Genomic DNA, 72089 nt, shown 5'->3' with positions numbered 1-72089 from the left:
TCATGCAAATCACCTTCACGTAGAAGCAGACAGAGTCAGCTGTAGGGGGATGCCAGCACCAGCAATGGCGCTCGTGCTATGCTGGGCCCGACATCCACCCTGCTTTCTTCCCCAGTTCTCACTGGATAAGCTGCTCCTTGCCTGCACCTGGGATAAGAGATGGCAAAAAGAGGAAGCTCCCCTCGGCCATATCCCAGGTTTTCAGGTGAGAGGAAGGATGCACGGTGTGTCTGGATAAGAAAAACGTGACACTCGCTGGCCTGCGGCTACGGCAGAGCATCCTGCACGTCTGTCCCTCCCATGGCCGTTAGCACAACGTGGACATATTCCCGAGGAACCCAATCAGCAGCTCTGCGGGAAGTAGCTGGGAACCCTCATAAGGAACCGTCCCACCTACGGCCCTTTCTCACAAGGCACCTGTGTCTCATGGACTCCACTTTCACTGTGAGGGCATATGTTTCTTCAATGAAGAACAAGATTTTTATTTTCAGGGATTGCCGGGTTGTGTCTTGTCTGCTTACCCTCATAAGCCAATTTAGAGCAAAGCCTTTACATCTGTCGTGTCCTGCACCCAATAGGAACTTAGCCTCTGCTGAATGGTCTCATCTATTAAATCATTCTCTGAATAATATTCATTAGGGAGAGGAATAGAGAGCTCAGTTTGTACAGTGCTAGGCTGGCAAATAAGGGGTTAGATTACAAGTTAGATTCCCCAGAACCATGTGAGTCTGGCTTGGTGCTACAAGGAACATAAAAGCTAGTGAGTTCAAGTCCAGCCTGGCACACCTATCTCAGAATAGGAAAAAAGGAAGGGAGGGAGGGAGAGAGGGAAAGAATGAGGGAAGGAGAGAGGGAAGAAGGGAGAGAAGAAATTAACTACCATGCCCCTGAGTGCATTTTTTCTATGAAGATTAGTTTCTCATCTCAAAATGGGATCCTGGAATGTATCTCAAGGGTGTTGGTCATTAACTTCTGGGCAGTTTCTTGTCTCCCTCTCCCATTTGCCTGGCGGGTTGCTGGGACTGCAGACACACACACTACCACTTCTGGGCTGATGTAGGTTCTGGAGATTCAATCCCTGATCCTCACACTTCTATGGCCAACACTTTTTCTCCAGAGCCACTCACTGCCCCAGTTTAAGATTCGAATTCTTAATGGAAAGTGAATTTTATAACTGGCTGTACTAGATTCCAATTGGTTTTCTGGAAGAGCCAGGCAGATGGTGTTCCTGGATAGGGATCGGTTGTCACTCACGCCTGATGACAAAACACACTGTCAAAGCTCTTCTGAGGAAAGGCGGATCTGTGGAAGAAATCACTCAGCTAGAGGTTGGAGTCCTGGAGTGGGTTTCCTGAGGAAGCTCATGTCTCAGTGTGTAGCCAGCGTGCTTCAAAAGCCTTTCTATTTCCTCCTGAAGAATCATAAACCGGAGAATCAAGGCTGGAGTCTAATAGAACTGGTGGTTTTTATGGATTCATCGAGTATATTCTTACACGAATGTGGCTTTTTCTTCATGCTGTTATTTCTCAATGGCAAATATAGCTGGCAGAGAATGCTCTGGCATGTGCCTAAGTGCCCTGAGCTGTGGCCTTGGCTTTGAAACAATGTGCCAATATTATGGAAAATGTTAAAGATACATGAATGGGCTCTGCAGTAGAGTTTGCATGCCAGGGTCCCCACATAGGTCTCAGGAGTTGGGGGAAGCCTGCAGATCTCCCCTTGAGAATCTCCAAACTCCAGAAAAAGTCCCGTGGTCAGCCTGATGTGTCTTTTTCTCCTAGACCTGCCATGACATCCCAATAATCCAAGGGGCTTGCTGTCATCTCTTCTTGGCTTTTGGGAACCCTTTCTTAAACAATGTGGAAGGTGAAAACTGACACATAAAGCTATCCTGTGACCTACACACGCGCGTGCGTACATGCGCGCGCGTGCGCGCGCGCACACACACACACACACACACTGAAAAAGAAATCTCCTCAAACTCAGGTCTACCACTCTGTCCCAGGCATACTTCCAGGGAGTAAAGACTCCCCCAGTTAATTGGTGGTGCTATCAGCAAATGCATGTTTTACAATGTACGATAAAAATGGGTCAATATTTGTGAGACCTCGTGACACAAAGTAGTAGCTGAGAGTTTTCCATAGCAGTGGTGAGTGAATGGCGTCTGGACACCTGCAAAGAGGAGGCACTTTCAAAGCGCAAGATCAGTGAGTCTTTATTTTTAACAGTCCAAAGAAGCGCACAGAATGAGCTGTGCACAGTCACCTGGGAAGTTTGCTGAAAGATTCCTACCTTTGCCAGCTACCTAGCTCACAAGGGAACGATTTCTTTGCATGTGACTCACTGTAGCAGATTCACCACGAAAGGAACAAGGAAGCTGGGACTGGCTTGTGCCTGAAGACCCAGCACTGACCAGCCTGAGGCAGGAGAACTGCCAAGAGCTCAAGTCTAACCTTGGCGACCCGGCAGCACCAGGCCACCTTGAGCTACAGAGTGAGGCCCTGTTTCAACAAAAAACAAAGACAAAAAAAAAATGAAATTTATCCTGTGAATAAAACTTTTAAATAACAAAATCTGTAATGTGCAAAACATTCCCCCTTATGATTCTATTTGTCTATGGGAACACTTTTCAAAATAAAATGTCAACTATAACTATGCAACAAATGCTTCAATTAGTTTAAAAAAATTAATACATTTAAGAATTCTCTATTACTATTGTTATAAATAGGGAGAGAGAGCCCACATATATAAAATATGAAGGATTTAGAGAGAAATTTATCTGAGCGCTACAAAGACAGAGTGGGGGATGGGAGCTGTAAACGTGTGTGTGGGGCTGAAAGTTTGAGAGTCCTGGGTGATTCTGATGATGAATGTCACTTCCAGGGGTATTAATATAGGTTTTAAAATAACATTTTTATGAAGATAATAAAAGTTCTCATGAATTATCGCTAATGTAGAAAGCATTTTCCCAGCGTCTACATCGCTCAGTATTTAACTAGAACACATATCTGATGCTGGTGGAGATGGCTTGCTAAATGCAAGCCCCTGTCCCAAGTGATTCATCTGTGGCAATTTACACAGAATTCTCAAGTCAAACCCGTGAGGCGCATGCTAGTATCCCCATTTTTATTTTTTGACGAAAAAGTAAAGCAAAAAGGCTTTAGATATATTGATAGGTAAAATTGTAGCTGCTCATAAAAGGTAAACTGAGGCAAAAGAGTGCACAACCTGAACCTTACCACAGAGCCAGCAGCCTGCAGAAGACAGTAACACAGGTCGGTATGTTGTTTGGTCTGTTTGTGCGCTCTCTCTCTCTCTCTCTCTCTCTCTCTCTCTCTCTCTCTCTCTCTCTCTCTCTCTCTGTGTGTGTGTGTGTGTGTGTGTGTGTGTGTGCGCGCGCGTGTTCCTGCTTGTACATATGTGCTCATTCATGCACATGTGTGAGTGTATGTTAAGATCTAAGGCTCACACTGTGTGTCTTCCACCACTGTGCCCCAACTCACCTTTTGAGACAGGGACTCTCACTTCCTTTACCTACACAGTGCTGAGATTGCAGACTGGCACCCCCACATCTGATCTTTGTGTGGAGGTTGGGGTCCAAACTCAGACCCTCTTGCTTGCACAAGTGAGCCCTTTACTGACTAGTCTCTCTTCAACCCCTTTAATTCCATTTCTAACGTGGCGTGTTTTGCAAGCAGGTTGGAATTTGGAGTTACAGGCAAAGTCACCATCATCTGATGCTATAGGCTAGCGTCTGTTCATGTTGACCATGAATTCTCTACTGCGCACGAAGCTATTGCTGACCGCATCCACTCCACAGCTAACACACACACACACACACACACACACACACAAGTGCGCACATACACTCATATGCACACACATATCCTGGGAGGAAGAGGGCTCTTCCTTTTTCCCATTAAACCATTAAGTGCACATATTTGCTGCCTATGGACCATTAGATATTTCACATAAAGCAGCAAAATTCTCTTTCTAGGAAATACCAGCGTCCCCCTTTCAGTCTCATTATGTTCCCTCTGACTAATGAGAATTTAACAGCACAGCCTCGTGGCGCCTAGAGAAGGCCTGTGATGAGCCAGGGACCTCCTTCAGCTCTGGCTTCTACCTCTTAGACTTACTTTCCTGTTTGAACTGTGGGCAATTATCCATGGTCTGTCTGCCCTTTGGTCCAGGCACCTCCCATCTGGCTTTGATTTGGAAGCACTCAATTTATCAAAATAGTTTGTTATGTTAAAAAACTATTTGATGTCAAAAAGCCATATGTCCCTTTTTATGTGTGTGCTGTTTCTGGGCTAGGAAATCAATTTGCCCATTTTAAACAAGACCGAGGCCCACAGAGACTTGAGTCAGCACTACATTAACCAACAAGAAAACTTCATTGGAAATGCATACACTCTGCTCGGTGGCCTCAGGGGTACTGGGAACAGAGGGACCCATATAAGTGGGGCTCTCCTTCACCATAGGCCTCAGACTCTTTGAGATCTTGGTGTAAAGGCCAGTGAGCAGGCAGAGTTTTACTTTCCTGCTTGACTCATCAGGGATCTGAATTTGTGTAAGTACTAATATCAATTATTGGAGTCTAGACCATGCCGTGAGAACCTACTTTCTCTAAGTATACCGTTCCCCTAAGGTCTTAACCTTTCTGCTCTTCAACTTCCTCTGCTGAATGTCCACTTTGTTCTGTCTTCTGTTTCCCAAGTCTTTTTCTTTTGCATTTTATGCCTAATGCTTTCCCAGTTTAGAGGTCCAATTGAGTGGAGTCCTTTCTAAACATCAGTGAGGAAATCCTCCACTCCTGCTGGCGGGCGCTGCCATTGCCCTGTACTGAAACAACCAGAACATTGATGACAGAAGGTGTTCGCTGTCCCCTTTGCTAGAAAGTGATTACAGGGAAGAACCTTTCTGCACACTGGTGTCTTCGGACCATCAGTGTGGACTCTGATTCGCTGTAGCAGGTCCAACGTGTCAGAATATGCCAAAAGTCATGCTCCCAAATGGGTGTTCTGTGGGCAGCTTGAAGCCCAAAACTGTTGCTAACATCCAGCAAGAAATGAACCTGCACCTCTTGAATGCAGAACAAGAGGATGAATGGGCAGAATATACCAGAGTCCCTAGACTAAGCCATGCCCCACTTCAGCTTCCAGAAGGAAGCTGCTTGTCCGTTCCTGGCTACTCAAACTCAAAATAACCACACAGAAACTATATTACTTACAATACTGTTTGGCCAATAGCTTAAGTGTATTTCTAGCTAGCTCTCATATCCTAAACTAGCCCATCTCCATTAATCTGTGCATCACCATGAAGTCATGGCCTACTAGTAAAGTTTCACCAGGCTCCAGTGGAGGTGTCTGTCCCTGTGGCAGCTACATGGCTTCTCGTTGACTCCACCTATTCTCTATATATATCTTTTCTAGCCTGGCTATGTTCTGCTAAACCACTGGCCGAAAGCAGCTTTTTTTATTAATCAATAAAAGCAACATATATACAGAAGGACTAGAATGTTGAGCACCGAAGACACTCCACTTGGAGCTTATTTTCTTCGTGGAAAAACTGGCTTTTGGAAAAGGAACTGCCCATGCCTTGACCACTGACAAAATGCATGGTGTCCGGACTGGACAAACAGGATACAAGAAAAAAGACTGCCAAACCTTGCCAAGACAGGGTAACACGGTTTTGAAATTTTTCCTGCTTCTGAAAATTGTCTGTCAGTTACTCTAGGCCTCAGCCAAAGTCGGTTGCTCCAACGTTACAAATGAGACTTTGGGTGATTGCCCAGGTAGCCAGTTGTCCCTGTCACTACTGCACATTTTGGAAGCTGCTTGATTGCACTTCCTGCCTACTCAAGTAATATTTCCCTTCTCAGAACTTCAATGGGGCTGAAGATTAGATAGTCATAGTTACTTTCCTCTTTTGATTTAGCCAAGCCATTTCTAATACAAGATTTAGACTCCTTAAGATAGAATGATTATTGGAACATTTTTAGCATATGTTCCTTGCTTAGTATGGTTTATGCTGGTTGTAATTCTAATTTTTATACTTCATATATGTTCTTATTGAATATAGTTTTGTATTAGGTTTGGAACCTAGTTAGACAAAAGGAAGAGATGATGGGGAATATCCTTCAGCCAATGGTCTTTGAGAGGCTGGACAAGGTTAAGGCATGGCTTTGGGGTACCAAAAAGCCACAATCCCACCCACTCACCTCTCTCTTCTGTGCTCCACACCTGGATGCTGGACCCCCATTCCTGTTCCCTGAGTTTTCCCTTTTTATAAAGAAAAGTCTTAATATACCCTATTCAAAGCTAGTTTGGAGCCGGGCGGTGGTGGCGCACGCCTTTAATCCCAGCACTCGGGAGGCAGAGGCAGGCGGATCTCTGTGAGTTCGAGGCCAGCCTGGTCTACAAGAGCTAGTTCCAGGACAGGCTCTAAAAAAGCTGCAGAGAAACCTTGTCTCGAAAAACAAAACAAAACAAAACAAAAAGCTAGTTTGGGATTATTTGATTCGTGATCCCCCCATCTGAGGCGTTCTGCTTCACAGTTCTGTCAGAAACCAAGGATGCTCACTGATGCAACTTTGCATCTGGATTTTCCTATAGATGAAGCTTCTGCCAGTGTGGAGTGGGGCTTGAGTTGAAAACACAATAGATCCTCTAACAGAACCTAATCCTGCTGCTTCCTAAGGAACTTTGTTTGCCTTTGTAGACCAGTCTACAATCACAAACAATTAGAAGCCCCTACTGTGTGCTGCTGGGCTTTATAGTTAGTATACCATCTACATTACAAAGTAATCGTAATCCTTTCAAAGTATGCTTTTGATTGCTCCTTTTAAAGTCTCTGCACCTGATATGCACATCATGTGTGTGTGTCTCCATCAAATTCATATTAATACATCAAGGCCCCTAAGGCCCACCAGGTGTGTTCAACCTGTAAATTGTGGGCCACACACACAGCGTCATGAAACTAAGGCATTAGAAATCAATCTCACCTCAAAAATCACAAATTAAAACATCATGAGGTATTAGTGTGTGTGTGTGTGTGTGTGTGCGAGAGAGAGAGAGAGAGAGAGAGAGAGAGAGGGGAGGGAGGGAAAACACACATGTAAGGTTGTGTGTTTAGCTCACTTGTATGGTTCTCAAACATGAAGTTCAGTAGATGGCAACATCATGTTGCAGTGTCAAAATGTTGACCCAAAACCCTAGATTAGACAAGAAGAGACCCATAAAGTCCCACCACTAGCTAAGAAGTTATGGACTATTGATGGCTGTTAAAAGAAGTAGAGTCAGTTTTCTTTAGCGATTTGGCCCCTAAAGGTTACCCATGCTCTCGTAGATGCACATACAGGAAGCAGAAAGTGGACTCAGTAGGGAGGGGAATGCAAAGAGAGAGAGAAAACAAAAGAGAAAGAGAGAGACCACATGAAGTAGGGAGGGGAATGTGAGGAGAGAGAGAAAGAGAGACCACATGAAGTAAAGAGGGGGAAATGGATAAATGAGAAAGAGGGAACAGGGTTTGGATTTGATGAAAACACATATGCATGTATGAAATTTTTAAGTAAGCAAAGATTAGCCACACCTAAACCCTAATGCTATAGTATAAACCGGTAAGGTGTTTCCAGGGATGATTGGATCACAAAGGTGGAGTCCCAGGATGCGGTGAGTGGCTTCATGAAAGACCAGAGTTGACTGCATTTTCTTTGTCCAGACAAGGACACAAGACGACTGAAGCCATTGACATGAACCTGGCAGCCATCCTCCATCCTTGCTCTGGACTTCAGCCTGCAGACCATGGGACCTACATATTGGAGGTTAAGCCACATGGTTTACAGGATTTTTTGGTATCAAGATGAATGGTCCAAGCTGGCCCCTTTACGACTGGAAACATACATTCGAACTATTGTTAACCTCGGTGATCACAGAAAAGTAGGAATATTTTCTTCCCCTCTTTTACTATGATTGTAACTTTTCCCTCCCACTCCACTCAGAGTTAAAATAAGCTCTCTGTTTTGAGTCCTGCATGCCGACAATCTCCATTGTCACTGTTCCCCATATCCACTGGCAGGAGGCCAGCTGGCTTTGCCAACATACCAGGGCTGAAAATGTCACTCTCATGTGTGACTGTGTGATCGCTGTGGCCTTCGGTGCATAGTGACAAACTTCAGGTCTCTTCTCTTTCTCTGTGCAGTTGGTGTGTATAGGGGACTGTGTGCTTGTGTGTGTGTGTGCACGTGTATGTGCATGCGTGTGTGTGCATATATATGTACAATCCTGTGTACTTGTGGAGGTGTAGAAGACAAAACCAGTGTGGATATCTCTTCTCAATTTCTCCCCTCATTTATTTGATTGATTTATTGATCCATTCATTTGGCTAGACTGACTAGACAATGAGCTTCAGGGAGAAGCCTTTCTCCACTACCCCCAACTCTATGTAGGTTTGGGGGGCCCAACCTTAGGTCCCTCTTGCTTGTACAGCAGGACTTTACTGACCAAGTCATTTCCCCAACCCTCTGTGTATTTTTATTCTCCAGTGCATATTCCCATGGGTGAGTTTGAAGAAATCCCTTCTCAATTCTGCTCTTTTGCTGACTTCCAGCCCTAAGAAGTGTAACTACTTTCTAACTCAATGATTTGCATTTATCTTGGCTTTTATTGAAAAAAAAAACACATTGCTTTTAACATGTGGTGCTAGTCACAAATTCTCCTCAAGTGTTATATTCAGAATCCAGTTTAAGAAACTTATTTCAACTCTAAAATAATGAAAATAATTTTACGCTATAAGCTTTTATTTATCATGTGACTTTTGTACCTCAGTCAAGGCATTAATCTATTTGGTGTTCATTTTAATAAAAAAGTAAAGATGGGATTCAAGTTCTTTTCCCAAGTGGTATGCCAATTTCCTTAATATCAATTTACAGATTGATAATGGATTGTTTCCCTGGCAACATGTGCATGTCACTCAGTGGTGGTTTCAAAGAAAATGGCCCTCCAAAGGGAGTGGCACTCTTAAAATGGGTGCCCTTTTTGGAGGAGGAAATTGTATCACCGTGGGAGAAGGCTCTGAGGTCTCTTTTGCTCAAGCTTCTCTCAGTGTGATAGTCAGCCAACTTCCTGCTGCCTGAAAGATGTAGGACTCTCAACTATTTCTCCAGCACCATGTCTGCCTGCTCACCACCATGCTCCCCTTCATGGTCCTAATGGACTGGACCTCTGAACTGTAAGTGAAGCCGCTCCATTTAATGTTTTCTTTATAAGAGTTGCATGGTCATAGTGTCACTCCACAGCCATGTAAATCCTACCCAAGACACACTCATAGAAGCTTCTGGTTGAGGAGTGAGTGTATCCTATTGGTCTCTTCTTGGATGGTAATGTGATGCAATTCTGTAAGACTTATTTTTAATTATGAGTGTATGTTTTTGTGCGTCAGCATAGGTACCCCATGTGCAGGTGCCCATGATGACCACAAGATGGCAATGTGTCCCCCAGAACTGGAATTACAGATGGTTCTGTTCCCACACCAGATACTGGGAATGGAATCCAGGTCCTCTGAAAGAGTAATGAGTGCTCTTAACCAAGAGAAACATCTCTCAAATCCCACGGTATTTTTTAATCCGCATGGCGATTTCTCTAGCTTCATTTTCAAACTACTTGTTCTTTCTTTTATATCTAGACTCCATTTGGTAATTCTTTTATATACTGTTGTGATTTTGAAAATAACTGCATTGAGTTTAGACATTCATTTGGGAATGACTTTTGTACACCATATTGGAAAAGTAGATTCTCTATGACCCTTTTTATCTTTTGATGTATTTTTTTTCTGCAGAGTTTTTGATTTGTCAATCCTTTAATATTTTAGGCATTATTTTTCTGTGATTACATATAGGTTGTTTGATATTATTTGTCAATTCTCATGTATTTGGGGAATTTTATTATTACCCTTACTTAGACTGCTTAACGTTGTATTTTCTGGTCAATTATTAGCAGCAGTGGAGGTAAACTTTTGCATTTTGCATGATGATCATGTATCAGCAAAACTACTCAATGCACTGTACGTTTCTCAAAAGATCACTGTTGTCACACATGTTTGTAAATATTTGCATCATGCACAAGCGTATTTTTCCTCTCCTGTTATATGTTACTTTTCCATTGCTGTGATAGAACATGGTGATGAAGGCAGCTTATAAAAGGAATAAGTTACTTTGACCTGTGGTCCCAGAAGGTTAGAGCCCATCATTGATGAGCAAGCTTAACAGCAAGCAGCAGGCCTGGCATCAGGAGCTGGGAGCTGAGAGTTCACATTTTTAAGAGGCAGAGAAAGGAGAGAACTAGAAGCTTTGTGAGAAAGGTAGTGTCAAAGACAACGCCCAGTAATATACTTTCTTTGTCACGGCTGTGCCACCTCAAAACCTCCCTGAACAATGCCACCAACCAAGAACGAATCATTCAGATACCAAAGACGACAGGGGACATTTCTCATCCAAACCACCACACCTGCTGAATCATTCTCTTGTTATTTTTGCTTGTCTGATTATCTGACTAGACTGTCTGACACACGATCAGATAACAGCACCGATTTGTTCTCTTTGAAACAGGAAATTCTGTCCTTGTTGAACACACGTCAGTTGGAATTTGAGGGGAGAAGTCCTTCACGGATGCTGCAGGTGAAGTTCCAGCGGAAGTATGCGGGAGAGAGTTCGTGGTCAGTCAGAGATACTGCTCAACTCCCTAGACGAGACATGCAGCCCGGGTGTAAAGAGAGCAGCGATACAGGGAATGAGTACTGAGCCTAAGTCCTAAACAGACCCCACAGAGTTTCCACTCTCCTTTCGCGCCTCCACAGGGATTTTGGTTGCAGAGGTGGAGAGATGGGCTTCTATGGTAATGTGGAGCAGGCCGTTGTTGAAGATGCTGGTAAAGCTGGAGTTAAGCCACATGCAGCTTAGGCTCCTTGTCTCGACAGTAGAAAATACAAAGTGGTTTCTTTATGTCAGGCAGATGATTCCCAGACCAGCCAGAACCGTAATTTAAGCCCAATGTTGAACTGTAATTGCATGAATGATGATATTTCCTCATAACCTGTAGAGATGCAGGAAGTAAAAAAGGTTGGGAACAGGGGTGTGGGTAGAACATTGATGAGTTTAAGAGGACCCGTGTATGAAATGGGAGAGAAATAGGCAAATTCCAGTGGCCTACATACAACTGGGTCAGGGTGACTACAAACCAGGTCTCATATCCCTGTCTCATGACATTTCCCAAAATACTTAGAAATTAGAGGATACCTTAAAAAGATTAATTTTTCACTATTTCACTGAATATAAACACATAAACAAAACAACGCTATAGAAAGATAACCATAAATGCAGCTAAAATTAAAACAATTGATTAGAAAATAAATCTGTACCTATTTTAATACTCAAATCAGACATCTATGGATTCAGGGACCACTGTCACCATCTGGCATTGATAATGCCAAGTCTAAGGACTACCAAGTCATGAGAAGTAGAGCCAGGAAGTGAACTCAGGAGGATTCAAGAGTTGGCTTCATTTTAGCCAGAATCCCCAGCCTATCTACTCAGCCAGGTAGTAAGGCCAACTCAGCCCTATTGGTTTACCAATGAGTGTTCTCCGACCTTCCTTTCTCCTCTTTCCCGTGGTCATGCTTGTTCACGGGCACTCAGTCTCTTTAAGGACCATTGTAACAACTGAACACTTGCTTTTTCTCAGTTATTTGCTCAGATTCTCTCCTCCGACCTGGTTTCGTCTTATAAAAAGAGACACCAGAGTAATAGTAATAATAATGATGACTTCAACTAACCATTAACTATGGTGATTAAATTTTGGATTGTTTAATTACCTTAGTCTCAGGCTACTCTTTTGAAAATACTTGCGTTTGTCCTTTGAAACTTTCATATCCATATGCAATGTATTTTAGTCGTATTATTCCACCGCTACCTCATTCCTCCAAATTCCTGTAGTAATCCCCACCTCGTGTCTCACCCAACTTCATGTCTGCCTTTATTTGTTGTTACTGGTAACCTTCTGAGTCCAGTTAGTGATTTCCATATGTGCCCGAGTGTGGCACTATCCAGTAGTGTGTGGGCAACTTCAGCTTTCAGGAACCAGGTCCTCAGAGGAAAAGGGCTCTTCTTCCATTGATAGCCATCAGCTGCCAATACCTCCTCCACAAGGGGTGAGGCCCCGTAGCCTCCTCACCCACGTTGGAATTATATTGACAGGGTTGTAGAATAACCCTTCTGTATGCTGTGAATAGGTTTCACTCTCATCGGTTAATGAAGAAGCTGATTGGCCTATAGCAAGGCAGGATAAATCCAGGCAGGACCATCAAACTGAGGATACTGGGATGAAGAAGGGCAGAGTCAGAGAGTTGTCAGCAGATGCAAAGAAAGCAAGATGGACATGCTGTACTGAGAAAGGGACCAAGCCACTTGGCAAACATAGATAAGAAATATGGGTTAATTTAAGTGTAAGGGTTAGCTAGTAACAAGCCGGAGCTAGCAACCGCGTATCTGTTATTAATAGGGAGTCTCCATGACGGTTATTTGGGAAGTGGCTGTAGCACAGGGAAACCTGCGTACAGACAGGCACTCACAGTTATGGGTTGATGTGTACATCGGCCCTGTCACATCTGGAAGCTGGCATTTGATGGGCGTTTTTCCTACTACTAACACGCTCCAATTTCCAACAGATGTAGAAAGCAAGTCACTTACAGGATGAGTCAGAATGTCATTTTTATCTCACTGGTTAGACTCACTACCAGACTTTTTTACCTTCATGAGAAAATCTCTAACTGCATCTACAGATCTCTGACTGTATTTATTTCAATGACCTCTTCAAATAAAAAACATCCCCTAAAAGCCCCAGAGATTTGTATCAACAAAACAGAAGTACAAGGAAAGAATCCATTGGGAAGTTGGTAGCATTCTACACTAAGACACTGAGCCCTGTTAACTGGCTTAAACTGAGTATAGGGAACACTGTACAGACAGTTTCCATTGTCTAGGGGTATACCAGATGCACCTGGGGTTTGGGTCAAGTTCACATTGCAAAGCCTGAGCCTCAGAACTCTGACTCCATGGTTTGGGATATGGTAAATTACAAGTGTTAGAAGTTCTACGGTTGAGGCCACCATGCTCCTTGGTCCAGAAAGCTCTGTCCCCAACAGATTGTATTCTTCAGAAGACAAGACTGACCTGTATTTCAGAGACTAAGGAGACATGAAAAGATATAATTCTATATCCATAACCCCAACATTCTAAAAAGCCCTGAAACCTTGAAGGACTTGGTATTTGACAGAAAATGGCCTCAGCTGTCCCTGGGTTTCAGAGCATACTCAGAGTTTCTTCTTTTCAACAGTGTTATATTAGACGTGGGAGTTAGTGGTTAAAATGTTTAAGTCAAAAAAATATTGACTGCCTAGTGCTACACCAGAAACTCAAGGCAAAGGACATCTGTGATATGAGGTAAAATATCTACTACCAAGATTACAAGCCAGAGGGGATAGACTGACATCTGGGGATACTCAGCTCTCTAAAGATGAGTGGTTCATTGTGTGTGTAAAAACCCTGGGGTGGGCTTTCAAAAACAAGTTCAAGAAGACAAGAGAGACCTGTGTCTCTGTGAGAAAAAACTCAACTTTAAATAAATGGAGGCATTAGCTAGGTGAGGTCGGTGCTAATGCTCATTGAAATGTTATTTTCCAGAGCAGAGGAAGAAGGGACAGTCCTTCCAAACCAATGCTCTAGCATGGTGGAAGAGAGGGATAGCAAGAGGATTTAGCTCACTTCAATGCCCTTCACAGTTCTGAGGACTTGCTTTCCTCAGGGGTCACCTATATGGCACGTATATGTTTATTATTGGAAAGCTAATCAAACAAAGCAGATTGGCATGGGCCTACAATGGTCACCTGTAAAATGTGCTGACGGCTTCCAAGGCAGCTCCATTTTTGAAAGAGGCTCTTGTAATTCAGATGGGAATTCATGGTGTATAAGCCCTTAATGCTGTCTTTTCTTCCATGAAGGAAAGGAATTCTAAGGATGACATTGGAAAAGATACTGATATCAATTTTATGATTTGAAATCCTAAGTGTAAAAGCAATGTGTTAACACTGCCTGGTGGTGCTGTTTTACACACCCACACATGGTCATATATTTATACATGTAACAGATATAGGCAGCACATATATATTTATCTGTCCTGGTGAGATTTATTGTCAAGTATATTATATGTTATATTGACACAATATAACTCCTGTTGGGAAAAGAAAAGTTCAATAGAGAAATTGCCTCTATCAGATTGGCCTGTGGCTGTGTGAGGGACTGTCTTTATTGATGATGTGGGAGGGTCCAGCTCACTGTGGGCAGCACCATTCCTAGAAAGGAGGGCTTGGGCTGTATAAGAAAACTAGTTAAGAGTGAGCCAGCACACGAGCCAGCAACAGCATTCCTCCATGGTTTCAGTGCAAGCTCCTGCCCTGGCACCCCTCAATAATAGACTGTAGCCAGGAAAATGAAATAAACCCTTTCTCCTTCCCCTAATTGATTTTTGTCATGTTGTTTATCACAGAAACAGAAGCAAAATGGGGCACTCTCTGTTCAGTTGGATATTCCATTGAACTATAATTCAAACTTGGGAAATTGATCAATAGAGAGTGGGGTAGTCTTTAAATCCATCTTTGTGTGTACTAAATCACTAAGTAACAAGACTCAATTTTAAAACTTTTTCAAGAATTGACCAAGAACACAGATCCATTTAAGAAGTTCACGTCTCATATGCATAAATAAGTAAATCTTAAAAGAGTTTACACCTGAGAGCCAGATAGTCAGGAGGAAGGAGGAAGACCAGTGAAGTCTTCCGGTTGTCTATTCTGGGGCTATCTGGTGGACAGATGAATGACAGCTGCACCTGGTCTCTCTCCTTCCCTGTTGTGTGAGCACCCTTGGGGGCTCAGCAAACATACAAAGCATTATGAAGTCACCCACTCCAACCCCCAGAACATCCCAAGGCAACCACACACTGCTCTGGGAAGTATAGATAGTGAAGTAGAGTTTTTTAATTTTTTAATTTTTTTATTGATTTTTATTGAGCTCTACATTTTTCTCTGCTCCCTTCCTTGCCTCTCCCCTCTCCTTGGACTCCCCCCCAAGGTCCCCATGTTTCCAATTTACTCAGGAGATCTTGTCTTTTTCTACTTCCCATGTTGATTAGATCTATGTAAGTCTCTCTTAGGGTTCTCATTGTTGTCTAAGTTCTCTGGGATTGTGACTTGTGGGCTGGCTTTCTTTGCTTTATGTTTAAAAACCACTTATGAGTGAGTACATGTGATAATTGTCTTTCTGGGTCTGGGTTATGTCACTCACAATGATGTTTTCTAGCTCCACCTATTTGCCTGCAAAATTCAAGATGTCATTATTAGCATAGCTGCAGACTCAAAGCAGAAAGCTGACCAAACACTGACCAACCAGGGCTCACTACAGAGCAAGAACGATGTACACTGTCCTCCCTGGCTGGGAGCTGGTCCGGTGACCCCAGGGTACAGTCTAGGAGAAGGCAGCTTGGCTCCCATGACTTGCCAACATCTTCAGATTGACGTTGGTGATGCAGAAGCCCCTGCTTCATAACGATCACATGCTGGGATAGAGAGGTAGCCATCATGTGAGATTCTCCACTGGTTTCCCTTTACCTGCTGATGTTTCAACCACTAAGGAAAGGGGAAATAACAGAGTTTACAGAGGCCGGACTATGCATATGCATGCAACAGGGATTTTCTTATGCTTTTCTTTGCCTGCGATCCTTCCAATTATTTTTTTTTTATAAAAAATGAGATTAAGGAACCCAGGACTTTCAGCATAACTGACAGCTCTGATTTTAAAAAGGAATGACAATTTTTTTTCTAAAATTAAAAAAAAAGAAATTTGTGGTACCAAAACTGTAACACCTTTGTTCTAGCATCATATAAGCCGAGGAGGTCTGAGGCTTTTATTTATTTATTCATTTTGAGGGAAAAATACATTACAAGATAAGAATTTTCAATGCTGAGTTTATTGACAGGTAAGAAATGATGAGCCAGTTCATTCCATGAATGGTGACAAGGCCAGATGGGGAAACACATTCAAACATATTATATCCCACTCAGATCTGGGATAGATTTGTTCTGTCTGATCCCAGAAGGAACACTAGGGAAGTGAAGTCATCCAGCATTTACATAATAGTTGAATGTGCTAGACATGTCCCCAAAATCTCACTTACTGTTCACCATAATCCTATAATGTGTTGTCATCTCCAGTCCCTGGAGCAGATGTAGTCTCAGGAAAAAGGAGGTATCTATTCAAAGGTGCATCTCTAGTGCATTCTACAGACAAGACCAGGAGTGGGACAAGGCTTGGTGACATCCCACGAAGGCTCTTGTTGTTTGTGCGGTACACCTCTAGGGTGATATACTGTGGGCTTGTCATATGTGAGGCACTACAGCTGGGCAATGATTCCCTTTGTGTTCCTTGAAGGATGGTTTCCTCTCATCCTGGAGGCTGCAGCTCAGTCTCCTCCTCCTCCTCAGATCCCTTTGTTTTCTATCAAGCAATGTTTGGCCTTCACCTTCCTTATCCCTCTCACGTTATACTGTGTGGAGACTCCCGTAAGACCATGGACTTTGTCTCTGTTGCCATTGTAGCTTATCATGTAGTGTTTTGCCCATGGATGAATCTATATTAGAGTTTCCACAGAAACAGAACCAGTAGGAGATAAACATAAATCAATTTCTCTTAAGCTTTGCCAACTGTCGTTAATGGAGGTTGTGAAACTTTTGTCCCTAGGGTGAGGTGGTAAGTGGGAGGGCCTGGAATGCCCTCCAAGGGTGAAGGCCAACGATTTCACATTGAATGTATTAGTTATTCCTGATTCTGTAGTAAAACGTCCTGATGAAAGCTACTCAAGGGAGAAATGTTCACTTTGGCTCGTGGTTTGAGGGTATAGGAAGTTACTGCAGCAGGAGCTGGAAGCAGTGGGGCCCTTCACACACACAGGCAGGAGACAGTAAGGCACTTCACACCCATGGGCAGGAAGCAGTAGGGCACTTCACACCCACAAGCAGGAGACAGTAAGGCATTCACACCCACAGGCAGGAGACAGTAAGGCACTTGACACCCACAGGCAGGAGACAGTAGAGCACTTCACACCCATGGACAGGAGACAGTAAGGCACTTCACACCTACAGGCAAAAGACAGTAAGGTGTTCACACCCACAGGCAGGAGACAGTAAGGCACTTCACACCCACAGGCAGGAAACAGTAAGGCACTTCACACCCACAGGCAGGAGACAGTAAGGCATTTCACACCCACAGGCAGGAGACAGTAAGGCACTTCACACCCACAGGCAGTAGACAAGCACTTCACACCCACAGACAGGAAGCATGTTTGTGTCCAACCAGTTCCCTTCTTATACAGCATTGGACCCAAGCCCCAGGAGTAACCATGACCATATACTGAGGGTATATGCAGTCTAATAACAGAAAAATGCTAACATCCCACTTGAAGGCAGCCACACAGAGAGACTTCATTCCCTTTACAGAGGTTAGCATCTTTGTTTTCCTTAGACTCTCAACTGATTGGATAAGACCCATCCATCTTAGAGAGGGTATCTACTTTGCTCAGCTACTAATGTAAATTATACGCATACCTGAACAACAATTTCTCAGAAGTAGATTGGACAGACCACATTACTCACACAGCACTGTGTAGGAAGAAGAAAGTTTATAAGGAAGTCCCGACAAAATTGGTAAAGCCCTCCCTCAAGGTCAGATGGTCAGATAAGTGGTAAACAGCTACTGCAAAGAGGGGACTCTTCAGCAGACCTGACTGCATTTGGACAGGGACCTCCAGCCAGGCCCGCAGCTTTCAGTAGTCCCATTGATTCCTAGGCTAGACTAACAAGGGAAATAAAAAACTGTGTGTGTGTGTGTGTGTGTGAGAGAGAGAGAGAGAGAGAGAGAGAGAGAGAGAGAGAGAGAGAGAGAGAGAGAGAGGGAGAGAGAGAGAGAGAGAGAGAGAGAGAGAGAGAGAGAGAGAGAGAGAGAGAGAGAGAGAATGTAAAGGGAGGGAGAGAGGGCCAGAAAGAGAGAGAGGAGAGTTTGCAAACCTGAAATATAATGGACAGACAATTGCATTGAAAGCCCCTGCCAGATTTGATGCTACTTCTTGAATCCTAGGGCTGTTTGAATTCCAAGGATTTCAAGCCAGCTATGAATCCAAGAGCTTCCTCTTTCTTCTCAGAGGCACTACTGGTCTTTTCTCTTAAGACCTTCAACTGATTGGATGAAGCACACCTACACCCTGGAGATTAACTTGATTTACTCATAGGCCACTAATTTAAATCTTAGTTGTGTTTGAAGATATCTTCACTGATATCTGATCAAATGATTTTGACTATATTCCAACCAAACCCACACTATTGATTTTCAGTTCAAAATACTGACCTCACTAAAGAAGCACCAAGAGCCAAGGATCACACAAAATAACAAAAGGACAAATAGAAAACCCAAAGCTAACTGATAAAACCTCAAAGTTATTTATGTTGCCAAATTAAGATAACATTAAAATGTATACACTTCTTTCAAATAAGATAACTTTGATCTCTAAAAGTGATAGGGTATTGTTATGGTAAAAAAAAAAATTAAATGCTGAAGTTCCCCAAGTGGCAGCGGTAGGCAATGAGCCACAAAGGCAGTCAGTCCCAGGCAGCGAGCCATGCAGTGGATTAGAGACAGGGATGAATAGGCATGCCATGCAAAATGAGGTTGGATATTTATTTAGTGGGTTATAGAAGGGAAGGGGAAAGTGGAGAGGGAGGGAGAAGGGGGATGAGGAGAGAGAGATAGAGAGAGAAAAATAGAAACAGAAGGGGAGAGGAGAGGAGCCATGACAGCAGCTACCTCTTTGGGAAAGATAAGGAAAGGAAGGATTCAAGCTCAAAGAAGGAAGATGGCTTGCCTCTGCATACAGGAGGGGAGTGGGCAGAGCTTGTCTCTTAAAGGAACAGGACAGACCATTACATTCCCTTCTCTTTTTGATAATAAAAAGGAGGGAGGTTAGGCACAACAGGTTAAAAGAATTGGAATGGTGGTTTCTCAAAACTGCTTCCTGCTTATTTGTGGGTATCGTCAGGGGCGGGCAGACCTGAGAAAGCTGGGTGCTGGTCACATCCTGGGCTGCTCTCTTGCTCCTGTCTGGTGTTTGTGGTATGGAAATGTCATGTGTCTCTTACACCTTTTTAAGGTATTGGCAGAACAGAGGACAAACTTAAGCTTAGGAAAAAATTAGGACCAGAGGATTGAGAGGGGTGTATCTGACCTGTTTAAAGTGGATCCTTCAATTTGGCTCCCTGAAACTCACAAGAATTTTTTGGGTTTGTGAAAACATAAGTTTTAGACATATACATTGTATAAACATAGCATATTTATATCAGAATGACTGTGACAGATGTTTTTGCATAATGAAAAGTATCGTTAAGACTATGAAAGGCAGTGTGAGAGAGAATAACTATTGAAATTTGTTTAGTGGGGCTGTCCTTTTAAACAACAAAACTTATCAGCTGTCAAACTGCATCAGAGATCTTTGAGAAAGGTAAAATTTTACTTGAGTTACTGATTAAAAAACGACAGAGAACTTATTTTGTTGGCACCTAGAGCTACTCCTCATGGTCCCCCATGGTTGCTGAGGGTCATATTTGCCTTTTCCTGTTTAGCACAGGGCCTGCCAGGCTCCAGAAGATTTTGTGGGCCAAAGAAATTTGTAGAAAGACAAGTCTACCTTGACCTAAGCAGCTAGGCTGTCGATTCTAGAGATTCTGTCCATGTCTGGAGATCTTCAGTTTAGATGAAAGGCAGTTTTTCCCAGTGGTCAGTGCTTGGCAGTTGAAACAAATTGTGGATGGACATCGTTTTGTGCCCATCTGTCTTCTGTCTTCTTGGGAAGAAACAGAGTGCTGCTGCTAGGAGCCAACCTGTCTCTCTTTGTTATGAAAAGTTTTTTTTAATAATTAAGCATTTAAATGCCATATTCCCCAGATCTCTGAGCAGTTGAGGCCTGTTTATTGGGTAGAGATGAGTTATAACTACAGTATAGACTCTGCCTGGAGAGCTGGGTCCGAGCTTGACTGTACTGGCTCTCAACTTAACAGGTAAAACAGGGCTGTATTAAATATATAGTATTTTTGTAAGAGACTTAAAAGAACATACCAATTTAAAACACGAGAATTATTACTTTTTTAGTCTGGAATGAGATATAATAGACATATGTATGCACACACAAACACACACACAGTGAACAGGAATTTGGAGAAGTGGATGCTTTTGGTGGGCCCTACCAAAAGCATGCCACCACACAAAACATACATGTAACAGAGTCAGCCCCAGGGACCAGGCAGGGAATACCTCAGTAAAGATGGCAGGACTTGGTCACCTGACCTGGCCATCAGTTAAGGTGGTGGTGAGGTCACTTGACCTCAGTTAAGATGGTAGTAAGGTCACCTGACCTAAGTCAAAATGGTGGCAGTCACATGTTGTATGGAAAACCATTTTTTTTTTTTTTTTTTTTTTTTTTAGCCAGGGAATTTTAAACATAATAACAACAGAGACCTAAAGGTGGAATTCGCTCTGTTGCCAAGCTTCCACACCATAAGCTATGGTGGAGAACAAAGGCTGGTTTGAAAACAGTTGCCTTGCAGATCTGATGAATCTTGTTGGTTTCTGCAGGACCAGTGGTAGCAGTGGCAGGGATAGTTTGAAGAAAAGCAGAGCTGGCGGGATACCAGCAGAGCATTCACAGGCAGGTGGCTGATAGTTTGAGGGTTATACCATAGCTGAAAATGTGAAAACACCACAGGACGTCTTCTCTCTACAGGCAGGGTGTGGATGAAGCCTGACTGGCTCCTGGTCCAGGCGACTTGGAAGCCAGAGGCTAGAGACCTCTCTGAGCTGTCTCTCATAGTGGGACCACTTATGAGTAGCCCAAAAGAAAAGAAAAAGAAAGGAGAAAAGGCAATCCAAGGGACCCTGGGCCCCAAATTAAATGCACTGCACAGCATGTGCAGGGCTAGCATGGGAGGACCAACCCAGTTAGTCCAGTGACGTTTGTAGCTATGGAAAGCAACCAGAGAAGAATGTGAGCAAAGGGTTCTACTGTAGCCATGAAGGCTGTGGTTGGGGGGCTGTAAGGAGAAAACTCAACACCAAAGCTGCTGGTGTGTGTAGAGGTCGGCGTTCAGGCAGATAGAATGCGGAGCTGTTGTAAAGAAACCTGGTTGCCGAGCCCAGGGCTGTCCTCAGCTGTCCTCAGCCAGCAAGGCAGAGGAACATGGAGAGAGCCTGGCCTAGTCACAAGCAACAAATGCTATGGTGAAAATAAAATGCTGCTTGCAGTACAGCAGTAAGATCATGACCAAGACATGCTCAGTCCTCCAACTGCCGAGTATCCTGCCAACTTACTTCTGGAATTTGGAAGGTTAACTTCCAGTCCTTTTGGGACCATGGACCTTGAGAAAATAATAAGGGGATGCTAAAAGCAACACAAGGTTCTCTTTGGAAGGGGGAAGGAAGAATCTGAGATTCCAGGAGCCAACAGTGGGCAGGACCAACAAAGCTTTTACCAGTATTCACTCCAAGGCTGCTTTGAAAAACTGCTTTTCCAACATGTTCAAGCCTCCACAACACACACTAGAGAGGAAGACAGGCTTGACTCTCTCTTAGCTTCTACAGCCAGTTCTAAGAACAGGAACTTTGCAGTTGGGGGCTTTCTTCTTTCGCCTCTGCAGAATCCTGGGAACTCTAGCTAGAGACAAGGTGTATCTCACCAACATGCTCCAGGTGTATACGGGTGAGAGAACAATCTGACGATACAACAAAACACAGCCTCTGATCTCCAAAATGTACAAAGAACTCAAAAAAATCAGTCACCCAAAGAACATATAATCCAATAAAATTATGGGGTACAGACCCAAACAGAGAACTCTCAACAGAGAAATCTAAAACGGCTGAAAGACACTTAAGGAAATACTCACCATCCTTAGTCATCAGAGAAATGCAAATCAAAACAACGCTGGGATTCCATTTTACACCTGTAAGAATGGCCAAGATCAAAAATACTGATGACAACTTATGCTTAAGAGGATGTGGGGTAAAGGGAACATCCCTCCATTTCTGGTGGGAGTCCAAGCTGGTACAGCTGCTTTGGATATCAGAACGGTGGTTTCTCAGAAAATTAGGAAGCCACCTACCTCAAGACCCAACAATACCACTTTAGGGCATATTTCCACAGGATGCTCAATCATACCTCAAGGACATGTGCTCAACCATGTTCATAGCAGCATTATTTGTCATAACCAGAACCTGGAAACAACCTAAAACCCATCAACTGAAGAATGGATAAGGAAAATGTGGTACATTTACACAATGGAATACTTCACAGAGGAAAAAATAATGACATCTTGAAATTTGCAGGCAAATAGTTGGATCTAGAAAATATCATATTGAGTGAGGTAACACAACCCCGAAAGGCAAATATAATACATACTCACTCATGAGTGGCTTTTAGACATAAAGCAAAGAAAAAACAGCCTACAATCCCAGAGAACCTATACGATAAAGAGGACCCTAAAAGAGATAAATGGATCTAATCTACATGGGAAATAGAAGAAGACAAGATCTCCTGAGTAAATTGAGAGCATGGGGATCATGGGCAAGAGTAGAAGGGGAGGGGAAAGGAAGGAGGGGAGTGGAGAAAATATATAGCTCAATAAAAACAATTTAAAAAAACCATAGCTGCTCATTTGGCCAAATGAAACTGATGGGCTCAGGGTGGGCAATATCTATGGGTGGCCTGAGCATCTCATCAGCATCCCAGTGTATCTCACCTCTCCATCGCTGCTGTGGTAGCAATGGCAAGGACTCCTTAGAAAAATTTCCTACTCACCATGGGAGTTGAGAGATGTAAAAGCTGTGTTAGACTTGAACAATGCTAGGCCCTTCCTAACAGGCAATTGGTCAAAACAGCTGTCTTAGGGTTTCTATTGCTGTAAGGAAACACTGTGATCTACAGGAGCTCAGGGAGGAAAGGGTTTATTTGGCTTATTCCTACATATTTTCAGTCCATCACTGAAGGAAGTCAGGATAGAAACTCAAACAGGACAGGATCCCAGAGGCAGGAGCTGATGCAGAGGCCATGGAGGGGTGCTACTTACAGGCTTGCTTCCCATGGCTTGCTCAGCCAGCTTTCTTATAGAACCCAGGACCAGCAGCCCAGGGATGACACCACCAACCACGGGCTAGGCCCTCCCCCATTGATCACTAATTGAGAAAATGCCTTACAGCTCGACCCCATGGAGGCATTTCCTCAGCTGAGGCTCCTTCCTCTCTAATGACTCTAGCTTGTGTCAAGTTGACACAAAACCAGACAGTACAGTAGCAGAAGCCCCATGAGGACTCGGTGGTCTGTATGCCCATCATGTTTTCTGACAGTTCATGGCCCAGTAAATGGCATGTGACCAAGACTTTGTCCATGGGCTATAGTGGAGTACTTGGCCATCTTATCTGGGCTTTTGCTTTGAGCTGATTTGAAAATTCATCTCAAAGAGAAGCACGAGGCTGGCTCCCAGACTGGGATCTCAGTGCAACTTGACAAGGGCTTTGAGTTTCACACGTTGCTTTGAATAGTGAGCACTGTGATTGGGGATGGAGGACTCTGGTAGAAGTTAGAGGTGACATAAACGCTTCTGTTTACATTGACTTCTTTTAACCTTTATGTGGGATGTCCCTCTGTATGCTTTGAATATGTTTTATAACTATTGGTTAGTAAAGAAGCTCCTTGGGCCTATGGCAGGGCAGAACATAGCTAGGTGGGAAATCTGAACAGAGATACAGGGAGAAAGAAGGTGGAGCAAGGGAGACGGCAGCAGCTGCCAGAGGAATAAGATACCAGAGCCTTACAGGTAAGCCACGGGGTACATGGCGATACACAGCTTACTAGAAATGGGCTAAGTTATAAGTCTGAACCATTGGCCAAACAATTAAAATTAATTTTAAGCCTCTGAATAATTATTTCCTAAGTTGCTGCAGGGACTGGAAGGTGGGAGAGGGACTAGATGGGACAGAGAAAAGACTTCCAGCGACATAAGCTCACAGCGACTGTTACTTTAAAATATTCTTTGATGCTCCTAAGAGTGACATTTAAATCTTTGAATGGTCAAAGATGACTCTTGGGAAATTTTGTTTTGTGGTTTTTATCCTGACCAAAGTGATTAATGGGTTCCCACTGATGCCTCTCAGGAGGAAACAAACATGGTTTGATATCTCAGTTTCCCATCTGTATCCCACAATACTCAAGTTTATTGCTTTGGTGTAAGACAGACTGACATCCAACCCAGGCCAGCAGAGTCCTTACGTGCTCTGTCTCCTCCTCTAAGACTCTGCCTCCAACATCACATCTTCTAGGAGTTAAAAGCTATTCCCTGCAAGCAGAAGAAAAGAAAGAAGAAGGGAGGGAGGGAAGGAGGAAAGAGAGAGAAAAATACAAAATATAACATCAGATGCAGGTCATTCGTCAGATGCCTGATGAACATAATCTTCCAGGGAGTATCTTTCGGGATCAGCAAATGTAAAGGATTTTGTTATCTAGAATCTTCTTTAGAAGCAGCATGACATCACAGCTCAGAGCTATAGTCCATGATTAAATCATGGTGCTTTTCATTAACGAAAAAGTTTGCCCTTGCAGAGGGGAGAGAGAGAGAGAGAGAGAGAGAGAGAGAGAGAGAGAGAGAGAGAGAGAGAGAGAGAGAGAGAGAGAGAGAGAGAGACTATATGCCAAACTGGAAAAAAAAAGGCTAATTTTTTTTAGCACAAGTATTTGTCCTTAGCAATCAGAGAGATTAGAAACTAAGAGGGAATAAACATAGGAGAGAGGGAGAGAGGTGAGTTAATAATTACTGCAAGGTTTGAATTCTCATTCCCAAAACAAAACTCTTTTGGTATTGATAGAAGACAGGATTTCAATATACCAGCTTCTTCTGAAACTGACCTTGTGACATTTTTAATTTAGCCATGATGGGGTGATATGACAGGGCCAAATTAAGGATTTCACTACTTAACAGCCCTATCTGTGATGCTTGCTATGTGAACATGCTAACCTTGGTCCTCAGAATCTGATGGGCTTCTCTTGAAATAACTTCCCCTCATCATCTTCCCACAGCATAGATATGGTAGCCTAGGTCACTGAGAGTGTAAAATTCCCCAAGCGTACAAACACGAGACATCTATGGATTTCCTTCAGGAATGGGTCTTTAGGACTCAGACTTGAGAGAACTTTTACTCCCTTGGTTTGATTTTTTTTTCTTCCTTGTGCCCCACCTCAGCCCTGAGCAAATGTGTTCATCTTTGTTTTGTCTGGAAAGGCATCTGGGACCAGCAGTTTGGACCTGATGACAGATTGATAATTGAAACAAGCTTTTAAAAGTGACATTTGGGTTAAAAGTAACTTCAACAAAGGGGTAAAAAGCTTTTAGATAGTGTATATTCTTCAAACTCCCAGAAGTGACTTTCCTCAGCTAGAGGCCAGGCCTGCCACTCCCTCAGCCAGCTTGAACTTCTCCAGCATGGGTGGAGAGTGTCTTCCTGGGGTCAGAGAGGACTTGGTGAAGAGTAAGTCATATGACCAAACGCAGGATTCCAATTTGAGGTATAACCAATCCTTGGCAAAATGGTCCCTGTGTGTGTCTTTCTGTACGAGGTGTAGAAACTGCCCTACACAATGTTATAAGGGTGAGCACATCAAGGGCAGGGCTCCAGTGGTGACTCCCCACAAGATTAAGTCTCCAAAGAGGTCTCATCTCATATGAAAGACAGTTGATAGAGCAAACAGTCTTCAGTTCTAGGGGGCTGAAATAGTCTCAAAAACCACACACACATACACACACACACACACACACACACATAAACACAAACATATAATCTTTATTCTCAGTCACTCTAAGAATCACATCAAATGTACAGGAGGTATTTCCTGAATTAAAATGAGTAGGGCATTTTTCTGAAGCACTTTTCTTCTAGTCTCCTAGAGACACAAGAGAAACCATGTCTCCACATTCAGTGTGACCAGAGGACACACCAGAACTAACCAGGCAGCTCCAAAGAGACCCAAACTTGGGAAGATAAGATGAAACGCAAAAGGAAAAGAATGTATTGAGGGAATTCTCATGAGGCTATGAAGCAGGGAAAAGAGACAAAAGCAGCAGCGAAAGCCAGGACGACGCGAAGTCCACTTTCAATTGGGCTGTGAGGTTCCCAACAGCACCAAGAAGCTCCCTGTGCTCTGAGAAGTTAATTATCCGACCAAGCCTTGTTCCCAACCGCTTTCCTTTCCTCTAACCTTTGGGGACTTTATGGCTCCAAGAACCACAGCAGCCACAGGGAGAAAATTGTTTTCTGTGCTGTAACATCAGTGGACAGAAATATGAGTGCTTGGAGACTAAATCAAGGCTTACACCAGGCTCACAGGTCGTAAGTTCAACCCCTCTGTCCCTGCTCTGCCTTAGGATGGGTTTTTCGCGGCCCATGGGAGGGCAGTACACAGCACCCCTTCGCCCCAAGACCACCAGGGGAATGTGCCCCCCAGAGATGCCTTACCTGAAAGGGCCAAGGCTGTTCTCTAGTGCATTTGTTTTTAGCGTTTATCAAGTTGACAGGAGCGATTAGTCAAAGACCAGCAGCCAGCTCCCCGGTCATCCAACACAAACAAAGCATCCGCACACTGTCAGGGCCTCCACAGTGTCTGCCCCACTTAAACCCTCCCTTCCATCTCTAGGAACCCGGGCAATGTGAGGCCCTCTAACCCCTCACTTACTCCAAATTGTTACCTGATGGGTTTGTTGTTGTTGTTGTTTGTTTTTTGGGTTTTTTTTGTTTTTTTGTTTTGTTTTTTATCTTAAAGGGTAGCATGAAGGAAGGCTTTGCCTCAAAGGTGGGGTATCATGCATATCAGGGCGAGCATAGGGTGCCAAAAGGCTTATGTCCTGGTCTCTATCTGCTTCCTGCCTTGATCAGATAATTGATCTTTCCCAAACTACAGAGGCTCTCAGGGAAACTATCTCTGTGATGATGCCCAAGCCCCCAAAGCATAAGACAGCTAGGAAAAGGAAGTCATACTGCAGCCTGAGCCAGGAAACATTCTGAAACAGATCATTGCCCTAAGCCACGGCCCCTCCCCCCAAGAGGATATTGGCTGAAATGCAAGGCCAGTTTAACTTTTAATTATTTATTGTAGGCCTTCCTTCAAAACCTGGCATGGGGCTCTTAACAGTATGTGACATGGGACAAAAAAGAACACAGGACTTCTGTGGCTGCTCTATTCAGGAAAATCTCTGTGGGGACATGTGTACCTCGTTATTTGTGACCAGAATGTGAGAGCCTGCCTTGTTCAGCTCTCTCAGGCTCCTGCCCTCTGCTCCAATGAAACTCCAGCCCGAGTCCCCAGCCCCTGTCTGTGGGACACAGCATTCTGTCTCCTCAGCTGTCACCATATGCTCAGGTTGTCACACAGTTTACAGATTAGGGAGTCACTCTTGACTAGCATATGACGAGAGGCAGTTGTCATTAGCATACCAAACTCGGTGGACCCAAACCCTCTCTGTACCCAGGGAGCGAGTAGCCAGGCCTGATCCCCTCTTCTGATTAATGGGATTCTCAATTAAGGGAGCAGCGGAAGACGGAGCAACTGGCCTCACCCTTCAAAGCAATTTTGCCTTGGCTCTGAGGTAATGAAGAATAAACAGAAGGCTGTGATAAACTCAACCAGACAAGAGTCACATGCCCTCCCCAGCGCCACCATTCTTCATGGCTGCCGTTCTGAGACCTCAACCGCCAGAGAAGCCTAACAGCATGCCAGGGAGCAAGCGCTGATTAATAATTCTGCAATTTAGACTCTGCAAGACGTGCTCTTTGCATTTTTCCAGGTGTCTGCAGAAGAATGAGACAAGAGTTTCAAAGGCATTAAGTGGATATTTCCACCAGCAGCTCCGTCCGGTCCACCTTGGGTGTCCTTTGGATTGGCAGGTGTCAAGATGAAGGCAGCAGAAGACACGGTTTACATTTCAAAACCTGTCCTTCAATCATCTTGGTGTGTTAAATTATTTCATTGAGTTAGTGCCTCAGACTCTAGTGGAGGAGAGAGAAAAAAAAATTAAAATGCTCGCCAGGGCAGGCAGCCAGGTGGGTGTGCTGTGCCTTTAATTTCTCATTCAAGCAGGGGTCAGCAGGGTAATTTTCATCCCTCTCAGTTGAAGTCAGACACCTCCCCCTTGTGGTTCAGTGCAACCAGTTCAAGCCTCTTAAAACCTTTGTTCAGGTAAATGGCTGCTATGGGCAGGAAGCTTACCATAGAGTTCAATGATCCCAGTGTGAGTGTCTAAATAGTGACCTTGTCCTTCGCAAGCAGTCGGCCTTGAACCTGGTAAAAGAATAAAGAGAGAACTATACTTTAGGCACATAGCTAATTTCTCCCAGAAAGGTTAGTTTCATGAATGAAGCATTTCGCATACTTAGCTGCATGTGGTGAGTTGTATTGTCTACAACATGTTATTTGAAAGGTTGAAAACTATGCTTGGCCTGCACACTTAAAAAAGTATTTGTATCAAGAATATATAAAGAGTTTCTGAAAATCAATGAAAATAGTTTACAACTTCATAGGACATTGAACAGAGCCAACGACCAGGGATTACACAGAGGAGGAACTTCGTGACCAATCAGCACATTTTAAGGTTTACACTAAGGCCAGAGGTGGCTCAAGGGTTAAGAAAACTAATTCTTTTCAAGAGGATCCAAGTTTCTTAGCACCTACTTGGGGGCTCACAACAATCTGCAACTCCAGATCGGAGGAATCTGACGCCCTGGTTTGGCCTCCACAGACATTTCTCACGTGTGGTTAAACAAGCATGAGACCGAAACAGCTCTGAAAATAAAATTCTTTCCTTTTTAAAAAATAACTTCTATTAAAAAGTTAACACTATTAGGCAGCAGAGGTGACCATGTGGATTGGGAGCACTTGCTGCTCTTCCAAAGGATCCAGCTTCAGTTCCCAGCACCAGCATGGCAGCTCACAAGCCTCTTCAACTCAAGTTCCAGGGCTTCTGATGCCTCTTCTGACCTCTGCAGGCACTGGATGCAAATGGTCCCCAGACATACATACAGGCAAAATATACTCAAACACATAAATAAAAGTAATTTTTGAAAGCCAGGTGCCGTGGCACTGTGCCTGTCATCCCAGAGCTGGAGAGCCTGATATCAAAAGACATCTGGAGCCCACTGGCCATGCTAGCCAATCAGTAAGTTCCAGGTTCAATGAACAACCCTATCTCAAAATGTAGGGTGGAGCATAGTAAACACCCAACATGGATCTCTGCCCTCCACACACAAGCACACAAACCTGCACGCACAGGTGTACACACAGAAAAAGAAAGGATAATGAAACACAGTGCATTCTCCCATGGGATTTATACAATATACAATATACTGAGAAAGAAAACCTTTCAAACTTAGCATGAGAAAGCATCTAAAGAAATTTTATAAAGAACCTGTTAAGATGAGCTGACTGATGAGTGCATCCTACAATAGGGATGCCAGTCTCTTGGGGCTATCTGGGGATGAGATGAGCAAGTGAGCAAGCAGCTTGTAGCTTCAACGGGATGCGCGGGGGCTGGGGAGGTTAGTATGCTACGGTTCTAGAAACCAGACATCTAAAATTGCCTGGTGTGGGCAGAGCAGAGCATCCTCTGATGGTGCTCAAGGACAAGCAGTAAACTCTTCCAGCAGCTGGACTGGTGGCATCCTTGAGCTGCACGTCTTTCCCCTCCGTGGTGGTATAAATGATGATGGACCTCATTGGCTCATATGTTTGACTATCTTAGTCCCAGATGACAGAACTGATTGAGAGAGAAAGATTGGGAGGAGGAGATGTGTCGTTTGGGATGAGCTTTGACAAATCAAAGCCTCTTGCCGTTCCATTCTCTTCATTTTCCGTCTCCTGCTTGTGGTTTGAGATGTGAGTTCTCAGCTGTTCTTGTTGTCATGCCTTTGTTCTGCCAACGTGGAGTCCAACTCTCTGAAGCAGTAAAGCTGATTTTACATTTTCTTTTATAAGTTTTCTTTGCCATTGTGTTTTGTGACTAAGACACCTGACAAGCCTTTACCTCTCCTCTTTGGGGCTTCTCTTCTGTCACTCACAAGGAGACTTGTTTAGAACCAGATAGATACTACGATCTCATCTCATTATCTTTAGCTCATCTATTCCTGTGTCTACAAAGACCACTTTTCCAAATAACCTTCCCCATATAGTAAGGATGGGGGCATGGGTGTATCTTCTGGGCTGTATTACAGATTGACTGAGAAATGTCTCCCATAGGCTCCTGCATTTGAACTCAGTCCTTAGGTGCTGATGGCTTTAGGAGATTGTTGAATATCTGAGAGGTGACTCTGTCTGTTTTCACTTCATTTTATGTCTTATTGTGACTGGCTACAAGCTCCCACCACCAGTGCTGGTGCCCCAGCTGCCATGTTTTTGTTTTTTTGTTTGTTTGTTTGTTTTGTTTTTTATCGTGAACCTAAATGAATCCTAAGGTTGCTTCAATGAGTTATCTTGCCCCAGTGAGAAGAAAAATAAATAAGAGTGTCTTTCCACACAATGCTGGGGATGAGATGTCAATGTTGAACAGCATAACTATAGAGAACACCTTGGCAAAGGGCTTATGTGTGTGGTGGGATGTGGAGAGAGCACAGCAGGCACAGGTAAAGATGCTGAGGAGATGAGAGGAAATGAGAGACCCGGCAGGAAGCTGTCACGTTGAAAGGGAAGAGGGTGAGTGTGTCCAGGGAATGCAGTGATATGCTGCTATGTCAAAAGACTTGAGATGTCGTTTGTGCAGTCTGTCTTCCTGATGCTGAAAAATACAGCGAGAGAAGGAAGACGAAACTGTAATTGCCCCCTGGTCACTGGTCTGAGCTGACAGCCTACAGGATACAGGAAAGCAAAGCCTTGGAGGGAGGCCAAGTGGGAGGAGTCCAAAGCTCAAGTTGAACATAAGAATATGAAGATTAGCCGTAGCAAACTGGTAACATAAGAGAATCAGTGAGAATGAAGACAGTCCAAACACTTTGATGAGTTCTTAGATCTTCAAGTTGTTATTGAGGCTTGTTAAGAGATACTCAAACACCTGCAGTAAAAGAGAAGGCAGATTGGTCAAACTTCTCATTGTTGTGACAAACACCTGCAGGGACAATTTAAAAGCAGGAAAGGCTGGAGTCACAGTTTCAATGTTTCTAAGCCTGTGGTAAGACAGAACATAAGGACCCAGAAGGCTTGGGGAAACAGAGAGCAAAGACCAGGAACGGTACCTGGGCAGTGTGTGTTCCTATCAACTAAGTTCCTCTAATCATAACACACCGCCTAGTCTTCCAACCCTCCCAACAATGCCACCTTCCTATAAACCCATCAACGGCTTAAGCAATTAATAACACCAAGGGCTTCAGAATCTCTCTACTTTCCAATAGCCCATCAGCTGTCAGCTGGGCTTGACTGTCAACTTGGTGGGTCTTAGGATTTCCATGGAAACAAACCTTTGGGAATGTCTGTGAGTGAGTTTCTAGATTATTTTATTGGCATGGGAAGAACCACCTTAAATGCATGTGTCACAGCTCCGTGGTCTGCAGTCCTGGGCTGAAGAGTTCATTAAGGTGAGCACCAAAATTCATCTCTCCTTACTTCCTGATTGTGGATGTGATGTGAACTACTGTGTCTCGTGCTTGCTGACAGTTCTTCTCTGTCCTAATAGACTGTGCCCTCCAACTGGTAGACAATAAACCCTTCCTTCACTGGCCTCCTTTTGTAAATAAGCCAGCAAATAGCACAACTAGAACAGTAGATGCAACATAGCTTGTAAAAGGTGTGATGTGGTACAGGTTTTGAAAAAAAATTAAGCTTTACATGCAAAAGATTATCCACATTGCAGGTACTTCCAAAGGTGATGGGAAACACACTCTGTTATGTTAATACCACCCTAGTCATCTTTTAAAATGCTTTCATAGTCTTCCACAACGATAAGTAAGAGAAACAGAGGAGGAGATGTATCTACCCCTGTAGATAGCCTAGGGGTGAACTCTCACCCACATGATGCCTTCCTTTGTTTTTTCTCAGACTCATTTATCTCTAGAGTACTCTGCAGTGCCAGCCTTCTTTCTTCCTCCTCCCTCAGGCTTCCGGACACATCCCATCCTCCTCAAAGTGAAAGAGAAACACCCTCCACCCCAGGTATTGCCTGGGGAATCCTTTCACTTTTGTTCTGGAGACTGCGCTTAACCATTTGGGTCCTAATAGTCTAGGAACTAGAATCGCCCTGTTTCTCTACCCGCAGGCTTCTGTTTTGGAGTTTATGCCACTGTGTAAATCCTTACCATCCCGCAAGCCTGGAGATGGCTTTATGCTGCCCACCTACCTGACAGATGTTCTTGCTGGATGTCGAACATAAATCTAGCGCAATCGTTTTTCTTTATTTGTTATTGCTGGTATAAATTCTAATGGCGTTCTGAATCCAGGGCTGCTTAAGCGGCCTTTTCCTCTTCTTAGGGATTGTTTAGAATTGTTGTGTCAGTGTTAGACACACTCTGATAGCCTGATACAGCCTGGTGCTCTCTTGATTTTCAGAGTGCTGGCTTGTGCCTCTGAGAACTGCTGGTGAGCGATTTCGCAGACCTTCCCTCCTCTCTGTGCAGAAGGACTTATTCCTGTCAATCACTCCAACAGTGTCTCCTTAGGGATGACCTCTAATTTTATAAGGTATCCCATCACTGACCTCTTTATGGTTTTCCACAGTTTTCTGGCAGTTTTCCCTTTTTTTTCCTTCCATCCCATCTAGTAAATTTCTTCCTTCCTTCCAAATCCTTGCAGCTACTTCTTCACATATTGGCTCTGGCTTGTGAGAGCAAGAACTCACTACTTACCTTGGGAGAGCTGTCACCACTCCTTACCAAAAGTTCCTTCATGTTTGACCCAGAACACCATGAGGTGCGATGTGGTAGACACCATCAGCTACCAATTCTGTGTCAAACAAGTCGTTTCCAGATCGGTGCTGTACGGGTTATTTTTTCTGTGGCTGGGATGAAATCTTGACAAATGTTTTATAAGAAAGGAAGCATTTGTTTTTGGCTCACAGTTTGAGGGTATAGTCCATCATGGCAGGAAAGGTATGGCGTCAGGAGCACAGGGCAACTGGCCATGTTATATCTGTGGTCAGGAATGGGGCGAGGGAGGGAGGGAGGGAGAGAGGAAGGGAGGGAAGGAGAGAGGGAGAGAGAGAGAGAGAGAGAGAGAGAGAGAGAGAGAGAGGTGGAGCCTCTTCTTAACCACTTTCTTTTCTTTTTACACTGTACAGGACTCCAGCCTAGGGAATGGTGCTACCCACCTTTACAGTATGTCTTCCTCAGTTAACTTAATCAAGAGAATTGTGATATGCACTGGCCTAAGCACTTCATGGGTATTAATGGCAAATATCTTGGTTAGTTATAACTTACTCAAACCCGGGAGCAAAAGAAAAGAGCACCCATGCAGAGTATTTGGAATGTATAATGCCTTCTATGGCCACGAAACCTGGCTGACTACTGCTGACTATATGAGCAGACGTTGGGCTGAAAAGACTTAACGCTGTGTAAAGGAAACCCAGAGGCTGGGAAGATGGCTCTGCCTATAATGTGCTTGCTGCGCAAGACGTAGAGCCTGAGTTTGATCCCAGGCACCCAGGCAAAAGGCCTGGCAGACATTTGTAATCTTAGTCCTATAGAAGCAGGGAATTTCAGAGGCTGGTCATGAATCATGTATTGATTTATATGTTTGCATACAGTTGTGTGCACACAGGTGCACACACCAGTCAGTCTTGTCTGATGGATGAGATGCAGGCCCCCAAAACAAGATGGCAACAATTAAAGAATGACACCCAAGCTTGACTCCAACTGCCATGTGCACCTACGTGCACACCAATACATAACTAACATGACTCATGATAACCCTCCACATTTTTATGGACCCAGGCAGGAGAGAGTAGCCAGAAGGTCTGTGATTATATCGGGAATGGGACGTGGAACTGTTTCTATTCTCTGAACTTCAAATCTCTTCTTGGACTTCAAAAATGAACAGACAAGTCCGCTTGACTGGCCACAGGGAGTAAATTTATCCTGCCTCCTTAAGCCGTTTCACCGACTCTCCGGATGGTATCAGGGGTCTTCACGGTGTATACAACAGGGTTGCTAAGGGAAGATGGCCATCCAGGCACCTCACATGCACCCAGTTTCCTCACCACAATGTCAGAGGTGTGTCTGTGCCTTGTGCCAGTGTCAGAGATCATTGTGGGATAAGAAAAAAACCCAAGTTATATTCGTTTTTTGGCTGTAGTTACAGAACTTCTTCCGGCTTCACCCCCTGGTGTGAGCTCTCACAACCACAGCGTCTTTGATTCCACTCTTTCCTGATGCCATTTCTTGGTCATTCTCACACAAGGATCTGTTGTTTACAGAGTGGCTAAAAAGGACTAGAAGGGTCTTTAAAAACTGAGGGCAGACCCGACACCGGAAGAGGCCCTGCAGGTGTATAGACAAGATAGCAACAGCCTCCTCACAAAGATATCAAGACATACTCAATGCTGGGTCAAGGCAGAGATGGCTCAAGCCTAAATCAAGGCCCAAGATCCCTGGATCTGATGACTGGCGATAAGCACAATCCTAATTAATCTCCTAAAGCAACAGAGGCGCTGCTGAGCCAGAGTCCTGGGGATAGCCGGTTGTCACCTACGGCTGCTGAGGTGTGTGCGCCAGAAGGCCCGATGCTAGGTGGTGAGAGTTAATGAGCCTTAACCTTAAGATGTGCTTGGTTTTATGTGGTGTGGGTGAGGGGAATCTGGACCGTTTGATGACTCAAGTACCTGTTCTGCAAGTCCGTGCGTTGCTGATTTATTGTTACTAAGTTACTCGCTGGTACTATCTACCTATCAGTCTCTGCATCACGGTCCATGCTGGGCAGCTGCTGGCTGCTCTCTGGCACAAACAGGTTGTGGCATAAGTGCAGCCTGCATTCTGCCTTATGGAGCCACCCGGTATCTTGGAAGTGTGTTTTACATGTTGTGCAGTAACTTGGCGTGGCTTGATTCTACGAGGCACAACAGGATAGCTAAAACAACTTAGCATGGTCATGTTCTCCCTGGGTTTTCTACGTGGTCAGAACACTTTCTTTTCTGTTTTCAGATCTTCACCTCTGTACATAATTGACAGATGATGAGACAGATTAATGGCAAATAATGCACTCAATACAGAGAAAATTCGGAAAAGACAAGAAGCAGAATCTTTCAAAGCTCAGAACATGCCTCCCTCCATTGTGGAGATGCTATCTCTCTCAGTTGGGCCCTCATTTTTAAGGCTTATTGGAGTAAAAAGCCCAGAACTGCCCTTGCGGATTAGTCGAAGCAATAGTTCCCTATAGACTTAAAAGCCTCCTTTATTGGAAGAAATAAAAGGAAAATGACCCAAAATCACAATCCTAGAATTATCACTCTATTCAAAAGCCATAAAGCATAGCCAGTTATCTGTAAAATTCATGCATACTTCAATAATGATCGTGTCACGAATACTAACTTTGAAAAATGAACAGACTTATGCATAATGAATTTTTTTTCTTATAAAAGGAAAAAATAAGCACCTTGTGTGGTAGAGTGGGAGGTGTTTCCTTTCTCCAAGGTACTTGTGATTTCAAACACTTCCTCCTGTCAAGGTATATCCCAGGTCTTAGATGAAAACAGCCAAAGCCTATGCACATAGAAGCCACAGACTCTCCAGAGAAACCTGATGATGTTTAGCCCAATGGGCGTGCAGCTAAATTGCCTTCTAAATAGGTTTCCCTGTTGTCGCAGAATGACTCTGCTTGCAGCCTTTGTCCAAGAAGTCTTCTCAACAGTGGACCATAGTAAAACAGGGGCTGCTGCCTACATTTATGGGCGTCTAGTTTTAACTCCCAGAATCCACATAAAACTGCCAAGTATAGCGGCAAATGGTTGTAATGCCAATGCTAGGAAGGGAGAATCAAAAGGATCCTTGGAATTCCCTAACCTGGCAATCTAGCCTACTTGTTAGTGCTAGGCCTGCAAGAAATCCCATATCAAATAAGGAAAAAGTGGACACCTCCTAAGGAATTGTAGGAAGTTAAAGCCTACCAGGCCAAAGGGACCAAATCTGGAATCTGCCCAGCGCTGTTGGAGATCCTGATAGTGCCTAGCCAATGAGGGACGACCACGCTATGTTATCTGTCAATGGATCAAAACACATAGACACTGGTGCTGGGAGGGTTTGCAAGTTTGCCCCCCATCCCGTTGTTAACTAAACAAGTCTGCTGTACACCTTCTACCTGACTCCAAGTGTCCGAGACATTGACACTGCGCCTTCTCACTCCCTCTCCCAAGGAAGATATTAGGGCCCAGCAACATCTGGTACTTGGAACAGGGACTTCTAACACAGGTTTTGAGCTCATCTGGTCAGAGTCCTTTTTTATTGTTGTGGCTGTAATGGTTGTGTTTTGCCCAGAATAGGTTCTAGTCATGCCCTTCTTATTCACAGTGCTGGACAGCACCCTCAAGACAGTGTATTTTTGGTGAAAAAGCCCCTCAGTCCCTTCTGCAAGTAAGTACTGGCAATTCCATCCTTTCCTTCTTTTGAAAGGTCCCTTGGTCCCTTCAGCAGGTAAGCGCTGGAACCCCCATCCTTTCCTTCTTTTGTGTTGTCTGTCATGCTTGCCTGTCCATCCAGTCATGAATGCACATTTTTTTCTGTTTTGGTTCATGAAGCATCTCCATATAAGGGCTGACCCCCTAGAAGGTAGATCCATCCCTCATATCACCCTGGCCTTTTCGGATTCCAATAATAACTCAGAGGACTGAGCACTGTACCTATCACATACAAGATCTCACTACTTAAGCATCTATATCTCTCTACTTCTCAGGAAAATTGTTCTGACTCAATTAAAAATCAAAGCTGGCTTTGGATTTGGAGCATGGGTCTCCTTCTCTAAACCCAAGAATACTGTGAAAAGAAAAATTCAGAGTTTCTGTCTCATGTCAGAAGAGCTACCTGGTGTGGGACAAAAGAAAACCAAAAATCTGGGAACTGTTGTTGTTAAAACTCTGTTATCTCTCTAAAAATTTTATTTCTTTTATTATTGACTCTTTGGTACCTTGGTTTGCCTAAGAAACTTAAGTATTTATTGACACACTGATAGGTAAAATAAATAGATAAATAAAAAGATAGACAGATGATAGATAGAAGATAGATAAAAGACTGATGATAGATAGATGGATAGATATATAGATAAATGATAGTAGATATGGCATATATATCCAGTGAAGATTATTACATTTTTAATACGTCTATGTGTCTACATGTATGGCCCTGCCTATACCCCTCAATAATTCAATCACTTTCTGGGGTCCTTGAAGATTTCTCCCATACCACAGGCATTGCCTACAATCTACAGGGACAAGTCATTGTGCAGAGGACCAACAGAGTTCCTAAGGAGCTGTTGGCCAGGACTTTCTTACCAGAGGCTAGGAGAGATCCTCTTCTGGCCTTAACAGAGGTCTTTTCCATATGAACTTTCTCAGTTTTGTGGACAAGGTGCTCAGCACAGCTGACAAGCACTGGGCATCTCTACCAAAAAACACACCCTTCCCTGAAGAGATGGAGAGATCCTATCTCCCTCCAATGGCAGCTGCCAGCCTCCCTGACAACCCATGGGAGAGGGTATGTTTGTGCTTTTCCTCAGACTACCACAATGCCAATATGGGTCCCAGTAAGAGATGTATGTCCAGCCATGGTTCAGCCTGCTTCCACCAGGCAGGAAATAACCCAGGATGGGTAATGTATATACTCCCCTTTCTTACTCCTTTGCACCTCCAAACAGATTGATTTATTAAGAGTAGAGGTTATGGCCTGTGACTTGTCATTTTTTGAAAAAGTATGGCATAGTATAAAAAGGATATTGGATCCCTCCTGGTTGTTCACATATGCATTAATTGATGGGTGGTATTGTTAATCCTTATTCTCTTTTAATGTTTCCTTTGGCAGATCCAACGTCAGCAGGCAGCAGATAAGGTGACTCTTCAGGTGTTAATGGCTCTCAGGCATCCTCACAGTCCTCCACAGGAGGCTATGCCTGCCTCATTACCTGTAATTCAAAAGGCTACTGCCTAGACCCCAACCATGGCAGCTCCTCAGGAATGAATGCTCTTCTAGGGCTGATAGTGAATGATTGCTAAAAGCTTATTTGGCAGGTCAACCTAAGACAGGCACTGTTCAGTTGCTGAGCCCTCCTAAAGCAGGGTCAACAAGGCCTGAGCTAAGATCTCTGACTTCCTCTGACAGTCCATGTAACAAATTGAAAAGGGGGGTAGGTATGTAGGAAATTAAGGCCTAGCAGGCCAAAAGGAGCATAGTGGAGTCTGCCCAGTGCTATCAGAGGTTCTGATAATGCTTTGCCTATGAGGGATGACCAAGTGATGCTTCCTGAGTACCTAGTAACAGGTGTTGTCAGAGGTCCTGATTGTGCCTAGTCAAGGAGGGACAACCACACTATGCCAACTGTCAATGAATCAAAACGCCTGGGTGCTGAGAGGGTTTATAAGTATTCCACCTTTGTAACATGAGGGCCTGCTTGTTGCAGTTTCTGTCCTACCTGGTCCCCCAGCTGTTTAGTCCCAGAAAAAAAATCACACGGAGGTCTGAGTTTTACATCCAGAACAGATTCAAGACTGCTGTCTGAGATGATCAAGACTCACAGGATACTCCAATCAGGACTTGATCATAACTCTAAATTTTCTTTAGGTACCCGTAAGATTATTGGCACCCCCAACCAGCTGGAAGTAGCCTGGAATACTATGCCCACATAAGTATATAAAACTGATTGGACCATTAACTCAGGCTTCTTATTAGCTCTTGTAGCTTATATTAAACCGTTATTCTTATCTATATTAGCCACATGGCTCAGTACCTTTTTCAGCAGGGCAGGTTACATCTTGCTTCCTCTATGGTCTGTGAAGAACTGGGGGAAGAGCTTCCTTTTTCCCAGAATACTCCTGTTCTCATTGCCCCACCTCTACTTCCTGTCTGGTTGACCTGCCCATACTTCCTTTCTTGCCAATCAGCATTTATTTAAAGCATGATTGACAGAATATAGACAATTCTCCTGCACCACTTCCCCCTCTTTTTTTAAACAAAGGAAAATATCCATAGTCCATTTTTTGGGAATGTGGGCATAGTATTCCAGGCTACTTCCAGCTGGTTGGGGGTGCCAATAATCTTATGGGTACCTAAAGAAAATTTAGAGTTATGATCAAGTCCTGACTGGAGTATCCTGTGAGTCTTGATCATCTCAGGCAGCAGTCTTGAATCTGTTCTGGATGTAAAACTCAGACATCTGGGCCATCTGTTCTTACCAAAGATTTCTCAGGTGGTCTTCCTGGATCAAACTAGATTTTTCTTAACTCAGAATGAACCCACAGCCTCTCATTTCCTGTGGAAACAAAAGCAAAATCTCTTCTTCACGGTAACATACCTTTTGACTTCAATTATGAAGTCAAGGTATTTTCAAAATACCTATCTTGGATTAATTCAGCAACATTTATAAGCAAATATCTTTTAGCAGCTGTTGCTCCTTCCTCAGCACTCAAACAATTCAAAGGGAGCATAATAACACACAATGTCAAGATTCTCTGTGTATTTTACTCTTTATGTGGCTTTATTTTAAACTCTATTTCTTTTATTTTTAATTTTTGACTTTTTGAGACAGGGTTTCTGTATATTTTTGTCCTGGAACTCACTCTGTAGACCAGGCTGTCCTTGAACTCACAGAAATCTGCCCATCCCTCCCTTCCAGGCATTGGGATTAAAGGTGTGTGCTATCTCACCTCGAAGTCACAGAGGTCAATCTACCTCTGCCTCCCAAGTGTTGGGATTAAAAGTGTGTACCACCACACCCAACTACTCTCTTTCTTTCTTTTTTACTTTCAGGACTTTAACCTTTTGCCTGCATATATTTTTAACACACTGTAAACCATTTAGAGGTTTTCTTTGTCTTTGAATCTCTCTTTACTGTATATCTCTTTTTTTCTGACTACATGAGTCTTTAATTTGCTAAGCAGTATGGAGAGGATTAAAGCCGTGGCTTTGATGGCTAGATCCAGCCCATTTCTTAGCTTTTTGAGATTTCAGTCTCATGGCTGAGGTACCGACTATAGCCATGTTTATTACCACAACTCTATGGCATTTCAAGGTCCTTGCCTGCAAGTAAACTGCAACAGTGTGCTCACAAACCACACTTAAATGCTTCATAGTTGGACTGCCTGCCCTGGCAAGATGGCCCCAAAAGCCAACATTTTAAAACTGTGCAGGTTTTTCCTGCAATGGCTGAAAACTGAAAAGCATGTGGTAAGTTTTCATCAACACCATTTAAGTGTTTTGTGGTAGAACCTCTTAAAGAGCTACAAGGTTTTACACCTAAAGCTGAGTTAGGAAGACTCTCTTAGATGAGAGTGCTTTCTTGCCTCGAGCAAGCAGAGCAGACCCGAGAAATTGCTGCTACCAAGAAGTCATCCTTTACTCTATTCTTTTCTGCCCAGAACTACTTCCCAAGCTCTTTCAGGCTTTATGTGGATGCAGTTGTCCACGTGGGTGCCATTCTGTAACATGAAGGCCATGCTTGTTGGGGTTTCTGTCCCACCTGGTCCCCCAACCGTTTAGTCCCAGAGAAAATCACACAGAGGTCTACATAAGTTATAAAACTGATTGGACCATTAGCTCAGGCTTCTTAATAGCTCTTATAGCCTATATTAGCCCATTATTCTTATCTATATTAGCCACATGGCTCAGTATCTTTTTCATTGGGGCAGGTCACATCTTGCTTCTTCCGTGGTCTGTGAAGGACTGGGAGAAGAGCTTCTTTTTTCCCAGAATACTCCTGTTCTCATTGCCCCACCTCTACTTCCTGTCTGGTTTACCCACCCATACTTCCTGCCTGGCCAATCAGCATTTATTTAAAGCATGATTGACAGAATACAGACAATTCTCCTGCACCAATTGTTAAATAAAATGAGTCTGCTGTATGCCTTCTACCTGACTCCCAGTGTCTGAGACATTGACGCTGTGCCTTCTCATCCCCTCCACTGAGGGAAGACACAAGGTCCCAGCAACAAGGAATGACACCTGAGCTATTTAACGATCTCTACACCTAAGCACACATATGAGCACATGCATCCTCACATACTTGTGGACATGCACCACATGAACACATACATACACACATATGTGTAGGTATGCATGCATACTCCAACCTATTAGTTAAGGAAAGGCTAATTCACAGAAACCCAGAACAGAGAATGACCAGCTCACCTGCAGCCTTCAACAAAAAGCAGTAAAAATCCAGTGTGTTTTTTAATTGAAAAACCACCCACTACCCCAAACCTGCTTGCTTGAAGGAAGAAGGTATACCACGTGACTCCTTTTCATTCTGTTACTGTAAGACTGCAAAGCAAGGAGTGACCAAATGGACTTCAGAATTTTAAAGTTAAAAATTAATGAATTCCAGTATCCTATACAGCAATCCTTCATTTGCCTTTGGAAGGTTGAGCACAGGAACAAAGGTCTTTAACAATGCCTGATTAAATATCCCCATCTTCCCTTCTTTTGCTTATCACATGATTAAGTGGTTTGGACACTTACCCATTATATAAAATACAAACTTGAAGTAGGATGCTTAGAAGTTTATTTTGCCCAGGGTCCTGAAAAATACTTCAGATCTGAGGGTGCCTCCAACCAAAATCAATTTGCTATTTAGGCAAGTATAAAATGTAAACTAGATCACCTTACAACAATGTCAAACCCAGAAATGCACCTGTCGCAGGACCCCGTGCATTCAGTCTCTTCAATCTTTGCACTAAATGTGTTTACCTATTTTGAATCCAAAACCGAAACTGTTTCTGTTTGCTAACTATGATACCGCAGAGTTACTGGTAATTGGAACCACAGGCTTACTGTGCACAAGGAAGAGAGTATAGAAACATGCAAATTTCTCCCCTCAGATTCTAGAGCTCCAATCTCATCCCTGCCAGAGAAAATATAGGGTTATACCAGCAGTGTTTTCCTGGAGATCATATGATTAAATATTCACATGGTGTTTGCCTCAGCCTGCCCTACCTAAGGCATTTTCTTCCACACCAAACAACATATAGGCTGCTTAACTTCCACTTCCTCCTTTCCTGCCTTCCTTCCTCCTTTCAAAGGTGATACCTTACCCTCAAACAGGAACATAGATGCTAAAAACTGTTGCTCATACCTAATAATTGAAAGTCGAGCATTGATCGACAGAGGCTGGGGAGAGTAGGGAAGAAAGTGGTAGGGAGAAACTGGTCAGTTTTCACTGTCAACTTGACTGGAATTTAGAACCACCTAGAAGGAGCACCTTCAGGTGTTTCCAGGGAGGTTTAGCTGTTGTGGGAAGACTTGTTCAGAATGTGAGGAGTATCACCTCACACAGAATGAAAGGGCCAAAGAAGGCAGGATGCTTCCTGCATTCATTCATGTCTCACTGTTTCGTGTTGGTTAAGATGTGAGCACCTCACTCACACAACACAGGTGCAGTCACAGTTAAATGGGAGCAGGCATATCACAAGTAGGTGGCCATAATGACAGCAGACTGTGCATTTCGAAACTTCAAGAGAAAAGATTTGAAAGTTTTTGCCATAACCAAATAACAAACATTTGAGAACTTTTAAGCCAGGTCCAAATGGCACAAAACATGCTTGCATAGGATGTTACTGGGATCCCATTAAAATGTATGACTTTTTTGGACTTTGTCAATTAAAGTTTGTTTAAATTAAAAAAAATAACAGAGTAGGAAACAAAAAGAAAAAATAAAAGTGTTTAAAAAAATCAATACAATGCTCAAGGTCCATCAACTGAGAAGAGTTTTTAGCTTGGTGTGCAATTCGGTGTACGTGTCCTGAGCCAGCTGAGTTATGGAAATGGCACTGGGTGTCTGTCCATCAGCAATCAGAGGGGCAGCTCTCCCCCTGCTTGATCCCTGCTGCCAGTAGCCCTGACCTTTCCCATCTGAGAACACACATGGTGACCAGAGCCCAGGCAGGAGAAAGGTCAAGTCAGTAGCCTCATCCTGAAGCTACAGTAGATGGTTGGGATGGGCAACCCTGCTCCCTGCAAACCATTGGGATTTTCAGAAAAGGCCCCAGGGCCTGTAGCAAGCATGAGGCTGAAGCTGAGTACAGGGCTATGGATCCAGGGCTACAAGGCACGACAGCCTTCTAGACAGGTGGAAGTCGACACATCAGCGTTCTCAGATCTCTCTGGGATCGTCAACATAACAAACCACCCCACGAGTCTGGCTTGGTTATTGAGATGAGCTTTGTGCAGGGCCCCATCTGTACTGACATGACTGCATCACTTGGTTTGTATCATGGATGTTTCTCACCAGCAAAGCACAACTGAAAGTCACCCTTTCCTATTTTCTACACATCCATTCTCTTCTTATCACTAAAATAGTTAAATTTATTGATGTATTTATAGAACCCATTTGAGAACTTAAAATTTTTAAAGGAATATTAAGCAAGAGTCTTTTAAATAAAGTCAATTCATTCCCCCGGCCCCACCTTGTAAAACTGTGGAAATAAAGGGCTTTTAAAAAGGTACCCAAATATAGCAGAAGAGCATCTCTGTGGAACAGGGATGTTATCCATGCACTCTGACTTCTCAGAGGAAAGACTGTGCATTTCTTCTTATCTACACAGTCCACCAAGCAGGTCGTTGTGCCAGGACCCAGCTCTCCTGCTTGGAGGCTGCTGGAGGTGCTCAGCAAATAGTGCAAGGTGGGCTCACCCTCCTTGAAGCCCTTCTCTTCCTCCAACCCTACCCAGGAGCTGCCTCCCCCACTTCATTGGAGCCCTATTAACTGCACATCAGCCCTCCTCCCCTAATGCATGGGTGATCTCTTCCTCACTCCGGCTGCGCTTGTGACCCAAAAGATCATGGCACCACGTCGTGCATGTGTCTCTTTCAAAATCTGGTTACATAAAATAAACAAACTATTGGGCAATAGTACATAGAAGGTGAAAATAAAACTTCAGACTGGGTCACAAAGTGTCATACACCTTCTACATATTACAGATATACACAGGCCACACACATGCAGGTATATACAGATAACACACACATGCAGATAAACACAGATCACATACATGCCAATACACAGTCCACAAACAGTTGAAAACCACAACTACTCAGTAAGTACTCAATACACACACATACATGCATACCATATAAAACATACATACATCATGAAAATATATATATACACACAGTTACCCCATCACACACATCGCATAAGTACGGGCACCATACACATTCCATGTGCACACACAACCACAAAAACTGTACACAGGAAACACATACCCACACTCTCTAGGGTGGAATATTATTGAAGAGTTGTGATAAATGAGAGAAAAGAAGCTTAAATCACATTAAGGGATCCTGGACTTTGTTGCATGTGATGTTTTAACCTGTATGTGTTCTGCTATGATAAATCTTAATTATAAAGGAAGCTGAACCTACAGAGAAACCTCTGCTCCGTGTGAATCATCCAAGGATCTGCAGGAACCTAAGGTCTTTCCAGCAAATCCTGATAGTTTCAACATTTCTAAATTAAATGGAAGCCACAAAGAGAGTTTAGCTAGTTAGTATTTAAATAGTCTCATCTAACAAGTATAGTGTGTGTGTCTGTCTGTCTCTCTCTCCCTCCCTCTCTCTCTCTCTCTCTCTCTCTCTCTCTCTCTCTCTCTCTGTGTGTGTGTGTGTGTGTGTGTGTGTGTGTGTGTATGTGTAGGTCATACAGCTTACACATTTTTTTTGCAGTAAGAACAGATTTTATGGGTTTATGAAGAGCTAGGATTATTTGCACATGAAAGTTGCTGACTTGTTAAGGAGAGGACACGTATATTTCTTGCCAGTGCAAGGGTGGTATCAGGTACAAACTCACTGCTCATGACTTGTTCCATTATAAATGTAATTCTCAATGCTTCCCTGGTACTAACTGCAATCACAAATGTTTTTAAAGATCTCGGAACCAACCTTGCTCTTCTAAGGGCCAGAGACTATATTATACCTACAGATGGGATTGAACATAGGAAAGACTATGTTACAGACCCTCATATTCTCCTCCCTCCAACCCCTCCTTGCTTGCTTCCTTCCTTGTTTCCTTTCTCCTTTGCCCCTGGTTCCTCATAAATAGAATGCACTCATTACATTAGCCGAGTGAGCATAACATGCCACTAGTGTATATTGATTTCTCACACAGCTATCTAATCAATCACTTTAACACAAATCCTTTACCACTCCGTCAAGAGGACATAGAGATAACCTCAGACCTAAACCCTGCTTTCCAGAAATATGCAGCTAAACTAGAATGCAGATCAGCCTGTGGTACTTACTATATCGTTTCCCTGAGGTAGGTCATTTCCTAATACCATCTTTCCCTCCACAGCAATCTCATCTCTTGGCAATCAATTATGATCACTCTTCCCTTGGTTTGTTCATTAGAGTATTCTAAACTAACCCTCACTACACTATTTTGCCTGTTGTAACCAAACTTATAACAAGAAGCAGCTTGACGAAGTAGGAGATTGATGTAGCTTACATGTCAAAGGAATGTTACCCCTCAAGGCAGAAAAGGCATGGGTGCGGGCACCCGAGGTGACTGGCCACACTGCATGCACACTTAGGAAACTGGGAGTATGAAGGAGGGCTCCATGACCTGCCCAAGCTGCACGGTCATCTGGAAAGCGAGGATCCAAACACGTGAGCCCGTGGCAAGTACATCACGACCACATTCAAACCACAACGTTAGTTAGATGTGTCTTTTTCTGGAATACAGTGTGATTGCCACATGAATACAACAGCACGTGATAGCTTTAGGTTTTGAAACAAAAATCAGTAAAAATTTCCAGTGTTCTGGATAGTTTCTGAATTCGGAAAGGGCTTGTATGATTGAATATTTGGGTTTGCCCATGGAAACCACACACCTTGAAGCGTGTAGCCTGTTACTATTTTAGCCTTCACAAAGCCTTCGTGTGGCCAGCAGGGCAGTTCGGGTGGAAGCGAGTTTGTATCTTCATGTGTCCCCAGTGTTGTTCCTGCTGTTTTATTGTAGCTTCAAAAATAGGAACATGCTGGCCCATAGGAGTGGCTGATGCCAAGAGTAGAGAAAGTGAGGTCACAGTTCCACTTCCTTGAGGATACACTCCTAGAAAAGCCCATGTAACTTGGTCTCTTCCTGTGGTGGAAGAAATCTCACAGTTGAGAGTTCTCTAAGCTCCAAAGAGAATTCTACTGAATATTGTGTGGTGCTGTCTAAATGTTTAATAAAAGGTATCGAGCTGGTAAGTCTTTAACTGCTGACTTCACTGGATTAAGAAACACCCACCCAGGAGACTGAAAAACATACTTCAGGGTTTGCCCATGAAGCTAGCTCCAGAGACTCTTGAAGCTCCAACTTCAATTAATAATGGAATCAAAATTCAAATAGAATGTAGGAGGCAGAGGAATCATGGAATGTACAGTCAGATTGGAATAAGTACCTCACATGAGGCATGCCCCTTCCTTGGGGAGCTCTTCTTGACCTGATCCCTTCCTGTATGGCTCCATCCACTTCCTGCAGCCATGAACTAAAGCTCCTGTCACTGTGATGTTCTGCCTGAGCTCATGAAACTAATCAGCTAGAGACCAGATGCACTGAAAGTGTGAGCCAAAAACTCCTCTTCCCTTCAGTTGCTTTGCTCTGGCTTTTTGTCACAGCAAAGAACAGGAAATAATCCAGGTGCTTCCTACAACTGTGTTAATTGTAGTTTACAAGTTGTAAGGGAAAAAAAAAACAGAGCAATCACTTAGAACTTGAGTCAGCAAAGTACTATTGAAAGGCAAATTCTATTGCTGACATTACTTAGAATAGATATAATCATCTTAGTTGGTGTTCTATTGCTGTGAAGAGACAGCATGACCATGGCAACTCTTATAAAAGAAGTCATTTAATTGGGCCTGACTTACAGGTCAGAAGTTGAGTCTGTTTTCATAGCAGGGAGGATCGAAGCAAACAGGCAGCAATCTGCTGAAGAGCTGGTTGAGAGTTCTCCATCCAGATCCACAGGAAACAGGAAGACAGAATGACACTGGGCCTGGTTTGGTGCCTTCAAACCTCAAATCCCACCCCCAGTGGCACACCTCCTCCAACAAGGCCACATTCCATAATCCTTCCCAAGTAGTGCCATTCCTGGATGACCAGGCATTCAAACATATGCGTCAGAAGGCAATGTTGTCATGTGCCTGCTGGCCCATACCCAGCTGAACACTTGGCTACAAGGCAAGGAGACAATCACAGGGCTCTACAGTACAGTCAGCTACTACTGGAGATGTCTCTTGTTCAACATTGACCCCTAGTAACCCTAAGAGCTAGCTGTTGAGTCATAATTCTACCTACAGCAGATAACATGGGAGCTCATGAAGCTAAACTGGTAGAGCATCTCATAAGAAATGAAGGTATAAGCCAGAATTCCAACCCAGGAGCCTGACTCTAAGGTCTAAGCTGCTTGCAGTCCACCCTACCATTACCCTAACTTGACTGCTACCGTGGTCTAACTTTACCAAGAAGCATCGCAACAGCGAGAGGGATCTGAGGCTAATGACTCTACCCTCTGGAAATAAAAACTGCATTTGTGGCTAAACTCCCTATGTTTATTGGCTTGTTTGTTTGTTCTTTTGTGTCTAGTGGCTGGCACAGAATCCCCTTTAACTACATAAATGAGCTCTGGAGTAAGATTTTCCTCTAAGGAAATAAAGGAGCATTTCTGAGTACCCAGAAAGTATCACATGCTGAGCCAAGGATACACAAGTGTCATATCATGTGACTGTAGCAATGTTCGTGAAAGCTTGGAGTCCCGAATCCTACTGTTCCTTTTTCAACCATCTGAAAAATCAAAAGGCAGAAACCTAAGTGATTAGTAGGTGTATCTGTACCTAGTTGAAAAGAATACAGGGGCAACAAGAATAAAATCTTTCTGGACAAAAATACCTAAGTTGATCTGGGGTCACCAGGCAGGCAGCATGGATGGGAGCCACCCTATTCCAGATCTTCCAAAGTCTGGAAGCCTGAGCTGCCCACTGACAGTTGCCTGTCAAAAAAGTAGCCAGAGTATGTAGGCATTGTTCAGAGGGTGAACCATCAGGTGACCCAGCTTTGGACTGACAGAGGACCCAGGAGAGAGAATCAAGTTCATGCTAGAAAAAAAAGAGTGATGATCACCAAGTCATGGCATGAGGCATACGGTAGCTGAGCAGGTGAAGAAAGAGAAAACTGCAATAAGAGGAAGCTCCCAGCTGCCTAAAGTCTGGACCATTTTTCCTTTCCTAATTCCCTACACAGGTAGTCTCACTCTTCTATGGGACAAGAAGTCAACATTCTAATAGAAATTTAAAAAACGGAGAAAATGGTCTATGACGAACTAGCACTTGACAGTTCACCCAGTGTTTAATTAATAGTCATAATTGCTAATCAGCACTTAAATGCCATGTGTTTCTAAAGCAACACTCTCTCTCATGACATTCATCCTTTGGTTCTTTTTAGACTCACCACAGCGTATGTTTACACTAAAACTGAAACCTTCTCTGAAACTCAGAAACCATGAATTTAGCATCATGTCTGTATCTCCCACTCGGGCAGAACGGTTGAGACAATGTCTATGTATTTTCTCAGCTTCCAGAAGGACACGGTACAGCTCTTTCCAGTTTATAACTGAATCACAGATGTGGAAATGTAATGTAAACGTAATCCATAAATGCTCAAGTATCAAACATAAGTTTGCTTAATCATCTAAGAGGAACAATTCAAATCCCAGAAGAGAGAAAGGGGACAAGTGGCATGGTTCAGAGAATCGGGGGACCTGTTCCTGATCAACCAAGCTCTTCCATGAAATATGAAGAAGGACAGCTAACTAGCAAAAGGGTACGGAAGGAATTCTAGGCACATGGATCCTGTAGAGACATGGAGCTTTACATAGGCTGCAAATGCCTTACAAGAGGCCATGGTTAAATTCTCAGCCGTTCTGCCAGCCAGATGTCAAGCACCATCATTTAAAAATGATGATAATTAAATATGTTTGTAATATATTTAGCAACATATTCAGTGGCAATTAAATAAATTATATTAAGAACAAAGGTAATAAATACTTAACACTCACTCTCCAATTATGTTTCTAGAATCCACTTCTGTCTGTGATCCTTATGTTATCTCTGCTGTGTTTAGTGGTAGAAATACTATACATCATGGTAGTAGTTGTATTTCCTCTCTCGATTCCACATTAAATAGTTTCACATGAAATGGCCAAACAGACCAAGGTGGGAGCCTTTACACCATGAGCACAGGCTAACTTCACGAATGAGGACTTGCTTTATGGTTCTGTGGATGACACAGATTTAAAGTGATAGACAAAAATTCAAAAGATGCTGATCATACTTAAAGGTTTGTAAGCCAATAGGTGTCTCATGGATACACACAGAGACACATAGATACATGCAGACACACACACACACACACATATATATACATATATACATACACACATATATACACACACAATAGACACCAATGCAAAGACACACAGAGAGACAAAGCAACACACCTAGACACACACACATCCATAAGAAGATATACAGATACAGAGAGACGTCTACAGATACAGACACATGCACACATCAATATTTATCCCATCATTAAGAACTCATGTCATGCAAGTCACACATCTTGACAAAACCAGTGGAATTCCAATCTATATCTATAAACCTACAACTTAGATTGATTTATCATCCTTGTTCTCTAGACAACAGCATCATGCTGGAAGCTCATTCATTTGTGAGCACCTTCACTTTGCTATGGAATCAAGGTAGTAATCAAACATTTACCTGTGGTCTGATTTGCTCAAATCATCGTTTGATTGCACCTATGATTGGGTGGCCAAATGTTTTTCTAATGCAATAAAAGCATTCTTGGAGAATCAATTGGCACATTGGAGTTAAAAATGACTATCTCGTATGTTTTATACTTTGGCTAACTCCAGAATAGGATGGTAAGTCCCTATTACTAAAAGCTCTATGCACTTTAGAAACTGGGTCTCAAGATTCCTGAGCTGTAATTATTCTAAACACCTCCTCCTCAGGACTAGTTTTGGGGTACCCGAAGATGCCAAGCAAACTTCCAAAGGAGGAAGAAAAGAGCAGTCCTACTTAGCTTGATGCCCATGAACTGCACCAAAATTGGTATGGCATGATAACCCCAAGGGTTCAGTAGTGATGGCAACCAACAACTCTCTAGCTGAACGGAAGACCCTCTTAACAAGAGGGAGACTATGATTGTCCCTGGAAACCTAGCTAACTACTCATAACTAGTAAAGTCATGTCTATTGGAAGAGAACCTACAACCACTACTTTACTGAACCAGTACAATCTATAACAACAATCTATAAGTATTTGTCCCTATACCCACAGATACGTGGAGTCTTCAACTTTTATCAAGGTAACTTCTCCCTGTAATAGATGGAGACTACTATAGAAAACCACAACCAATCGAAACGCAGAGTTGTGTTTCCAACTTAAAATTATCTTTTTAGATTTTAAAACTTTTTTTAGATAAAAACTTAGTTTCTTATGTCTCGCAACATTATAAACTTTACAACTTTTTGTAATTTTTTTCTTAATTTGGTAGCAAAGAAAGTAGTATAATTATTTAAATATAAAACTTTGGAGTCACCAAGAGAAGATAGATAATAGCACATATTCTCTGATTTGTGCCAAATATAAATGTACTGGACACTTTGACTGCCCTTCTTACTTAATAATTGTTCTTATTGTATATAGTTTTACTGTTTTAGAGTTAAATCCTTTCCTTTTTATTTAGACGAATAGGGAGAGATGTTGCTGGATATTTGTACACTATATAAAGATGTGTCACTATGATTGGTTTCATAAAATTCTGAATGGCCAATAGCTAGGCAGGAGAGGTTAAGAAGGACTTCTGGGTAGAGAGAGGAACTCTGGGATATCTGTGAGGAAGAGAGGGATTAAGCCAGTGAGACATGGAGGGAATCAGTCATACAGCATGGAGGAGCGGAAAAGAGCCATGTAGCTCTTTATTAATTAATTAATTAAGCCACATTAATAAAAACTGGCTAATTTAAGTTACACGGGAACTAGCCTAAGCTAAGGCCAAGCTTTCGCAATTAGAAAACAAATGCAGAGTTGTCGAGTTGAGTCCCAACCTATACACCTACAAAACACTCCTGCAGCTAAGGCTCAGGGAACATTGCAGACGAGAGGGTGGACAGTTTGTAATACCCAGAACATCAGGGAGTTTTACGTGAGACTATGTCTCCTAGTAGTTTCAAAAGCTACAGCCATAGAATCCCACCAGCATGACTTCCCAAATGTGAGACAGTCAAGAATGACACCAACGAGCATGCCAGACTGGACAGAGAGAAGCCCATGAGACCTCAACCCTACACAAAGAACTAGAAGCTAGTGAGGAAGGCTGGCCAATGGGAGTGCTGGCCTTTTCAGAGGAAAGCATGCCAACTGATTATTTAGTACCAACCGGTCAGCCCTGAGAACATACATAAAAGTGGTACTATACAGATAAACAAGTTATATTTAGGAATATATATGCATCTGTGCATGCAATAACAAGTCAAAGGAGGCTATGAATTTGAAAGAAAGTAAGGAGAGGTATGTACGCATTTGAAGGGAGGAAAGGGAAGGGGAAATGCAATTAAATTACCTCAAGAAGTAAAAGAGAAACATGGTATTTTGTATATTTTATAATTTGAATAATATAAATTTTAATGAATATATGCATATACGCATACATTTTTCCTAAGGAGCTGCTCATGAAACATGTCACTGAGTAGCAGAAATTATAATGATATGATGGGGGGAAGATAAAATGTGGTAAAGATAAATAGGGAAGAAAATTTCAGAGAATGAAGATTCCAAGGAGAGTCAGAGCCCACAGAAAGAGCTGAAACTAAAAATTTTGTAAAACCAGTTTAAAAAAAAAGAAAAAAGAAACAAAAATACCACTTTGAGTAATGGCACATAGTCTGCAAAACTTTATCTTAAATATACTCTAGAAGCTCTTGAAGATAGAATCAGGGCACCAGAGAGTGTATGAGGAAGGCTCCATTTGCAGGGACTCCCATAGTCCAAAGGATGGGAGGACCAGCAGACAGCAGATGACGGTAACCAAGACAGCCACAAGTGGTCCCAAGACAAATACACATGAGATACATTAGAAGGCTTAAGTAGTTGTGTGTAGGCACATGTGTGTGGCTGCACTCATGCCAAGGTTCTCATGTGGAGGCCAGAGCGCATCTGCCAGGCATCTTTCTCTCCTTCTAACTTGTGGGTCCCAGTTACCAAGCTCAAGATGTCAGACTTGGTGGCAAGTGCCACTATCCACTGAGAAATCTTGCCACTTAGTGTTGAAGCTACATCTAGGGACCTGAAATTTCAAGAGACTATCTTAAGAGAATTCTAGATACACTGATGGGAACAAGTCATACATTCACGACAATGTGAGGGCACTGTGATGTGTTTGCTTAGGAATATACCTCTTGTTCTGCTGAAGCAAGAACAAAGAAAATCTTATCTTACCCAGTGGGAGGACCCTGCAAGGATGTGACGGCTCTGCATTGAGAGTGTGTTGTGCCAGCTTCCTGCCTCTGGGCACAGTTGTTAGCTATGCACTGCATATAGCTAAGAGGATGGCTAAATCCTCACTATACTCAGAAAACATATTAGTACATATTTCTACATAGTGCTTGTAGCACCGTGGCATGTAGAATAATAGAGGTGGGTAAGGCTGATTTTTAAATGTCTTCCAACTAGCATAAAATGTAGTTGACCACAAGTTTATCGAACTAAGAAATAAAAAAAAAAAAAAAAGGTGCTGATGAGAACTGGGAATGTGGCTGAGTCCGTATAGTGCTCTCCATACATGCATGAAAACTTGCATTCCATACCCACCACCCATGCCAAATAAAAAAGAATCAGAGCCAGAGCAATGCCATGCTTGGGAGACAGAGGCAGGAGGATCCCTGTGAGTTTAGACCATCTTAGTCTACATAGTGAGCTCCAGGGCTACATAGTGAGACCCTGTATAAAAAAATAAAATCACTAGAAGTGCAATCCAGAAATCCCAGAGATGAGCACACAGAGGCAAAAGGGACTTAGGCCATCCTGGTCTACATAGTGAGTTCCAGGATAGCCAGGGCCACATGGTGAGACACTGTATCAAAAAAACAAAAAAAAACAAACAAACAAACAAACAAAAACACTAGCGGTACAATCCAGTAATCCCAGAGATGTGTAGATGGAGACCAAAGTAACACTGGGTCTTGCTGGTTATCCATGCTAACCAAATAGATGATCTTCAGGTTCTATGAGACTCCATCTCTGTCTTCAAATATAATAAATCAGAGACTAGATTGATAAGGACATGCAAGGCTGTCCTTTGGGCCTCCCCCATGCACAAACACGTACACATACACACATTAGTAACTTCTGGCTACATCAAAAGAGACATACTATTATATGTTATATGCCATTATTGCTGGAAAGATGGGAACATTTTGAATTTCCCCAGCCATCAGTATCCACAGCACTTCCTTTCCCTCTGTACACCGTCTACAAGTCTATCATTCTCAGCTACTTTAAGCATGCGTACTCTATACATATGTCTAGACTAGCCTCTATCCCAGCTGCCCCATACAAAGATGTTCCCACTGTAAAATCTTGATTCGTCCTCCATTCTGCTTGCAAGAGTCTTTGCTTGTTCTCTTGAACATGCAATATACCAAAGCCCTGATAGTGCCTCTTCCTATGTTCAGGTTGTTCGTGTCTGACACTCACCCTCCCAGCTGCTGACTTCCCTTTAAGTGAAACAAGACAGGGCACTGAGAAACCCATACAGATTCTTTCTTGGGACTGTCTTGGGCTCGTCCTCTGGGCTCTCTCTAGGAGGATAAATGCCCAGGACTGGAGATGGTCTCCAGGTCATATCATAATCGATTCTGAACCCTTAATCAACAGACCCTTTTGAACAGTTAGAGAAAAACCAAGACTGTAGGAAAAGATGTGCTCTTCCAGAATATTCCCCACAACAGTTACCATAGCAAGACATCTCTAATGGTGCAATAATGGTGCTCATTTTTTTTTGGTGGTAGCCAACAGCAGTCTAATTGGACTTAGCCGCAGACTCAACAGGAGGAAAAATCACACCTAGTGCTGAAAATGTAAGCAACTCCCTGGGGCTAGTGAGGCCATGAAGCTTAGAGGAAAATCTACAATCAGCACTTTACTAAGGCAGCATAATCTTTTATTGCCCTCGAAATAACTTAACCTTATACCCAAACAAGTGTAGCCCCACTCCTCATAGATGAGGCTTCTCTTTGCAGCATGCAGAGACCCTTAAAGAAAACTCCAATTGGTCAAAATGCAGAGAACAGCTGATCCCAAAGAACCCTACTCCAGTGGATACAACTATGTTTTTTTTTTTTAACCAAATGCCTTTAAATGATTTCAGCAAATTGTTAAAAATTGACCCACAGGGCATTTTGGACGAGTCCTCCAGCCCCACAGACTCCCCTAAGGTTCCAAGGGGGTCAGAGCGCTGCGGCCCCACCCCACTGTTGGAGAAGCAGGGAATGGGCCCACATGGCTGAAACCATGACAGAGTTTATCTGGCACACACTAGTTGAAGTCTCTTCCTAAGAATCGCTGTTCACTGCTGTCTTTTAAGCTCTAGTCATGAGACGCTGCCCCTGAAGACCAAGAGTCATCCGTCTTTCATATTGGGTTTAAGATATAACAGCGTATTCATGAGGCTAAGCTGTACCCATGTCCCTATACAGGGCCTGTTAAAATCCGTAGACAGACTCCTGCGGTGAGCGGCCTGTCCCAGCAGTAACAGTTTGACATTTCATTAGCGTTTCTTTCTTCCTGCTTCAGAAAACCCCTCAGACACCATCAAAATTCCAAACCTCTGAATACACAATTAGGCCATAGGTCCAGGTGCCCACCGTTTTGCTCTGCATATTGCGCCCCCTCATGCGTTCTACTGTGCTGTTCCCAAAGCCACCAGCTGAAGACGTGACTGGGCTCCAGGGGAGCAGCCTCAGAAGATGACAAAGGCTCACTAATGTGGCCACATGTGAATTTATAAAGGTTGTTTCGCAGGGTCGATAGGCAGGTCTTAGAAGAGATCAGGACTCCAGGATATAAAGATAAGAATTGCCTCAGGAATGAAAGCATTGGAGTAAAAATCACTCAGAAGATGAAATAGTGGCTATTATGCATGAATACTGGAATTTAGACCCCCAGAACCATGGGAAAGCTGACCAGTCATAGCAGCAGTCACCTGAAATCCCAGCACTAGGGAGGCAATGACAGGAGCTTCTTGGGGCAAACTGGCTATCGACCCTAGTCAAAAGCTCAGAAGCTGGGGGTTCAGAAGGAAACCCTGCCTCAGTAGACAAAGTGGAGAGCAACTAAGGTTGATATGCAATATCAGCTGCAGGCCAGCACATGTACTGACCAACAACACACATACAGGTCCAACTACATACATATGAACATGCATGCTCCAATGCACATACACACGACAGAGACACATAGGCAATAAAAATAAAGAATGGAAAAAAATTCTCTTGTCTGGCAAAACCTTCCATGCACACAAGACACCACAACTATAATATTACTGGTAGCTTAGTTATCCACAGTGAACTTCGAGAAAGATTGGAGCCATCTGTCTGAGAGCTTTGGGGGTCATCTCCTGACTTCTGAAATTGCAGTCTGAAGTTTCCACACCCTCTGCCATTCAAGGATTGCAGCACCCTCCAACTGTGTCTGCTGGCTTCGTTCCATCAAACTTGTCACCATCCAAATGTGACAACCACACAGTGGATGCTGTGGGGGACTGCCAGCCAAATATTTCTACAGAGCTGTGGTTGGCTGCTTGGGATGTGAATTTAACAGGCAGATGTTTTGCTTCAGAGTCTTTGTGTCTCCCTGCCTACCTCTGAGTCAGACGTGTTCCACCTTTAAATTCAGATTGCTCATTTTTCCAGTGCTGAGCTCTCTACCTTTCTTGGTGGCATCACAAACACGTCTGTTTCCTGGCAGTATTAAATCTAGTATTTGTAGATATGTGGGGGGGGTTCAATGATCAATGAGAAGACCACAAACAAATTGGCAGTGATTGAGGCATGATTCAGGATGAATGAGATATCCAGCCCCCGGCAGACCTCAACAGAGCTAGTACAGAGGTTCCAGCCTTCCCCCTTTCTTCCACCATGAGTGTGTCCCTAGTACCAGAGTTGTTAGTGTCCAAAGTTGTTAGTTGCCTGAGCTCTGGCAGCCCAGTAAATCAGGCTCGGCCACTCATCCTCAAAAGACTAATTAAAGCAATGAAAGGAGATTTGTTTAATGTGGCCACATTGAGAGGGAACAAAGAGGTCCAGTGATAGCCCACATCTATCTTGAGGACCTGAATATGAGGTATTTGTTTCAATAGAAAGTCAGAGGCATGCTCAACTAGGTGGACCCCGTCAAAGTGTGATCTGACCCATCGCTCTTCTGAGTCCCAATCTCTCCAATAAGGTGACCAGAAATGGGTGACATCTCTTCCAGGAAAGCAAGTTCTTTCTCTGGCTGGCACCAAGACCCCAACACTTTGTTTCTCCCAGCATGAGATTTCTGGGTAAATGATAATTTCTTGAGGGTCCTTTGTTTCAGAAATCTGATAATGAAAGTGAATGATACGATGTCTCTTTGGAATATCGTTATTCCAGAAAGAAAGATTCTAGCCCTGACAGAAGGTAGCAGACAGAGCCCTCAACATGTATGCATGAAGTCTAACTGGGTTACCTTCCTGGCTAGTTTTAACAGCCAACTTTAGCTAAGAGTCACTTGGTTGAGGAATTGCCTAAATCAGATTGGCCCATGGGAATATCTTCGTGGGATTGTCTCGATTGTTAATTGATGTAGGAAGAGATAGCCCACTGTGAGCAGTACCAATCCCTAGGCAGGTGGTTCTGGGAAGTATAAGACAGTAGGAGCTAAGCATGAGCCTGTAAGTGATCCAGCAAGAAGATGTGCCTTCACAGTTCTTAAAGTTCCTGATTCAGCTCTTGTCCCACCTTCCCTCAGTGGTGACCTGTGACCTGGAAGTGCAAGCTAGGCAAATCTTCCCATAAGCTGCCTTTTGTCGTAGGCATAAAAAGGAAAGCAGAACAGATATCCTTGGGGATATCCAACATCAATTGGCTTTCTCATGGTTTATATGGAAGTAATAGCACCTTTGTAGGGTCTCACAGGAAACCACATGCAGCTCTTGTAAAGTGTCAAGTATACTTGCATATCAACGAAGAGTAAGGCATAAATACAACAAATACGTGAACAGAATATAAAATCTTTAATGACAGACAGTTTGCTGCTGTCATTTAATGACAGACAGTTTGTTGCTGACCAGTCCACAGCTGCAGGGTTCTCCAGGGTCTGTCATCTGCTCTTTCCCACCCAGACTTCCTTCCATTTCTCCAACTATCCACTGCTCCCTCCGGGCCACAGTCCCAGGAGTCCAGTCACTAACATCTGGAAAAATAGGTTCTTTCCCTGATCTGAAGAAACACAGAGAAGGTAAGCACACCATTATTATGTGGATCTGAAGATTCTAGATTAACACAGATTTCCCCAGAATTTCTGAAAGTGAAGTGTGGGTAAAAGTCGGGAGTGTGTGAGATGTTCACGCTAGGATGAAAGAGGGTGAAGAGGAAGGAAATGCCGACCGGATGCTGGAATCCACCCAAAGCAAACACGATGGATATACAACAAGGAGCCGACCAAATCCCCAAGCTCTTAAATGCCCCATCCTCTGTCAGATAGCTATGGTGCTATTGTTCCTGCTCTTGCTCCTTCTCTCTCTCTCTCTCTCTCCCTCCCTCCCTCCCTCCCTCCTTCCCTCCCTCCCATTCTCTCTCCCTTTCTCTGCCCCTTCCTCTCTTCTATGCAACCTACAACCAATTGCCATGGGTTAGTTTTAAAGCTATCATTTCTGTCATTCATGTTAAAATGAATGAAAAGTTGGAAAACTCCATCTGCGAGCACCCCAGCGCACAGATATCCCCGTGGGGCCGGGAAATGGCTCTGAACTTGCCCTTGGGTCTGATGTTGTTCTGATAACATCTGTGATGCTCGGGAGAGTGGCTTTCACATCAAGGACATGGCATGACAGTCCCAGGGACAGACAGAAAGGGGCTTACCATAAAGTGGAACCAGAGGCAAATCGAGACCCGGACTAGTTCTGGAGTGAAAACCAACCTTGACCATGGAGCAGAGCTCCTCAGGACCCAGTCAGATCATACAGCTGTTTGCACATCCCGTGTGTAAGGCAACCCAATGAGGACAGAAAGGCTGTGATGGGCTGGAGAATGCCAGTCCTAGCTGAGCCTGTTAAAATTTAATCAAGTACAAGGTCCAACAGCTCACACCCACCTGTTTAAAGCTATGGCTCGAAAACTCCCTCCAGCCGTGTGCCAGCATCGCTGGTGCTTTCGCAGTTTTCTTTATCCACCCATCTGCCTCCTCTGTTGACTTAGTTTCTAATCCTCCCTGATCTTTGCTTGCACACAAGCCGGTGAGTCACTCATTTCCTGTCCCGCATCAGGACATTTCTCAGCACTGTCTTCTGTTTCTGCTACCTCCAGGCAGAACGTGCTTCTCTTGGCTCGCAAGGGATGTAAGGAGCGGTTTGGGCAGCGAAGTATAGCTTGGTGCCTTGGCTGCTTTCCCTGCTGCTGTGAGAAAGCGCGCTGACAAAAGTCACTTAAGAGGCAAAGCTCTCACTGTGACTTATAGTTCCAGAGGGATATTGCCCATCGTGACACAAAATACACACCACCACCCCCAAGGCAGGGAAGGCCTGGCTGCAGGAACATGAGACATTGCATTGGTGTGCAACCAGGCTGGTCATATCTGCATTTAGGAAACAGAAGGTCAACAAGGGAGGGATAGGCTGTATAGTTCTAAAGCCCACCTCCAATGACCCACTGAGTAAATCCCTACTTCCTAAATGTCCTAAGTGCCACCATCTAGGGACCAAGTGTTTAAACACATGAGCCTATGGAGGTATTTAACATTCAACACCCCTGCCCCGTGGCTTGGTATTAGGAGGACTCCAGATCTCCACTCTTTTAAACATAGCAAGAAGAATTGAATGCAATCAAATATAAAAAATATCACTCAAGAAATTCTGTTCTACTTAACAGAACCAAGTCTTCCATAAATGGCTGCCCCACAGGAGTGTCCCTAAGAACGATTACAATAAGAATATTACATTATAGATGATTGTGGCCCATGTCTGGGTATGTAGTAGACCTGGACAAATTTTTCCAGATTGTAGGAAGAATGCAGACAACGCTTATTTCAAGTCACAGTTAGTGTCAGTTGTCAACATGACACAAACCTAGAGTCTCCCAGGAAGAGGGTAGACTGTGGGTGGGTGCTGCCACCACTGGGCAGCTGAGCCTGGGCTGTGTAAGAAAGGCGGCTGAGCAAGCCAGGCAAGGAGAACCCACAAGCAGCATCCCCCCATTGGTTTCCTCTGCAAGCTCACATCTTTGGCTCCTTCCCAGCTCCCATGGGTGACAGATTGTAAAGGTGAGATGAAATAGACACTTTCCTCCCAAGTCGCCTTTGGTCGTAGCGATTCTGACAGCGGCAGAAAAGGAAACAGGAACAGGGGCCAAACGCGATTGGGATTCGATGATGGGTCTTGGATGGTAAAGTGTTCAGAATGCTGGCTCTTTCTCTTTGTTTTTCTGAATTAACAGAAGGATGGGGAAAACTATATGATAATTTGATCCTGAGTCCTCTCACCCTATAACAAAGTGAGCATGTTGAGTCTTGGTGCACGTGGAAATTCCAGATATTTGTGTGAAATCACAGATTATCACATAGACATACAGATTGCTACAAAGGAGTCACCAGCATTAACACAGGAAAGCTGTAACATTTAATGTCTATGTTCCTTATGATAGGCATCAGCCCATTATGGCAATAAAACATCAGCTGGCCATGGCAAATTTCTATCATTTAAGCACTCAAGAGGCTGAGGCAGGAGGATCGTGAGTTAGAGTCCGGATGGATACACAGCAAGATCCCATCTCCTAAAGCATGATGTTAATTAATTGAAAATAAATACATTGCCAACTCCGATAAGTGAGGTAAGATTTTTCCAGAATTGGAAACCCACCATTCTGTGAAGCAACACAAGCCTGCGTCTGGAAGACTCAGCTGTCGAGAACCTTGAAGCAAACGATGCTCCAAGTTCTCAGTGCAGAGCTGCATAGATGTCAGTGTGTGTGTGTGTGTGTGTGTGTGTGTGTGTGTGTATGGTTTGGATAGCTCTGTATGTGATGATATTAACACTTGCAGCTGCATATCTGCAATGGGATAAGAATTGCTCCAAATATCTGGGCCCAAGGGCAAATAAATAGTTCTAGCCTGGATTCCCAGATCAGAGAAAGCTGTGGTCTAGTTGCCAATTGATTATCTATTTTTTCAGTCTCTCCTTTGAACAACCGGCAGACAGACCAGAAAACTCTCCCGTGTGTGTGTGTGTGTGTGTGTGTGTGTGTGTATGTGCGTGTGTGAAAATCTGTATTGGACAATCTATAAACACATTAAATAGTTACATACACTAGGCAGGGTTCTCTAGAGAAAAAGAACCAGTAGAACCAATTATTTACATATATAAATATATATAATACTTATGCATACAATGCTTATTCACATATATTTATATGTATATATACATATATATATTAATAACAGGTATCCATCTACGTGTGTGTATGTGTGGTGTGTGTGTGTGTGTGTGTGTGTGTGTGTGTGTGCATATTATAAAGGAGGTTATAGATTACCTTAGAGAGTGGTGGCTCTCCAAATTCTGGAGAGGGAAAGAACCCAGTAGCTGCTCATTCGACAAAGTGGGCTGACTCAGCATCCTCAGCCAGCTCTGAAGACCTGGAGCCCCCTGAAGAGTTGCTGGTATGAAGTCTGTGTTGGGAAGATTAAGGAACTGATGTCTGATGTTAGTGAAGGACAGCAGCATCAGGGATGGATGGACTGAGGCAAAATTGAAGGCAGGCTGGTGATATAAAGAGGCTTTGATTGAGGCTTCTTTCTATCAGGGCCTCCCATTGGAAGGCATCACCTACTTTAGGATGGATCGTCATTCTTCAGAGTTCATGCATTCTGTAAATATCCTCACTTACCTAGTCACAGACACAACTGGAGGTGTGAGTCTCAACCCTGTCAGGTTGACAATTAAGACTAGTTGCCACAGTATGCAGTAGTTCCAATCATACAGAAATGACAGAGTTGGTGCAAAGTTAAGAAACATGATTCAGAAAATTATAATAATGTGTTAGTCAAAGCAAGATCAAATAGTCCCTAAATAATAATTTTAGGTAACAGGTGCACTCTACTTCATTTACCAATTTTCCGTGGCCCACCCCAACACACCCACTCTCCAGGTAACTTTCACACTCACCCCAACACACCCACTCTCCAGGTAACTTTCACACTCACCCCAACACACCCACTCTCCAGGTAACTTTCACACTCACCCCAACACACCCACTCTCCAGGTAACTTTCACACTCACCCCAACACACCCACTCTCCAGGTAACTTTCACACTCACCCCAACACACCCACTCTCCAGGTAACTTTCACACTCACCCCAACACACCCACTCTCCAGGTAACTTTCACACTCACCCCAACACACCCACTCTCCAGGTAACTTTCACACTCACCCCCTCTTCTTGTCCACTGTCACTCCATCCATCTTTATAATGCACTATAAACCCATGAGCTGAAAATATATGAGCACACATCTGCCACCCAGCACAGATATGGATTTAAAATTCTAATACTGTAAATGGCATTTCACAAATTAATTCAAAAAGTCTGGAACTGTTTTCAATCAAGGGAAAATATACCTCTAACATTGAGAAAGCTTTGCTAAATTACCAATCAGAAAATAGGTCCATGCTAATTTAAGATTAATATTCAAATGAGAGATATAATCAGCTCCCGGCTAAATTCCATGTCAATCTGGATTAATCATCCTTCATATCATGTTTTGAAAAGTTCTTCCCATTTGACATGTGTAGAGATTATGTGCTCTGTCATGTCCATAACGACTGGTTTTATTGAACCTGACAGTTATAATCAGCTAATTTGATCTTAAATTTTAAGAAGAAAACCAGTGTAAAGAATGTGAGATGCAAACATGATCGATCAATAAGCTGAGCAATTAGCTCATAAAGCCTTGGAGCAAGTATATCTCAAATTCTGTTTCAGTTGGTTCCTGACTTCTCATTATGAAGTGTAGCATTCTGAGTTTATAGAAATCATGATATTTTAGGTCAAACAGCTAAAATGAAATAAGAAGAAATTAATCCTTGCAATTTACCTAGTCCAGTTTGCTTATTTAGTCTCTACTGTGTTGATACTGGGTACCAAAAAAATGGTTTTTAAATAGTCCATTTATCAGGAAGCATGGATGTGCAAGGTAAAAACCAGAGAGTAAATACATACTTATGTCGTATATGTACGTTCTGAGGGATGAAGAACCTCCAAGCAGGATAAAGGAGGTGTTCAGGAGTGTTTTCTCCTGGAATTTTTCATAAGGCAAGTATTGAACACGGAGGTAGCAGAAGGAAACTAAAGTTCAGGGAGGCATTTCTTGAGCCGTCAGAAAAGAAGAACCTGTTCTGATATGTGTGAGCAGAGTTGGCAAAGAACGAAAACGTAGAATGGATTGGAAGACAAGGATGGACAGCAGGTATCCAATGCTTGAGGACAATTGTGGGAGCTACAAGAGAAGACACTCACATGGGCATAAAGGGCCATAACATATTTTCCCCATGAGAACAAGATGTTGGAGGAGGCAGTAGTGTGAGCTGAACCCAGGCAAGCTAATTTAAAAAAAAATAATCACGACAGGCAGTAATTATTTTGAAGGAAGCCCTTCTGTATTTGTGTTGCTTTCATTGGTTATTAAAGAAACTGCTTTGGCCTAGTTGGTAGGGCGAAACTCAGGTAGGCGGGGAAGACAGAACAGAATTCTGGGAGGAAAAAAGCAGAGATGGGCAGACGTCATGATTCTCCTGCCCAAGATGGATGCTGGTTAGACTCATGCAGGTAAGCCACAGTCATGTGGTGATACACATTAATGGAGATGGGTTAAACTAATATGTGAGGGTTAGCCAATAAGGGGCTGGAGATAATGGGCCAGGCAGTGTTTTAATTAATACATTTTCTGTGTGGTTATTTTGGGGCTAAGCTAGCCATGTGGTATGGAACAAAGGGCCTCACACCCCCTACTACAGGGTGACATGTGATCAGGACTTGGATTTTAAAGATAAATATTTTCTAGGTCTGCTAGTGAGTTGGGTGGGCTTTTTGAGAGCAGGATGAAGGGTTAGACCATCTTTCAAGTCCTAAACGTTACCTAAAGTATAGACTTGAAATGTCAAACCCTTGAGCATATTTCCAACTCATAGGCTAAGAGGTCAAGAGAAGGCATCTTAAATCCCATTGCAATCTGGCATGAACTCAGAATGGGAGATATAACTGTGTGTGTATTCGTGTCAAGCTGTAATATTGGGAGCCTTTAGACATGACAAACACAGTGTTCCTTTAATTTATGAATGTGATTTATGTATAGTTTCAAAGATCATGATTTGTTTTTCCCCAGAATATTGTTATATAAAGAACGCTAAGTCGGCCCTAAGAGGAATGAATGGTAAAAATAAAAATAAAAGCCAACAATGAAAATACAAGTGTGTTCCCAGTTACTGGCACCACTAGTGTTCCTTACACATTTACTCAGGGCATGACCAGTGTTCAATTGAAATTGCTTATTTTGTTGTTGCTGGGTTTATCCATATCATAGAATTGCCCCTAGTCACACAATACAGCTTCCTGCTACCACAATGGGCTTCCTGTGTCACAAAAATGGCGTGCCATCCTCTTCTCCTATTGGCCCTTCCTGTGGAGAACTGTAATTAATGCGGACTCTCAGTGAGCAGAAGCGGAGAAAGAGAACACGTGTACACAGGTAATCTTCATCATGGGGAAACACGGGAGCAGAAAAAAAGTGACAGTAGCTGCACCCAGCTACGGGTTCAGTCAGCCTCAAGACCACCGTCTCCATCCGTTCTCGCTCTTTATTTAGGATGAGGAGCAATTGCATGGGCTCGTCTGTCTTTGCAGTCTCAGGTTATTCTGAGTAAGAAGCAGTACTGGGTCTCCTTGTAAATAATCTTCAACAAATTCAAATCCAATCCAAACTCTCCCCTCTACCCTTCTTCAATAATTACATCCCACGTTCTCACTAGCTCTCCTCGAATCAGCTTCCCTCATCAAAGAATTCCTTCCCCCCACTCCAGAGGATTCAACTCTGAGGAAAAGTTTGGGGTGGGGGATGAGAGAGGGAGAATCCAAAATAAATGCGCAATGGGTAATAATTACAGAAAAAGTAGGCATATATATATATATTTCAAAACCTGTACTTGCAAAATTTCATTTTGGAAAGAAAAGCCTATCAAAGCATATCATTTTAATTATACTTCTATTACCAGGGGACTATGAAAGTGTATATTAAATTAATGAAATGGATTGCCTCGGTTCCACAGTGGTTATTAGCAGGAAGCGTTCCCAGTTTTCATATTATGTACATCACTAACTTTAATTGCATTAGGCTGGGCTGGGAGAGCTATTTTTAGGAAATATTTCATCCACAAAACAATTTCTGTTGGCTGTCTGCCTACTACAGCTCCGGGATGGAGCTCTCTCATAAATGCTAACTTATTATTTCTGTCAGCCATGCTGAAGCATGTATGACCTTATTAAAACTACCCCAAGCAGCTCTGCTCTCAAGACCATTGGCTCAGCTTCCCAGGAGGGCACAGAGAAGTGGGAGAGGAGGGCTGGCCAGCAAGCACACACTTGGGATGCAAGGGCATCACTTAGAACAATCATGTGTGTAAGGGGTCCTGCACCAGGGAATGCAGTGCCTGCATTGTCCAGAACATAGAGATCTGATGAGATCAAATTTGTAAGCACTAGGTACATGAGTTCTCAGGTCTGCGTGTCTGGCTACTTCCTGCAGTGCCTAGTTCTAGATTCAAGTTGCAGCTGGCCTGTGGAAGGGAATCATCCAGCCTTACACATTAATGCAGCAACAATACAAAGACAGCACCCCGCCTTAATCTAAGAATTATAAAGTTGGAAGATGACTTAGAAATTGTGTACCCTGAGTTTCCCCATAACAGAAAAGTGTACCATGGGCCGCTGGCATTTAAGAAGCAAGAGCCTGGTAGTTTATGAGCACATAAGATACCCATAGGGCCTTCCTGATGTCTTATCTGGTGGAAATATAAAAACATGTACACTCCTAGAAGTGTGTGGCACTGTGTTCTAGCTTGAGTGGCTAACCAACTAATAAAATCAGAGGGGAACACATTTATTTTTCACTCAGAATGGCAGAGGAAGACATGGCTGCCACAGCACAGTGGAGCCATCGGCTAAGGAGCATCGTGGCGTTTGGCAGTGTGGGCCAGTGGTCTTCCCTTCATGGAGCCTCCTTAGTCCCCACGTGGAACTGAAGAAGTGGAGGTGGTCTAGCTGTAGCCTTCACTCTGGCTACAACCTTCTAGTTCAGGTCATCAGATTAAACAGGGGCTGTGGGATTAGATCCTCCAAATGGTAATTAAGTTCCATGAAAACACCACGAATGCTTCTGCTAAGAATGCATGTTAAAAACCACATGCTATCTAAAAGAGACACCTTTAAATAAAAGAGAAGAGAGGGCTGGAATCAAGAAAAGGGGCTGGCAAGATAGCTCAGGTTAAAGACACTTGCTGCCAAACCTGAGTTCTCAGTCATATGGATGCCCATCTCTTAGAAAGACAGAATTGAATCCCATAGGTTGTCTTATGATTTCTGCATTCATGCTATGGTGCACACACACACACAAAAATAAATGAATAAATATGATAAAAATGAAAAACAAGGCATTATGAAAAGAACAAAGTCGGCCAGGCAGTGGTGGCACATGCCTTTAACCCTAGCACTCGGGAGTAGAGGCAGGCAGATCTCTGTGAGTTCAAGGCCAGCCTGGTCTACAGAGCTAGTTCCAGGATGGGCTCCAAAACTACAGCAAAACCCTGCCTCCAAAAAAAAAAAAAAAAACAAACTCATGAAGTCCACTGTGGGTTCCCTAGTCGAGCCTATAGCAAGTACACCCTATAGCAAGCCTCACTGCAGAGCATATGAGGGGCTTCCGAGATGATAACTTAGAGCAGGAAGGTGTGGCAAAACAGAATGTGCTCTTACTAACAGGGTCTCACAACACGTAACAGGGGAGGTGATGGAGAACCTGTGAGATAATGGATCCACGGTCCAGCATGAGAATTTTAAGACCTCCTCAGTGTGAGGTGACACACTTCTGCCATGTGTAATAACACAGGAGACACTCAGAAGCCTTACACACAGTACATGAAGTGTGTGTGTGTGTGTGTGTGTGTGTGTGTGTGTATACAAATAGTAAGTTACTCCTTTAAATAAAGTCTAAGATAATCTGAGCTGGTGGAGTCTAGGTATGATTACTCCTGAGGGAGGAGGAGGGGCTGGACTGGAAGACAGTTGGAGAGATCAATGGTTCCCTTAACTTTAAATTCATGGATCTGACACCTATCAAACTGGACTAATTCACCTCTGCTCAGTTCTGTGCATTTACGAGTGTCACATGTATGGAAAATTACTTCACCAGTCTCCCAAGTTCGCCCTGAATGCATCTGGAGAGATACATTCAAGATACCCATCCCAGTATCTTGAACCAGCAACTTTCATTTCAGTGAGTCCAGTGATTCATCCCCGATGGACAGCTGTGACCAAACTTCTCTTCCCAGCAACACTTGCACCTGTCAGCCTCTGGGCAAGCCAAAGCACCCCTTGCTCAGACTCTGAATCTGTGTTCTCTCCCAAGAAGATTTTCTCAAACTCTTTGCTTTCCTCCCATTTCGGGCCACTAACGTCATCACACCTTCAGAAATCCCTTTGCCGAGTCTGAGAATCCAAAGTCAAAAAGCCATGTTTTATTCCTGTGCCTGCTTTAATGTTCTCCACAGAGCAGACCCCTCTCTAGAAGGATCTTTGTGTCTGTGTTGGCATTTGGTTGTGCTTCATCTAAGGCAGCTTTGTACTAAGGCTTAGTCAATGTTACAGTCTCAGAACCTACAAGGTTTTAAGAGATGCTCAGTAACTCATGAGAAAGATGGCAGACATCCCACCTTTCCTGGCTAGCAGTTAATAATCCACATCTAAATTAACATTGTATGCATATTGCTTAGACACCAAGGTAAATTCTAGAACTAACGTTGTATGTGTTGAAACTTGGCTGTTTCTTATGAAGAAGCTGGAAGAGCAATGGTGTCTCCTTTTTCCTTATTTTTTACTGTTGGGCAAGCTACCATTTTATGGTTTCAGTTTTAAAACTTAAAATAATTTTAACTTAAAATAAGTTAAAAGCATTGAAAGCATGTCCCAAGTTAGATAATGATGTGGGATGTCTTTCTGTATATTTGTTGCTTTTATTGGCTAGTAAATAAAGCTGATTTGGCCTATAGCAGGGCAGAATATGGTCAGGCTGGAAGAGTTATAAAGAGAGAACAGGCAGAGTAAAAGAGATGCCATGTAGCTGCCAAAGGAGGCAGACACCTTGTAGCTGCCCAAGAAGCACGAGGTAACAAACCACAAGCCTTGTGGTAAAATACAAAATAATAGAAATGGGTTAACTTAAGATGTAATATGTAGCTACAAATATACCTGAGCCATCAGTCAAACAGTGTTGTAATCAATAAAGTTTTTATGTGGTTATTTGGGTCTGGGAGGCCAGAAAATGAATAAGCAACCTCCATCTGCAAGATTCTCATGTACATTCCCTCTTTTTTAGTCTTCCATCTTTGCCTGAATACCTTTTTTTTTCTCCCAGATGAAACGGGCACAGATGTCTTCTAAAAGCTGAGGCCTTCTTTAAACACACTAATCCCAAGACCCCGAAATGTCTGGTGTGGCCCCAGGGTAAAGTCTCTACATTGGGTATGGTGGAATGAAGGCAGGAGCTTGCCTGAGAATTCCCCTGGAGGACCAGCTGCAGCTTAATAAGTAATTGAAGCCTCTAAGGCCGGTGTGGGGGTGGGGGGAATGAAAGATATATTGAAGTTCCCTAGGTCCTAGGTTCCACAAATCACACAACTGTCTGCAGGCAGTTCAACACCCCACAAAGAACCCGGAGTTGTAAACATACAGATGGGAAAACAAAATCTCCACGACATTCCCATGGGAAGAAGGTGTCAGTGTGTCCTTAGTAAAGTCCAGAACTTTCCAGATGCATAGGTTCTTCAGCAAAGCAGACCCCTATTCCAATTCAACTCTTATCATCTGTTTGCACACACATACACCAAATTGCCCTAGTCTGTGTGTTCTGTTTGGTCTCCTGCTAAAGGTGGCGTGTGTGTGTGTGTGTGTGTGTGTGTGTGTGGATTTAAACAATGAATTGCATCTTCCTTTACCTTCTCTGTGTCTTTGATGAGTTGTTTAACAGTGTGTGATAAGACTAGAGCACAGATCACGGTTCAACAGGACAAAAATCCACTCTAACAGGTACACTAGACTATTTTCTTCAGGGACTACACATTGTATTTTCTCCCTCTAGACTCTATTTTCTCAAATGTAGCAGGATTAATAAAAACCCAGAGACAGATATCGGGGCTCAACCCAAAGGTCAGAAAAACCAAACAGCCAGCCACTGGCTCTTACCTCTACCTCAGTCCGAAATGGCGATCCTGCCTCCAGGAATCTCAGAATACCACTGTGTCTAAGAGCTATCTTCTCCAGTCTTATATTCCTCTCTAGGGCTGGGATTAAAGGCATGTACCACTAACACCTGGTTTCTATAGCAAACTAGTGTGGCTACTGGGATGATAGGTGTGTGATACCACCGCCTGGTCTGTAAGGCTGAGCAGTGGTGATGTAGAAGAGTCTTCTGTTTGTGTTGATTTCATTGGTTAATAAAGAAACTGCCTTGGCCCATTTAATAGGCTAGCCCTTAGGTGGGTGGAGTAGACAGAACAGGAAGAAGGAAGTGAGGCAGATGGTTCAGTCGCCATGCCTCTCCTCTCTGAGACAGATGCGATGAAGCTCCGGCCCAAGATGGACTTACGCTAGAATCTTCCTGGTAAGCTACCACCTCGTGGTGCTACATAGATTATTAGATATGGGTTAAAGCAAGATATGTGAGAATTAGCTAATAAGAGGTTGAAACTAATGGGCCGGGCAGTGTTTAAAAGAATACAATTTGTGTGTTGTTATTTCTGGGGCTAAGCTAGTGAGGCGGCGGGGAGCTGGGCAACAGGAACACAGCCCGCAGCTCTCACTACACAGTGGGGCTGTTTTACTCTCTGATTGTCAGGTTGCGCTTTCAGCAATATCCAGTCACCCTCAGGCAATGGGTATCCTCTGCCAAAGAGCATCAGAGGGCAAGACTGGGGTTCAGTTTGATGATCAAGCAAGGAGAGACAAACAGGCTTCACCAACGGTCCTACTCTCATACAAAGCCACTCGTGCCCCTCCCTGACACTCAGTAAGGAGCTCTTGTCCCCATTTTGGTATCTCCCTGATCTTCTCTTGACTATTTTGGTTGTTTGTTTTGTTTTGTTTTACGAGACAGTGTTTCTCTGTGTAACAGTCCTAGCTGTCCTGGAACTTGCTCTGGCAGACAAGGCTGGCCTCAAACTCACATAGATCCATCTGCCTCTGCCTCCCAAGTGCTGGGATTAAAGGCGTGTGCCACCACCACCCCTGGGCTCATCTCATGACTCTTGAACCACCATCTTATCTGCGTGTCTGCTTACATGATCAATGCCTCTGTAAAATTGACTCCCCAAATTCCACCCTTTCATTCCATGCTTTTTCGCATACAACACTGCCCTTTCTTGTGTGATGAATTTATTCTCCTGTCTTTATTTTCTAAAGTAGACTTTGTTCTCCACTAAGGTTGAGATGCCATTGATTTCCATTCTCAACAGGGCCCAGCACCTAGGCTAGCAGACTTTGGAAAAGTTTTCTCTGTGAATCAAGAAAAAGGCAGATTCAAGCAGGGCTACCAAAATGACATCCTTGTCACTAGACGTACTAAATACACAACCAGCTGCAGAAGGCAGAGCCTTGTGTCGCATCTTTAAATACTGTCCCCATTTGTTGTTCATGTCACTTCCCCCATTTCATTCCACACACTCTGTTAAGAGTCAAGCAGAATCACAGAAATGTTGTAGGACCTTCCTAGGTTACAGGCAGGATATGACAAAGCCAGGACCCCTTGGTCTGTAGCCCCCCTGACCTCTTTCATTGTATCACCCTGCTGGTGCCTTCTCAAGGGGGCATTTGTTCTTTGCTTGTAACGACATCCTGTGGAAGCTTTGTCTGAGTTCATTGTTTTTATCTGAAACACCCTCCATCGGATCACGTTTGGTGCACTGAGTGAGTTCCTACTTAGTGGCTAGTCATAGTGGCTAGCGGCGCTGTCCAGAAGGTTGTAGAACCTGTAAGAGGTGAGGTCAGGATGCCAGGAGTAGGTGGTAGAGTCAGCCTTTGTCCTCTGTTTCTGCCACCAGTTGCCTGGTTCCTGATGGAGCAGTGTGTGAAAGTCTCTGTCGCACGTTTCCACCTCCATGAATGGTGCCACAGCTTCTCTGCTATGAAGGGTGGGAACCGTGAGCGAGGGTAGGTTTTCCCTGACATCGTTTCTGTTGAGTATTTAATCACAGTCATGAGAAAAACAACTGATCCAGTCAGTGTGCTTTGTTTACAGAAATATCAATATTTACTCCAAACCATCTGACAAATCTAAGAAAGATTCATTTTTTAGGTGATTTCCCCTTCCCTTCCCAATGACTTTTGCTGTATGAGATGGTATTTGGCCAAAAAAAAAAGTACTACTTGAAATTAGCACTTATTATATATCAATCAAACACTGAGCTATATTTAAACATGAGTCATTCACGCTTGGATCAATTAGAGATAAAATGTTTTAAATGGATGCATTATCATATCACAGTAGACCAGACATCCCCATAGGTGTTCCTGATCAGAGCAAGGCTAGCCTATAAATCCATAGACGGGATAAGGCCCAACTGGAGATCCCAGAACCGACTTGAAAACACAGAAAGATACCCCTATTCATGGTACGGACTATGGAGACCCAGGGCTGTGAATATATACGAGGGTAAGAAGCTATATATAGATTTGGGACTGCAATGACCCTCAAAGCGGTATCTGCATTTCTAGAGTTCTGCCATAGCCCTTGACAAAGGAACTGATCTGAGGATGAATCTGTGTGAACCCGGAGATCCTTCTGATGGATGCACGAGTGGGTGCTGGTTTGTACATGATCACTGCACACATGCACAGCTCATGTGTGGTCAGAGAGCAAGCTCAGGTGTCAGTCTTCAGAAACCTCGATGTATTTTGTTGTTGCTGGAACCGGTTCTCCCTTTAGTCTGGAATTTCTGTCTCTCTATCCAACAGCTTCCGGTAATCCACCTGCCTCTCTGTTCCCTGTCTCTCAATGCTTCGATTCCTGGCTTTGCCAACGTCCCTGACCTTGCACCTAGGTTGTAGAGACCTGAGCTCCAGTCGTCTTTCAAGGCGAGT

The 72089-nt window shown here is 43.4% G+C and overlaps 1 long non-coding RNA gene across 1 annotated transcript; it reads right to left on the bottom strand.

Moving 5' to 3' along the window:
* Nucleotides 1-27432: 27432 nt before the first annotated feature.
* Nucleotides 27433-58667, bottom strand: LOC119807765. Its single transcript, XR_005284348.1, has 3 exons — nt 58564-58667; nt 28446-28517; nt 27433-28225 (listed from the first exon to the last, which is right to left on the bottom strand). It is a non-coding gene; the product is annotated as an uncharacterized LOC119807765 (long non-coding RNA).
* Between the last annotated feature and the right edge of the window lie 13422 nt (nt 58668-72089).

Source organism: Arvicola amphibius, chromosome 2 (genome assembly GCF_903992535.2).
Source record: "Arvicola amphibius chromosome 2, mArvAmp1.2, whole genome shotgun sequence".
NCBI lineage: Eukaryota > Metazoa > Chordata > Mammalia > Rodentia > Cricetidae > Arvicola > Arvicola amphibius.
This window is presented reverse-complemented; position numbering and strand designations above follow the sequence as displayed.